The sequence below is a fragment of the Pan troglodytes genome, chromosome 7 (genome assembly GCF_028858775.2).
Source record: "Pan troglodytes isolate AG18354 chromosome 7, NHGRI_mPanTro3-v2.0_pri, whole genome shotgun sequence".
NCBI lineage: Eukaryota > Metazoa > Chordata > Mammalia > Primates > Hominidae > Pan > Pan troglodytes.
In genome coordinates, this window is record NC_072405.2 from 66,117,994 (window position 1) to 66,190,082 (window position 72,089).

Consider the following 72,089-nt stretch of genomic DNA (forward strand, 5'->3'; position numbering starts at 1 on the left):
GAGGTACCATCTCATGCCAGTTAGAATGGCAATCATTAAAAAGTCAGGAAACAACAGATGCTGGAGAGGATGTGAAGAAATAGGAAGACTTTTATACTGTTGGTGGGAATGTAAATTAGTTCAACCATTGTGGAAGTCAGTGTGGTGATTCCTCAAGGATCTAGAACTAGAAATACCATTTGACCCAGCAATCATATTACTGGGTATATACCCAAAGGATTAAAAATCATTCTACTATAAGGACACATGCACACATATGTTTATTGCAGCACTATTCATAATAGCAAAGACTTGGAACCCACCCAAATGCCCATCAATATTAGACTGGATGAAGAAAATGTGGCATATATACACCATGGAATACTATGCAGCCATATAAAAGAATGAGTTCATGTCCTTTGCATGGACATGGATGAAGCTGGAAATCATCATTCTCAACAAACTAACACAGGAAGAGAAAACCAAACACTGCATGTTCTCACTCATAAGTGGGAGTTGAACAATGAGAACACATGGGCACAGGGAGGGAAACATCCCACACCAGGGCCTGTCAGAGGGTGGGGAGCAAGGAAAGGGATAGCATTAGGATAAATACCTAATGTAGATGACTGGTTGATGAGTGCAACAAACCACCATGGCACATGTATACCTATGTAACAAACCTGCACATTCTGCACGTGTATCCCAGAACTTAAAGTATAATAAAAAATAATGAGTAATAAAAAAGTGGGACATATATACCATGGAATACTACACAGCCAAAAAGTAATAAGATCATGTTTTTTTGTTGGACATGGATGGATCTGAAGGCCATTATCCTTAGCAGACAAACGCAGGAACAGAAAACCATATACCCCATGTTCTCACTTATAAGTGGGAGCTAAATGATTAGAACACATGGATGCATAGAGGGGAACAACAGCCAGTGGGGCCTACAGGAGGGTGGAGGGTGGGAGAAGGGAGAAGATGAGGAAAAATAAATAATGGGTACTAGGCTTAATATCTAAGTGATAAAATAATCTGTACAACAAATCCCCATGACACAAGTTTACCTATATAACAAACCTGCACATATACCCCTGAACTTAAAATAAAGTTAAATTAATAAAATACTTGCAAACCAAATTCAACAGCACATTAAAAGTATCATACCCCATGACCAAGTGAAATATATCCCTATAATGCAAGTATGGTTCAACAAACAAGAATCAATTAATGTGATATGTCACATTAACAGAATGAAAGATTAAAGAAAACCACAATCATCTCAATAGATGCAGAAAAAGCATTTGACAAAGTTCAACACCCTTTCATGACAAAAACTTTTAACAAATTAGGAATAGAAGAAATAGACCTCAACATAATAAATGCCATATATGAAAAGCCCACAGCTGACATCACAGTCAATGGTGAAAAATTGAAAGCTTTAGTTCTAAGGTCTGAAACAAAGTCATTCTTGACACTTCAAATTAACATAGTACTAGAAATGTTAGAACATCCAGGCAAAAAATAAATAAATAAATAAAAGACATCCAAATCAGAAAGGAAAAACTACAATTATCTCTGTTTGCAGGTGTCAAAAAGAATAAAAGATTTAGGAATAAACTTAACCAAGGAAGTGAAAGATTACTACACAGAAAACTATAAAACATTGACAAAAGAAAACACAAGTAAATGAAAAGACATCCCATACATATAGATTGGAAGAATTAATATTGTTAAAATTTTTACACTACCCAAAGCAGTGTACAGATTCAATCCAATCCCTATCAAAATGCCATTGATATTTTTCACAGAAATAGAAAAAAATCCTAAAATTCATATGGAACTACAAAGGACTCCAAAGAGCCAAAACAATCTCAAGATGGAAGAACAAAGCTTGAACATCACACGTCTTCATTTTAAAATATATTACAAAGCTACAGTGATTAAAACAGTATGAGACTGGCAAAAAGACAGACATACAGGAAAATGGAGCAGAATGGAAAGCCCAGAAATAAACCCCCACATATACTATCAAGTGACATTTAAGAAAAATGCCAAGAATATTTTCTACACTTAAAGTTTAGAATATAGATATCAAATTTTATGAAATCTCTTACTTTGATTTTAATTGAGAATGAACAAAGTTATGAATTCATTTGAGAACTTTTACAATATTTAATCTCCCTTTGCAGAAATATGGTGTGCTTTCCGTTTACTCAAGTCTCCCTTTCTTTCTTTCAGTTAAATAATACGGTTTCTTCAGATACAACTTGAACACTTGTTAGTTTTCTTCTAAAAACTTTATAAATTTTTGTTGTTACATACTTCCGAACTGAACTTAAATGGGATTTTTTTGCTGTTGACTTCTTAAATTGGTTATTGTTGATGTATAGAAAATGATACCTATTTTGTGTATTTAGGCAACTGATCTATTTTGCTATTAAGTTGGCTTTCCCAAGTTCATTATTTTCAAATAAATACAGAATTGTATCTTCTGCATTAAAAAAGGGAGAACACCAAGAAAACACAGTAAGGAAAGAGGAAAGGATAGTCTCCTAAACAAATCGTGTTGGGAAATTGTCTTACACCATACACACTAATCAATAAAAAATGTAATCTAGGCTTAAATGCAAAACCTGAAACTATAAAACTCCTAGAAAAAAAACGTGAGGAAAATCTTACGAAACTGATGTTGGCAATAATTTCTTGGATATGACATCAAAAGCACAGGCATCAAAATAAAAAAAAAATAGCCAAATGGGACTACATGCAATTAAAATCCTTCTGAAAGTGCAACTTAAGAAATGAGAGAAAATATTTACAAACCACATATTTAATAATGGGTTAATATCCAAAACATATAAGGAACTCTCAATTCAATAGAATAAAAGAAGAAGAAAAAGAAATAATTTGATCAGAAAATGAGCAATAAAGCAATGAACATAAATAGAAGTATTTTCAAAAAAGACAAATGGCCCACACCTGTTAGGATAATTATTATTAAAAAGTAATAATTCCTTCCTCCTTTAAAGTGCCAGATAAAAGTATCTGCTGGAGGCTGCACTTCCCAGCCTGTGGAATGGGCAGCCTTTATAAGGAATAAAGTCTCCTTTCCAAATGGATAGATCTGGTGATTTTTCAAGTTGACACCTTGAAAGCTTCTTTATCATGGGCTGAATTGTTCTCCCTCAAAATTTATATATTGAAGTCCTAAACCGCAGCATATCAGAATGTGACTGTGTTTGGAGATAAGGTCTTTAAAGAGATAATTCAGTTCTAATAAGGTAATTAGGTTGGGGCCTAATCCAATATGATTAGTGCCCTTATAAGGAGGGGAGATCAAGAAACAGACATAGACCTTCAGAGGGAAGACCATGTGAAGACACAGGGAGAAAACGGACATCTAGAAGCCAAGGAGAAAGCCATCAGAAAGAAACAACCTTGCCAATGCTTTCATCTTGGATGTTTAACCTCCAGAACTATGATAAAATAAATCTCTAGTTTAAGCCACTTAGTCTGTGGCACTTTGCTATGGCAGCCCCAGCAAATGAATATCCCTGCCCTTCTACCGTCTTCATCCACCAACACTGTCATATAATCTGCTAGAACTCATGTTACAAGACTTTATGGAGAAAAAGTAATGAGTGAGTTCAGATCTCAGAGCACCTTTCAGAGATTCATGACCTTTCTCCCTTCAAGTTCTTCACCTTTCTCCTCAGCCCGGAGCCTCTGCCTCCTTCCTGATCAAGGAAGTCTCACCTCCTCCGTTCCCATGCCAGTTATATACAGACCTGGGTTTGAGTTCTTGTTTTCAGATGTTGGATATTTTTCCTCACCTAGTCACTTACCATTTTATTGTTAGTTTACTTACTTCTGAACTGAAGGAAATAATACCAGTCTAAAGGGCTGCGAGATTAAATGAGAAAATCTATGCAGAGTGCCCGACAGTGGCTGTCACAAATTGAGTGATCAAAAAATAATCTCTACCTCTCTCTTCTGCACAATCTCTATCTCTTCCTTTCCAAAACTGCTGGAAGAGAAAGGGGGATAAAGCAGTGATCTGGCTCCTCAAGTTCCCTCCAGACGTCATGGCTACCTTTTTTTCCTTGGTTTCCTGGGCAAGCCTGCCATCTAGGGGCATCTTCAGTTCCTTTCTCATCTACTCTCAGTGATGATATTCTCATCAGATTTTACACTGAAAATATTGATTTTGTGTGTGTGACGCAGGAACTCTGTCCTGCTGGATTATAAGAGGCTAAACTGTAAAGACTCCCTTGACTTCAATTTATGATATCAGTTGCAGCTGAGGTCCTGCAGCTGAAGTACTAAACCAAGCATGCCCATTTCATAAAAACATGTTTCCTATACCTTCCCAGAACCTCTTTCCTTCTTAGGCTTCATAGAAAGAGAGGTAAAACTCTCTGGCTGTGGGTGCAAAGCTATAGCATCACTTGCGTACAGAATCATGGTTCTACCCCATCTTCCTTTAGCAGCACTTAACATAGACATCGTTTACTTACTTACCTGTTTATAGTCAGACTCCCACAACTGGGTTGTAATCTCCAGAATTACAACCTGATGAAATTGTAACCTGATGGAAAAATGAGCAAAAAAGCAATGGACATAAATGGAAGTATCTCCAAAAGAGACAAATCCCAAAGAGCAAGAATATTTTCCCCCATTCTGTTTCCTAGTGCCTAGCCTGTAGTAGACATTCCCTAAATCTTTGTTGAAAAAATGAGTGATTAAATTTTTTCTCTTATCTTCCTGGATTTTCAACCTAGTCACACACAACTCACTACCCACAGGCCTTCCTCCAAGTTGTAGCTCTTTCTGACTTTCATCAGTTTCTGCAGCTTGCCTTGCCATTAAGCAGCTTGACCTATTTCCCACTACCCCAGCATATTTCCCTCCTATTTGTAGTCTTTTTCTTTTTTAATTTTAATTTTGGCAAAATACATGTTCATAGCTGACATTTAATGGGACAAACGTCATATACGAAAAATACATGTGGCCCCTGCCTCATCCCTGCCAGCCCTTTCTTACTCTCCATCCTATCCCCAGTGGCAACGCTTTACCTATGGGTTTCCTGGCACTGACTTTCACATTTTCAGTAATATGTTCATGCCAGTTCCAGTGAGAGGACTGTTTGCCCCCAACCATAATAAAATCAGTACAGAAATTAAGTTTTAGAAATTTTTATAGCAATTGATATTGTCTCATTATCCTAAATCAAGACGATTTTCTTAAAATTTATTTTTATTGTCTTACAAAAGTATCTGCCTCTGGTGGGATGGAAAATAAAACAAAACAAAAATGGTTCCTTCTCCACAGAAAGCCTGAGTGTCAGTGCTCTGGGCCACCACACAGTGATGCTAGAGTCTGTCGTTCCAGTGCCCTGCGGGCCCCCTTGCTTTCTGCTCGGTGTTTATTCTTCAGCTCCTGAACACCAGGCTGTTCTCATTTTACCTTGTTTTTATTTGATCAGGTCAGTGAGAGAGCATATGCCCTGGTAGATTCCTGAGAAAAGGAACAGGAGGATGAGAGGTTCAATGTTTTACACATTGCTGGTCTGATATCTCAGCTTCATTCACAGGTGAGTAGCAATTTTAGTTTGAAAATTATTTTCACTAAGAATTTAATGATATGACTCAATCATCTACTAGCATCCAATATTCTACTAAGAAGTTGAACGTCTTTCTTATTTCCAAAGCTCATTTTGTGGTATTTATTTATTATTCTCTCTATCAACACTCAGAGTTTTATTTATCCCCAGTGTTCTAAAATTTCATGAGTCAGTCATACTTTCAGTGTTGGTAATTTTCTTTAATTATTTCACTGGAAATTTTCTTTCCAATGTTCTGTATTCTCTTTCTTCTGCTATAATACCTTTGGATCGAATATTGTTGAAATTTTTATTGATTTTTTTTCCTCCCACTGTCCATATATCATTTGGTTCTCCTTGCTGACTGTGCAGACTGGGGTGGGAACAAAACCAATCCTCACATAGAATTTCAACCAATTGCCCTGTTTCCAGCCCTTGCTTCACTCCACCTTCCATGGTATATGTGCTTCCAATTCCCAAGACTAAACAAATTTCATGAGTTTAATTATTTGTTTTATAACAGTCTTCCTCTCTGCAAGACTTACATTTCCTTTTTTTTTTTTTTTTTTGCACACTGCTAACTCAGTTTCTTACTTCTTTACTTGCTTTACATATTATAGTTTGAAGTAACAAATGACTCCAGTTTTATTGAGGTCGGAGATCCTGTTCTGTATACTTACCACATTGAGATAATTCTAAGACAGGAGGGTGCAAAATCTGTGCTTTTGTGTTACTTTAAAACCAGAAGTCTTTCTCTTCTATTTTATTTGAATTCTAATCAACATACTTTTCCTCCAAGGAGCTAGGAGCTTTCTTGACTGACTCATGTCTTCTCACCAATTCCACATTCTATATGCTACTTATCTTTCTTTCTGGAGTTATCTATTTATAATTTGATTTATTTTAAGTTCCTTGATAGTAGAAACAAACCAAAACAAATTAAACAATAAACAAAACAACAGTGAAATGTATCTGCACACAGAGGACCTTATGTGCAGTTATCCAAAAGAGAAAGATGTTAGGACAATAAAGTGGAAGTGATTTTTTAAAAAAATCTTTCTACTTCTTTGTAGTAACCTGACTCTTTCTTATATATGTTATTTTTCCCAGTGGAAATACTTCCTTATTTGACAAATCTTGAGAAAATTTATATGCATAATCATTCTTTAGAAGAGTATAAAACAAATAGAGCAAATAAAAAATAGGAAATTCAGTTATTTTGGGAAAAAAAAGGAGATCATAGGGAGTTTACACAGCTGAGATGGATGTATAATACAAATTGTCACCAGATACTTTTAACTGGTTAGATGCCATCAGTTGAATAAGCTTCTCTTCTGCATCCCCATCACCAGAGACTGGGCTGCAGTGTGTCCTGGGCTTTGGAATTACTGTAAGATTCTCAAGTGATTTTACTGTGCAAGCAGCTTTGGCAACCATTGTCTAAAAAGGTATGTAGAATTAGAAGAGAAAATGGGTGAGGAGAGAACCATAGTAAAAGTGTTGGCTGAACAAGAGGAGCCAAGGAGAATAAGAGGAAAGTTTATGGTGGAAGAGATCTGGGGAAGTACAGTTTCCTGGAAAGAGGAGAAGAGGAATGCAGAATAAAAGGGTAATCAAAACAAGAAGATGAACAGGTGACCACTGGATTTGGCATACAGAAGGATTTGGGTGGCCTCACAATGGCGGTTCCAAGAAACTGCCCTGGATCACTGGCATTTAAAGAAGTATAATACTTTAAGTACTTCAGGCTACCAGGGAGCCTGTTAATAAAAGACTGGCCTAATGATGAAATGGTTCTATCATAGTCTGAGTGGTATTAGGTACCAAGCTCTTAGAATGCTCAATGCCTGAGAGATGGATAGCTGGTAGTACAGTTTGAGGTAAAAATCCTTGGTCCATTTGTCCATTGCCCACAGGTGGAGACTTTACAAGTTTAGAAATTCACTTTAAGGAACATCTCTTGTTTTAAGTTTATTGCTGTTCCTATCATAATTATTATTTTATATTTCCCCATGTTGAACTGACCACTGTTGCCTATGAACCACTATGTAGCCTATCTATACTTAACTAGATTTACTAACTTATAAATATCTCTCCCCTACAAGACTGTAAGCCTATCAAGGGAAAGAATGATGTCTTATGATTCCTGTATTTTTAGACCAAGAACAAAATGATCACTTAACAAATCTTTATTGTGCAAATGCTGGAGAAGTGTCCCAAAAAGCATCTTAAATTTATTTATGAAGAATATTCGTTTCTTCAAAAGGGAAAGTTGTAAATTAAAGTCTATGACCAACTTGACCCTATTGCTGGTTGGGGCCTTTAAGATTGCTGTTTTTTAATGATTATTTTTCAAAATTCCTCAAAGTAATTTACAGGAAAAGCCTTTTGATTTCTGAAGTGCATAATAGCCACTGTGGTTTATGATTTTTCCATCTTTCCTCAAGGCGCCTAAATGCTCTGTTTCCCTTAGGGATAAAATCATCAGGTTCCTATTGGCTGGTAGCTGTGACTCTATGACATGAACCTGCAAGTTTAATAGTAATAAAGATGGAACAAATGCAATATTCACATATCTTAGAATACTCAGAAATAATGAATGAAAGACGAGTATGTGGCTTAAGTTTTGGGTCACTTTTCCACTTTTGGCTGTACTTTCTGTGAGGCGTGTGTTCAAAGAAAAACTCATGAAGTTATGTTCTTTATAATATTTGTTCTGCCCAAGAAACATTTTGCAAATATACTTTAGGAGACATGTGACATATACCAAAACCAAATTCTGGCCCTCTTGCCAAAAAAGCATGGCCAATGCTTCTTCACACAGATGCACAATGTTTATACAGAGCATACCTGAATTCTTGATCATCTATCCACAAAATACATTGCTTTTTCCACAAAGACCATGGTTTCCAAGGCAACAGAAAACTCATATAAAAATGAAAGCTCACACAAGTTGATCTCCATTTCTAAATGCCAAAATCTAACCACCTTCTCCAACCATAATAGTTATATTTCCCACCAGGAAGGCAAGGCTGAGAATGAAGTGCTAATAGTAGAGGCCACTTTTAAATGTGTCAGCATACATTGGTGCTATCAAGAAGAAAATTTTATTTAACAGTTTTCAGAGAGAGGTTGATGGGAGTCATTTGGGTAGAGGGTTAAGTATAGAGAAGATATGTTATGGCTAACCCTGAAGGATATTAGGAATATTGAGGGAGAGAAGATCCATCTTTCCTCTACTACTGGAAATTTTTTCTTTGTAAGCAAGTTGTTGAAAACCTTCTCATTTTTCATTCACTCAAAAACTCATTGCAGTCTGCCTTCTCTGCTTGGAACTGCCCTTGTGAAGCCTTCCAACTGCTTCTGTATGCCAAATCCAGTGATCACTTGTCCATCTTCTTATTTTGATTACCCTTTCATCCAGCATCTCCCTTCTCCACTTTCCAGGAAACTACACTTCCCCAGTTCTCTTCCACCATAATGTTTCCTCTTATTCTCCTTGGCAGGCTCCTCTTGTTCACCCAACACTTTTACTATGGTTCTTCCTCACCCGTTTTCTCTTCTAATTCTACATACCTTTTGAGACAATGGTTGCCAAGTCTGCTTTTACAGTAAAATCACTTGAGTATCTTACAATTCCAAAGACCAGGATACAGTGTGGCTCAGCCTCTGGGAATGGGATGTAGACATCAGTTTGAAATTCTCCCAGGAGATTTCAATGTGAAGACACATTTGTGAAACCACCGTCTTAGAGTGCTTCCTTTCCTCTTAATTAACTCCAAATTAGATGACACTGAATATGCTAGGCTTGTACTTTGTCAAAAAGTAATCATGCCTGTGACATATGCTCAGTTACTCCTTGAAATTCCTCAGTTGTACCTCATTATTTCAGGATAAAATAAAAATATGTTACCAAGACATTAAAGGCTCCCATGGTCTGGGCTCTTTTTACCTGCTAAGCTTCATCTCACACCACTCCCCAGTTCTGCTCAGTTCTTCCACCAGGAACTGCCCCCTTCACCTGCATAATTCCCACTTGTCCTTCCAGACTCAGCTGGGACATTTCCCTAATACCTTCTGCTCTCACTTACAGTGAGTTTTGTTGACCATAGCTCTTACCCCATGTACACCTTTTTATTGGTTAATCTTGTGGTACATAAGAATTTATTTCAGGGTAGAGTATTTACTTTTTTATTTCTCTACCCAGAATGCAGAGTGCTTTGAGCACACTTGCATGTTCAATGTTTGATGAATAAACGAATAAAAGAATATGATGTTTGAAAATGTTTGCCTTGAAGACATGTTCAGAAAGGGCTTGATCAAATGTACTTATTCAAGCAAAGAGGAAGATCACAGAGCCACAGAGCTTTCCTGCAGGTGCCAGGGTGTTCTTCCCTTCCTCCAGCTTCTTACTTGGTCATCTGACAAGTGGAGCATCTGGAAACACAATCCAGGTGGTGACACCAACCTTCACATTTGAGGATCACTCTGGACACCATTTTCAGTAACCAAAAATTTAGCAAGGACTCTCATACCATCAGGGATCTATTCCAACAGCTGGATATTATAAGAAACCACCTGCTAACAAGAGGGCTGGACAACTTTTGGGTCAGGAGAGGATAAGGGGGGAAATATTTGGCACAGAAAGCCCAAGTGCCCCATCACTTACAGAGAGATGTAAGGTGTCTTTAAAAATAATTGATTCTCAGTAAGATTAAAAGTTTGAACTGTTTCTCCAACTGTGTATTTCTGTTAAGTTAATCTTGAAATCATTCTTTGAAAACTGACAGGAAAGATACAACTTAGAAAACATTGTGGATGAATACTTCCCCCTTTTGCAAATGATATTTTGGAAGCACAAAAGAAAAAGCTCTAATACAAATATTCATAATGAAAATATGAACTTAATAATACCAATGGCAAGACAGAATAATTAGGAGAAATCGGGTAACGAGCATCTCTCCTATTTTTAGTTTGTAAGCCTTTTTTGCTTTTTTTTTTTTTTTGAGACAGAGTCTCACTCTGTTGCCCAGGAGTGCAGTGGCATGATCTCGGCTCACTGCAAGCTCCACCTCCCGGGTTCACACCATTCTCCTGCCTCAACCTCCCGAGTAGCTGGGACTACAGGCGCTCGCCACCACGCCCGGCTAATTTTTGTATTTTTAGTAGAGATGGGGTTTCACCGTGTTAACCAGGATGGTCTTGATCTTCTGACCTCGTGATCCGCCTGCCTCGCCTCCCAAAGTGCTGGGATTACAGGCGTGAGCCACCGCGCCCGGCCCCCCTTTTTTGCTTTTTATGTAACTGCCACTTCCTGGTATGTTGTAAGCTTTACAAAAAAAAAAAAATTGAGTATTACAAAAGTTGAAAGTAAGTCACTTTTCCACAGTTATCTAGTAAAAACAAACACATAGAAACAAATAATAGAAGAGAATAACGTGATTTCCTGAACGGTCAATTATTGTATGATACAAACACCATGTTCCAGATTTGACTTTTGTACCATTTTTCTCCAAGAAACGCCATAGCCATCTCTGATAACATATGCTCCTCCAAGCCTTCAGTATCAGTTAATCGGCTGTCATACCAACTGCCAGTTATAGTCTGTGCTGTCTTTCCAATCCTTTTCCTGTTGTTGGTAGTAGAAAGTGACAAAATATATAACAATCTAAGTCTTAATAAATTAATTTTATATGGTTATGCTCAAAGGCATCCAAAAAGACAGGGACTTATTGTGACAATACAGTCATCCATTGGAAGTGTCGTGTTCTAGTAACACATGCTGTGACCCAAACTGGCTTCCTGGGCCTGTGACCTGGGCCGGCACCAGGGCCCTGCCCTCAGAATGAACTTGTACTTGTTTCGATGCTCAACTGCTGCCGTCTTGAAATTCTTAATGTTTGAACAAGGCTCACACAATTTTATTTTGCTGTGGGCCCTGCAATTTGTGTAGCTGGTCCCGCTTGTGAACCCTCACTAAGCATTTTCTCTTGGGTGAAGCGTGTCTAAAATCAAAACAATGTCAGTCAGCATTAATAGAAAAAAGACATTGTGGATGGCAGCTTATTGCTACAGAAGTGTCGGTGGACTGACGAGAGGGACAGCCCATCTACCTTCTCCCAAGTCATGGCATTCTCTATAGGCCATTATAGATGCAGATGAGTCTCTGATATTTTTTACATTAACTCAAATATCCTTTGTTGCCTGATTTCTGCTTGCTGCTTTCTTGCCTGACAGGACCCCTACATAGGACTCCCAGGGATTATCCCTGTTTGCACAAGAATGATTACTCTTAGGGAAAGTCTTCTAACTCAAAATGCAGCAAACATCACCACAAAATTTAGTCAGGTGCCTGCATGCTTCAGGCTCATCTATTAGAATATACAAAATAAATCATCCCTTTGCAGAGCCAGGTCAGTATTATGATAATGTGGTTCAGGGAGAATAAGTAATTGCTGATGTTAAGAGAGATGAACAAAGTTGATGGATGTGGTCAACAAATGTTTATTTCAGTTTCATTGTATCCTTCTTGAAAAGTACTTAAACTAGTTCACTAGAGGATAATTAGATTTCTGGCATGGATTCATTAGCATACTATACTGAAAATTACTTTTTCTCTGTATTTGTACCTATCTGGTAGAAATAGAGATGCAGTTGGAATATGGACCTTTAGACGGTATAGCAAAGAAAGAGATATGAGCTTTTTTGTAGTTGAGACATTTACTGAATTTTCATTAATACTGAAACAGAAGGAGTTTAGATGATAGACACTGAATTGTTGTTTTGGCTAGAAAATAATTTCGGCTCAAATTGATGCAAGAATGGTAGGTAAGCTTTCTGTAATTGTATATGCTATCATCTTTTCGTAAGTGATGTGTGAAAATGGTCTAGGCTTAAAAATATATGTAACTTTAAAACTGGATGTTTACAAAATCAGCTTTTCTTTTTGCTGTAAGTCCTATCAGGCTGATGTTCCAAAGAGACACGTGCTTGAGCTGTCTATAGCCTTCCTTCTCACCCATAAGAACTTGGAGAAAGTGGGTACCAAGAATCTTTCCTTCTTCACAACTAATGAAGAAAAAAATGAGAGCATAGTAATGATGACCAATATTATTTAGTAACAAAATAAAGCAACCTTTAGCACTTTGATTTAAAACATTTATTTCACATAAAAATAACTGATAAATATTTGTTAACTATGACTGAGTGGGTGATGTAGATACACACAGCTCTCAAGGAAGGGAAAGGGCAATGTCCTCAAATTGTGCCTAATGGTAAAGATCACCCAAGACACATGTGAAAAATGCACATTCTTATATCCTACCCAGGACTACTAAATCAAGAGATTCTGCCAAGGGGTCTGAGAGTCTGTATGGTAAAGACCCACCAGAAGCATAGGGGAAACATGCATTAGGCAGTGGTTCTTAGGGAAACCACTGCAGGTGATCAGAAACAGTCAGGGCTGGGTGTGGTGGCTCACCCCTGTAATCCCAGCACTTTGGGAGGCCAAGGCAGGAGGATCCCTTGAGGTCAGGAGTTTGAGACCAGCCTGGTCAAACATGGTGAAACCTCATCTCTACTAAAAATACAAAAATTAGCCGGCCGTGGTGGCACACACCTGTAATTCCAGCTACTCAGGAGGCTGAAGCAAGAGAATCTTTTGAACCTGAGAGGCAGAGGTTGCAGTGAGCTGAGATCATGCCACTGCACTTCAGCCTGGGCAACAGAGCGAGACTCTGTCTCAAAACAAAAACAAAAACAAAAACAGTTGGAGGGCTTATTAAACTGGGTCCCATGCCTGGTTTCTTATTCAGGCATTTGGAAAGTGGTATGAGAATTTGCATTTCTAGTAAGTTCCCAGAAGACACCAGAGATCCTGGAGCAGGAACCACACACTGAGAACCACTGGGTTTCAGAGCCTTATTGTGGTGTCTGCTGTTACAATTCACATGGCTCAGGTGGCTGCATGCCTAGGAAGCATATGATTCCTCTCTGGTCATGTTGCTGTTGATGAAAAAGCCAAAATCTGTAAAATATTTAAGGAAGTTTATTCTGAGCCAATATGAGTGACCATTGTCAGGGTATAGTCTCAAGAGGTCTTGAGAAAGTGTGCCCAAAGTGCTCAGGTTACAGTTTGGTTTTATACATTTTAGGGAGGCAGGAGTTACAACCAAAGACATAAATCAATACCTGGAATGTGTACACTGGTTCAGTCTAAAGAGGTGGGATATCTTGAGGGGGCACTTACAGTTCATAGGCAGATTCAAAGATTTTCTGACTTGCAATTGGTTGAAAGGGTTAAGCTTTATCTAAAGACTTAAGAAGTCACTAGCTTGAGCTAAGATAAGGGGGTTGTGTAAGCCAAGGCCTTCATTTCGTAGATGAAGTCTCATATGTAGTAGCTTTCAGAGAGCAAGTGATGCTATACCAGAGTCACGTTGAAATTTGATATCTTATTGCCACAAAGAACCTTGTGTTTTGTCAGTCTTATGATCTCTATTTTAATGTTAGTGATGGTTAGTTGAGCCTAAACCCCAAAGGGAGAGGGTATAAGGAGGCATGTCAAACTTCCCTTCCCATCATGGCTGGAACTCAGTGTTTCAGGATTCCCTTGGCCCAGAAGGGGTCCGTTCAGTTGGTTGAGGGGGCTTAGGATTTTATGTTTGGTTTACACTGCTCTCCATCTCAAATCCTTCATAACCTTCCATAAACAGATTGTGATGCTTTTCATAGGGTAGATCCCAGCCTGGTACCTGAAGTCATGATGCCACAGAGGGTAAAGATAACCCCAAGAAAAGGGCCAGCTCTCATCTAAACCCTACAACATATCAGAAATAATGAACATTTTAAGGACAAAGGCGAGTCGATTGTCATACTTGGATGAAGACAGAGGAAGAGATGGGCAACAACAGTCCCAAAGGACACGGACAGCCTCATAAGCTCTTAAACCAGAATTTAGAGAAGCTTAGGTTGCAGGCAGCATCAGCCACTTACATTTTTTTTCAGGATGGGGCTGAGAGGAATATGAGGAATATACTTTTTGGTCTGAATAAGATTTTTTTTTTCACAGAGGAGATAGATATAAAATGAGCATTCCTCTTTGGATATATCTCCTAAAGGAACCTTTCCTTTAGGCAGATATCATGCAGGTAAGCCTTGTGTGTCTGTGTGTGTGGTTCTGTGTGCATGTGTGTTTCTGTGTGTGGGGTTGGGGGCCGGCAGGAAATGTGGTGTGTGCTTTCCCATGTGTGAGGATAGCAAGGTGATGCCAACCTTACTGGCCAAGCCAGACCCTAGCAGCCTTTGGCTACACCTTTCTTCTAAGCCTTCCTCTTTCTTCTAAGCCTTCTCTTTCATCCATGATTAGGTTTGCCTATACATATCTTGTTCTGATTTAGGTTACTTTCATCTGAGTATTTGTCTATCATTACCACTAACCACAGGTGTGGGAACCTCACCCTCTCTCCAAGTTGCTACTCTGCACCTTTTCCTTGCTAAGCCCAAGTCTTTATTTTTAAATAATAATAAGAGTGGTGTTAAAACAAAAATCAAAAGACAGGTGGTATGTTTCAGAATCTTAAGCATTCTTTATAGATTAACTTTTAGATTATAAAGTTTCTAATCTACCTACCAAAGATTTGATTTCAATAGCTACAAATGTGCTTCCAAAAGCAAAGTATAAAAAGCCAAATGGCAGTCAAACAAATACTTTGCTTAGGCATCATTTTTGTCCCATGGTAATTCTGGAAGCTAAACAGATGTTTATTGTACAAATATAGAATGACCTGCATAACTCCTTGCAGCTTTCTGACTTCTTAGTAATGAGACGATTTGGAAGAGAAGGCAATAGCAAGCATAAAGTTAATCATAAAAAGCAGAGAAAGGCAAGGGAAAACTTCATCTACAGTTATTTGCTAGCAACGAATTCTCTTAGATTTTCTACATCTGAGAATGTTTTCATTTCTCTGTCATTCCTGAGGGATATTTTCACCAGATATAGTACTTGCAGCTGACAGTTCTTTTCTTCAGTATTTGAAAACTGCTGTGCCAATTCCTTTTGGCCTCTGTGATTTCTGATGAGAAATTCACTGCCATTTGAATTGGTGTCCTATGAATGACGTGTTGTTTCTCTCTGGCTGATTTCAAAATTTTTAACTTGTCATTAGTTTACAGAGGTTTAATTATGATGTTTCTTGGTATGGATTTCTTTGGATTAAACCTCTTTGGAATTTTCTGTTTCTTGAATGTGTATATTTAATATCTTTCACCAAATTTGGGAAGTTTGTATCGATTCTTCTGTAAACATTTTTTTCAGTCTGAATGTCTTTCTCCTGTTTTTGTGGGACTCTGAAAATACCAATGTTAACTCTTTTATTATTGTCCCACTGGTCCCTGAGACTATTTTTATTGCCTGTGTTCTCTGTTGTTTAGATTGGGTACAGTCTACTGATCAATATTCAAATTTACTAATTCTATTCTCGTTATATTCACCGTACTAATGAGTTCATCTAGAAATATTTTTGAAAAAGTTTGGTTATTAAATTTTTTCAGTTCTATAATTTCCATTTGGTTCTTTTTTGTAATTCTAATATTTGAACAGAGGTTTGCTATTTTTATTCATTTCAAAAGAGTATGTAATTGTTTTTTGAAGCATTTTTATGACAACTGCTTTAAACACCTTGCCACGTAATTCATATATCTGATTCATCTCAGTGTTAGTGTCTGTTGATTGCCTTTTCTCATTCAGGCTGTGATTATCCTGGTTGTTGTTATGATGTAATTTCCCATTGAATCCTAGGCATTCTGGATATTATTTTATGATAATCTGGATTCTACTTAATCTTTTTCAGCAAGCAGTTGAATTAAAGCCCAAAGGCAAAGTAGGAGTATATGTTCAGCTTCCTGCTGGGCCCTGCTGACACCACGCTAGCAAAAGTGGGGCTCACACATTGCCTAATTGCAACAAGTGGAGTGAGAGTTTAGTTTCCCCCCTTGCCCCACTGACATCAGTGGAGGGGAGTGGGGAAAGCAGCAGAGTGCCAACTAGCCCTGCCCCCCACAACCTCCTTCTACTGCAATGCCAGTTTGGGGTGAGGCCCAGCTCCCCACAGGCCCTGCTGGACACAAGTTGGGCAGTTTGGAAAGGTAGTGCTGACCAGCTCTCACTTAAGCCACCTGATTTAGTCTTCCTGAGTCTCAGCTTGCTGGTGGACCCCACTGACACTAACCTGGTAGGAAAATCAGAACATGGTTGGCTTTTGCCAGGGGAGAGATAAAAGAGCTGCTGGTCTCCTACAGAGATACTTCCCCAGTTGGGAAATCAGATTGCTGTCATCTATTATCACCACCTGGGTATGGAAGATCAGCTCCCACCTAAGCCTAACTGATACCACCAAGTGAAGGGACTGGAATGTACCACCCCTTCCGTGGAATTGAGGATGTGTGTGGAAGATCAGCTTCTCACTAGGCACTCCTAAGAAGAGGGGTATGTTTCCATTGGTGTTTGGCTGGAGTAGGGTGAATATATTAGTCTGCTTGGGCTGCCATAACAAAATACCACAGACCACATGACCTCAAAGCAGAAATTAGTTTTCTCACTGTTCTGAGTGCTGGAGAGTCCAAGATCAATGTTCAGGCAGGGTATGCTGTAAACGGCTACCTTTTCACTGTATCCTCACATGAACTGTCTTCTGTGCGCATACAGAGAGACAGGCCATGTGCAACAGCAAAAAGGTGTCTGTCTGCAAGCAAAGAAGAGAGTACTCACCAGAAACCAAATTCTATTTGAACCTTGATCTTGGACTATCCAGCTTCCAGAACAGTGAGATAATTAATTTCTGTTGTTTAAGCTACGCAGTCTGTAGCATTTTGTTATGGTAGCCTGAACATAGTAGCATAGATTTTGGTTCTGTGAAGTTGGGTGCTGCTGTACCAAATACCTAAAAATGTGGAAGAATCTTTGGAACTGGGTAATGGATAAAGGCTGGAAGAGTTTTGAGGTACATGCTTAAAAAAGCCTAGATTGCCATGAAGGGTAGTTGGTGGAAATATGGAAATTGAAGTTAATTCTGGCAAGGGCTTAGAAAGAAAAGAAGAAAGCTGAAGAGAAAGCGTCTATCTTAGATAATACATAAATAATAATGAACAGACTGTTGGTAGAAATATGTGTGTTAAAGCAATTCTGGAGATGCTTCAGATGGAAATGAGAAACAGGTTATAGGAAACTGGAGGAAATGGAATTCTTATTATAAAATGGCAAAGGACTTGGCTGAATTGTGTTATAGTGTTTTGTGGAAGCTACAATTTGCAAGTAATGACACTGAACATTTAGCAGAGGAGATCTCTAAACAAAGTATTGAAGGTGTGGTTTGGGTCCTTTTGACTGCTCATAGTGAAATGCCAAAAGAGAGAGGTGAATTGAAAAAGGCTTTGTTAAACAAAAAGGAACCATAACTTAAAGATCTGTAAAATTCTCAGTCTGCCCATATTGTAAAAATGAGAAAGTGTTCTGAAGAGATTACACCAAGGGTGTGGCTAGACTGTTACCTGATAAAGAGGTTATGAAATTAGACAAGCAGAAACACTGCCAGTTTGAACTAAAGAAGGTGGGCATGGGAGGCTAATGGGAACTAAAGGAGATAAATGAGAAAGCTACGGAACATCTTGGATTTTACAGAATGGGACCAAGACAGCTACTTGGCCATGAACATGCACTATTTTTCAAAGAAAGGGAAGAAAGGCCATGAAGACAATTCAGAGATCACAGGAAATGCCACTCCCACCATAGGCCCAGAGTGCCCAGGCCTGGGGAGCAAGGCACTTCTATCTTGGTTTCAAAGGGTGGAATCACCATCTCGGTTTTGACAGGCAGGCTGCTGTCACCCAGAGTTGCATGGGCTGGGCCTTCCCAATGCATATGGCCAAAGATTGTTGGTTGTTAGGTTTTCTTGGAGCTTTTTACTTTTTATCGTGCTTTTCTGTGTGTGCTGCTGGTAGTTCTGGGTTGGCAATTCTGTAACACCCTCTTGGAGATATATGGGAGGTGATAAGGAGGACAGGAGATTCAATACCAGGTCATTATTTGTGTCCCGATGACCCTAAGCAGCCTACTTTCTTCTTTTTTCATCTTCAAAAGGCTTGTTGTTGTGTTATCTAGGTTTTCTAGTTGTATGAGGGAGCACAGGGGAGGAAGAGGGCTACTCCATCCTGGCAGAACAGGAAGTTTCTATAGTCTTTGGACGGTCAAAGAAATTCACTAAGGTTGTAGGAAGCTGATGACACATGGAGAGGAATTTCCAGCATGCATGTGTGTCTTTTTTGAGTGTATCTTCCCTTTCTCTAATTGGCTTATTTGCTTTTATCACCCCTTTCTTTAGTCATTGCTGTTGCTGAAAGAATTTTTGTCTAAAACTCAAAACATCAATGTCTTCAACTTATTTTATCTGAACTAGTTAAAAAGAGGAACAGAAAAGAATTTTGGAGGAGCAACTAAGACACTATTTTTTAATCCATTGCTCTTCAACAATGTTTTCATCAAACTAATAATCATGGGGGAAGATAGAAAATTGTATCTCTGTGAAAATAATATTTTTGGACATTCCATGCCTGAATAAATGAAAGATGGTAAAAATATAGGTATAATTTTCTTTAAGTTCAAAATATTATATTGACAGCTCAAACAGAATTTCATCATTCAGATGATAATCACAGAGCCAAGTTAAATTTGGGGTATACCACTGTGGATTCCAGAAGTTTCTCTTTATGCCAACTGGAAATGTTAGCTGCTTTAGACTTTCACGGAAATCAGGTCTCAAAAGAATTCTGGCTGGGAAGGACGCTTGAATTTTCATTCTGTACTCACTGGAAGCTGATAGATAAGACCCTGGTGCTAACAAAATAGAAAAATTGTTTTTATAATATTGATAATTATTTCCTTTTTTACTTTAGGAGTGACCTATCTCATTTTGAAATTAGAACCTTACATTCTTTGGCTTTCAGATTTTAAAAGTCTTGAAGAACATCAAATTTTATCTGGAAGAGAGAGTTCTTTAGGCTTTTGTGATAGAGACATGTCTGTTTTAGCACATCATGAGATAAAATAGACTACTGTAAGCAACACATATTAGCTTTTCTTAGGACAAAAATATGTGATTTGATTTTTTTTGTGTGATGCTGTAATACAAAAGCTTAAAGGCTATTGAAGTCGAAGGTCTCACATGCTGTGTGTAATGGCTATTCACAGTTGGATCAACTTAATTGTCATTAGTGGTCTTTTGTGATGATTTGTCTATAAATCAGTAAATTTATAAGAAAATTAGTTTTAAAGTATGATTGACCAGTAAAGTAATCGGTGGCTTTCTGTAAAATGATTAAGGCAAAAGGGGACATTGCTCAAAAGGTCTTTCTCGAGTCCTCCCTTTATTCCTCAAATCATCATCATCCTCGGGTGTCTCCCAGCCTCATCTCACACAGAGAGGCTGAAAACCCACATACATGTTATGGGAACATTTTCTTATTTTTTCAGGGGTTGAGGAAGATGATACATTATTATAATCCCAATTCTAATAAAATCTTCACTAGTTTTGCTACTCGAATATAAAAATACAGCAAATCAACACTGGTCAAAAGTGATGATGCTGCATTTTCTTTTTCAAAACCCAATGCTCTAGTATCATAGAATATAAAAAGGAAAGCATTAGTACAGTAGCTAAGCGCATGGGCCTAGCAAATCAATTGTCTAGATTTGAATCCCAAGCCTAGCACTTCCGAGTCCTGTGTGACCTCAGGCAATTTATTGACCCTTAAGAAGCTTCAGTTTTCTTACCTATAGAATGGGGAAAGGTAGTGGTGAGTGAGAGGAAGTGGTTCCCACTCCTGGCTTTCCTTGCAAATCATCACTTTAAAGAATACAGATGCCTGGGCTCTCCTTCTGAAGGTTGGGATTTTCTTGTTTTGGGATGGGGTCCAGAAACCAGTGTGTTTCACTCTCCCCAACTGCAGGGGAATGTAACGTGCAGCTAAGCTTGAGAACCAGTGCCTGAACCAACTACTCAAGGAGAGGCCAAGAAGCAGCATCACCATCACCTGGGAACTTTTTAGAAAAGTCGACTCTCAGGCTTCAAACCAGAAGTACTGAATTGGAACCTGCATTTTAGCCAAGTCTCAAGGAGATTTTCATGCATGTGAAAGCTTAAGAAACATCGGTCTAAAGATCATTGTGAGGATTAAATGACAGAATCCATCTAAGCTGCTTAGAACAGTGCCTGGAACATAGAAAGCTATGAATTAAAGTTAGCTGTTTTATGTTTGGTATCTCCTCTACTATTTCACTGATAATTTAAAAAAATCTCTTTTCAAACTGTTTTCCCCACTACCAATAAATCCTTTAGGATAAGTGCTGTAGTTGGTTCACTTTTCTAACCCTGGTGCCTAGGGTAGAGTCTGACATATGATACAGGTAGATAGTAAATATCTGTTGAAAAGATAAAGGTCCCAAGACAGTAGGGACTTTGCACTGGGTCTTAGGAATTCTTTTCTGGCACTGGTTCTGTCACTCATTTGTTGTGGGACCTGATCCGAGGCATTCCAGCTTAGAACTTCAGTTTTCTCATCTGTACCTTATAGGAACCGGCACATAGTTTCTAAATCTCCCTCCACTTTTAACTCTAAGTAATTTTATTACATGTGTATACATGGCTGAACTCTTGTGGATAGGTCTTTTGTTTGTTTTGTTATTGCTTATGAAACAAGCATTTTTCTGACATTCTTAATTGAGTGGGAGGATATGAGGAAGGCACAGCCTGGCTGTTGCTTTGCAAATTAAACATACCTGATAAATTTAGTGTAGCTTTCAGCCATCACTACATAGAATCATTTGGAAACTTAAAAATACTGATCCCTAGGCTGACCTTAAAAACATGTCTGAATTAACTGATCATATTGAGTCAGGTATTTTTTCGAAGCATCCTAGTTGATTCTAAAGTGAAGCCAGAGGTAAGAACCTTGCTGGCGGTAATGCCTAATGCCACATAGTTTTAAAACAATTTGCCTGGGCTAAATGGCAAAAACCCGTCTCTACTAAAAGCACAAAAATTAGACGGGCATGTTGGCAGGCCCCTGTAATCCCAGCTACTCAGGAGGCTGAGGCAGGAGAATCGCTCAAATCCGGGAGGCAGAGGTTGCAGCGAGCCGAGATCGTGCCACTGCACTCCAGCCTGAGCTACAAGAGCAAGACTCCGTCTCAAAAACAAACAAACAAAAACACAGTTTGCTTACCTTTTTATATTTATTTGAATAGAGCCAAGTGCTGAGATGGGATACCTGGAGATGGTAGAACATTTCGCTCTTCAGTTCTGTCATCAGGGCTCTTTCTTTTCACTGCATCTGCCAATTATGATGTCTCCCTGCTCATGAGCGAAGTATGCGAACTTGGGAGAATCGTCATGCTATGTTACTAATCAAGCTTACAAGTCTAGTAAATTGGGGCATTAAATATGTTTGTGTGAACATACATGCACATGCATGTGTTTTATGTGTACACGTGTTTGAAATTAAAGCTCAGTTTTTGTTTTGAACAAAAGGCATCTATGTCTGTAACAGCCTATTCTGATTTTATTTAATAGGTGTTTTGTGTTTATTCATAGCTACAGTAAACCTGATTTACTTGTTTCCAGTATTATATACTATTATTTATTATTATTATTATTATTGAGACAGAGTCTTGCTTTGACGCCCAGGCTGAAGTACAATGGTGTGATCTCGGCTCATTGCAAACTCTACCTCCCGGGTTCAAATGATTCTCCTGCCTCAGCTTCCCAAGTAGCTGGGATTACAGGCACACGCCACCATGCCCAGCTAAGTTTTTTATATTTTAGTAGAGATGGGGTTCCACTGTGTTGCCGAGGCTGGTCTCGAACTCCTGAGCTCAGGCAATCCACCCATCTCAGCCTCCCAAAGTGCCAGGATTACAGGCGTGAGCCACCGCACCCAGCCCTGTATACTATTATTTTTTAAAAGATAAGTTAAATAGTTCTGTATCCTAACATTAGTCCATGAAAATAGCATCCTTATTTTATTCCATTTTGGGAATGCTGCATTTAAACTTACTATGCTGAACAATGTGTTGACTCAAACACAATGGTGTAGAGGTGGTATTTGAGATAGTCAACTGAATGAATATTTTGAGTGCTTTGTTTTTCCTTTTTTTCTCACTTTCTAAAAAAATAAATGTGAAATACAGTTGGCTTCTAAGTAGAAATGTGTGTTTATCCTAAAGGATCTTTGGGCATTTAATTAAGCTGCAGCATCCCAAAAATGAAGCTGAAAATGATCTGCCTTTTTTTCTAACAGAACACAAATCATATATTGAAATTTTGCCTAATAGTTTTCAACCTCAAGAGTATGGGATGCATTTCTAGAAAATTATTTGCCATATAGTTTGTTCCATGCAGGAAAATAGAGGGGACTTGAAGTCACAGCCATTTTTCACTGCCACCTGTGATTATACTACATGATTTACATTTCCTATTTTTGTTGGAAATAAAATAGTTTCCTATTAGGACTGGAGGTAGATGGATTTAAGTAGCCCAGTTTCCTGGCAAAGGCCAGGATATTGGAAGTGTTTGACTTAGGCAAAATGGGTCTAGCAATATGTTTATGTGAAAAGAGGCATAGCACAGGACACCCGGCCTGGATCAATGCCGGGAAGCACCTAAACTAATCAGCCTGAGTACAAGAGGTGGTTGTGGACTAGGAGGAATCAACCTGGGGGCTTCAGGATACAGCAGACTGGCCATTCATGGGTGGCTAGGCCTGGAGTCATGGCAGACAGACCTCAGGGCAGGCGAAGTGCTCTCACACTGGGTAGCAAGCAAGACAGGAGGTGAGGACCAAGTGGATTGTTTTGGGGCAGACAAAGAATCTTGAAGATCATCAAAAGATTTCTCAGTCCACAGCAGGACCCTTCTGACAGAGGCAGTGGCTGAAGCCATACGTGGCCTCTCTGTGAAGCTAACATTTCCAAACCCACGAGAGACTTTTCCAAGAAGAATTATAGTCATCCATTCAGAGCAGCAGGAGCTTCAGAAGATCTGGGACTTCAGGTGTGAGAGTGACAGACAGGACACTGAGGAGCAGTTGCATGAAAGGGGAGAGGTGGGAGGAGATCCATGTGTATACATTTCAGCTTTGTTCTCTGACCTCATCTCCCATTAGAAAATTGAGTCCTTTGCAATCTAAGGGTAGAATGTGATAACATAAAGTGAATAAATATATCTTTTTTGGCTGATTTTCAATTTTTCTGTTTAAACATTAATGTCAGAAAAGAGTCCCAGAATGCTAATCCTCTTTCCTCTTCCAAAGTGTTCATTTTTAGAGATTCTTAGTAATTATTTTTTTCTTCATGTCCTCTCAAATCATTGATCTTTTAACACTTTCTAACAGTTTCCTGGAGGAGGGTAGACTTCAATCTGTGGTCTTCTGTTTTCCAGATTCAATGTTTGTGAGATTCTTTCCCATAATCTTTCAAAAATTACAAATTACTTTTCCACAAAGTCATTTGCTTACATTTTAAATTTGTTAGGTGTGTTTGCTTAGGTCTTGGTGATTCAATAAAGGTAGTGACTTTTTATTTTACCCTTTTCTATTTTGAATTTCTTAATCATGTCTGTTTCCCATTTTATTATTGAGAAAATGAAACTAAAATACAATTTAAGTATAAGGCATTATTGGCATTCATGGGAAATAAACACTTTTCGAACATCCGGTTAAAAATGAAAGAAATATTTTCCAGAGTTCTAGTTTTCTTTAGAATCACATTTATTTACAAGCAATTCTGATACTAGTTGGCATTTTCTGAGCAATTTTCTGAGCAATTTTCTGATTATTCAGAAATCTAGATTAGTTTCCTCCGAACCCTGTCAATCTCATAGCATATGGGAATACAAAATCCTTCCTTTATATTTCTCCAAATAATAAAAGTTTACTTTTTATGGCCTTCCTGGCCTCCTGAGCTGTTTTTTCTGTGTACAGTGTCTTCGGGCTGCACTACTTTAAAATTGAAACTCAAACTTTGACTGAAAGAATTCATTTACATAAGCCATTTGTGAGCAGTGTAGACTGCCCTGAAGATTTCATGTGGGAATTAAGAAATGGCTTATGCCAAATAATAGAAATGAAGCTCATTAACATTGCTAAGTATTAATATAAAAACATGATATGCCTCACTGACCACTCAATTCATCTCAGCCAACTCTTTGTCTCTTATCTTACCTCTTTCTCTTCTCTCCATCTTCATACTCAGGAGAAAAACCACAAAATGCCTTTCTTTGTCTCATGAAGAGAAATTCTCCCCTCCTCTGAAGTCTTGACCTTTGAACTGAATGGGCCTACCTCTTCCATCCTACTCCAGAGACACACCAAGACCTTCTTCTAGGTCGACACAGGAATTTTTTCCTCGGAGGGAGCCTGGGGAATAAAATGTCCTCACTCGTTTCGCCTTCGCTACAGATGTCTCAGCAGAGGAGACATTTTGTACTGGTAGAAATATCCAGTGAAACAGATACAAAAATCTATATAAAAAGTAGATGATTAATGCCACAGATGTGAGGAATATTCAGTTTAGAATTCTTCCCTCAATTTATCTAAAAATATAAATTTCTGGCTTATCATAACACATTTTTAGACGTTTTTAACTTTTTTTTCTTCTCATTAGTTCATGAGCACCAATAGTAGGCCTTCTTTTCTGGGCTAATTTTTGTTTTTCACAAAGAAATAGGTTTCTTAAAAAAATGTCATCAAGTAACTGTGTTCGATATAAGGAGTAGAGAACCCCATAGTTGCACTGAGTCGTCACTCTATAAATATTTGCTGAATGAGTGAAAGGCTTAATGTGCTCACTAACAAAACCATTCACTCCTGCACATCAGCTTCAGAGCAGACAGAATGTTAAAAATGACAAGTGGCCCTGTATAACTTCGTGGGGTGCAATACAGAAAACAGACTCCCCTGTGAGCAGCCCTTGGTGTTCTGGAGGGAATGAGGCTTTTCTACTATGGTTTCATTCCATCTCTCCCCAAGTTGATGGGCCTAGATTTTCCTGATACATTTTGCTCCAAATAGCAAAGTAGGGGCAGAAGTGTTGAGAATAATTTTTCTCCTTATCTTTTTCAATGACCTCACCCTGTTTGAGACTACTATTTGGATCGACATTTTAGTATTTATTTTTAACTTAGGCTTCTCCAGAGAAATGGAACCTGTAGAAATACACACACACACACACACACATACGTCCATATATGGAAAGAGAGAGAGAGAGATTTATGAGGTATTTATTCCCACAACTATAGAGGCAGAGAAGACACAATCTGCTATCTGCAAGCTGCAAACACAGGGAAGCTGGTGGTGTATTGCAAAGGCCTGAGAGCTAAAGGGCTGACTGTAAATTAAAGTTGTAAATTCCTATAATTCTGTAAATTTCTGGGTCTTCAGACCTGAGAACAAGGAGCTTCATGGGAAGAGAAGACCAATGCCCCAGCTCAAGCTGTCAGACAGAGGACAAATCTGACCTTAGTCTGCTTTTTTGTTCTATTCGGGCCCTCAATGGGTTGGAGAATGCCCACCCACACCAGGGAGAGCCATCTGCTTCCCTCAGTTCACCAATTCACACTCTAATCCCATCCACAGGCAACCTTACAGATGCACCCAGAGATAATGTTTAACTACATATCTGGGCATCCTGTGACCCTGTCAAGTTGTCATAAAATTAACCAGCCAAACTTAGTTTTACAGTCCTCATGGCATATTTTGTCCATATCCTTCTTAATTGTGGGCAGATGTCAGAGCTCCCAGAAGAGTTGCATTGGCCTTCTTAGATGCTTTTCTAAATGTATTCTTCATTTAAAGCAAAATACAAAAAGTATATATTGAATAAAATTTTTTGTTGATCAGCATCTTTCAATTTCATTACTGTATCAATTTCATTACTGACATTTTTCAAATGTTTCTGTCTCATTACTAGGGTTTACATGTAGACAGTCATAGTGAGCAATCATTTGGTCTCTCAGGCCAAATGTCCTGATTTTCTACAGGGCATCTGATTTCCTCTTTCATTCCATTCCACAAAGAAAGAAAAAAAACTGGCTGAGCATGGTGGCTCATGCCTGTAATCCCAGAGCTTTGGGAGGCCAAGGTGGGAGGATCACTTCAGATCAGTAATCCAAGACCAGCTTGAGCAACATAGCAACAGCTTATCTCCACAAAAATACAAAAATCAGCAAGGTGTAGTGGTAGTGCCTGTGATCCCAGCTACTCAGGAGGCTAAGGTGGGAGGATTGCTTGAGCCCAGGGTTCTAGGCTGCAGCGAAGTATGATCAAGCCACAACACTCTAACCTAGGTGACTGAGCAAGACCCATCTCTAAAAACACATTGAAAAAAACTGAAAAAGATGCCTCTGGTCTTAGAAGTATGACAATGATTAAAAGCCTTAAAACCTGTTTTATCTGTAAAAGATTAACAGTTTTCAAAATGAAATTACATATCTTTATACTCTTGTAAATATTTTCTCCATACATGTTTTCATCTCTTCTCTGACTTTCACCTCTGGCCAAGACAGGGTAACAGAGGCTGGATTTACCCTTCCTCCTGAAACGACAAAATAACCAAGCAAAATGTATGTGAAACAATAAGTTTTTAAGGTACTCTGCATCAGGTGATAAGGACACTGATTCCTGAGACATGGGAAGCAAATTAGATGAGCCCTACAGTTGCCTTGGCTTGCTGCCTTAGAAAGTTTTCCAGGCCACTGCTCGGGAAGGAGGAACCCAGAGAGATGCATCAGAGTCCAGGGGATGGAGCTGACAGTCAGGAGGTACAAGAATGCTGGAATTCCCAGGCTAATCTTGTTTAAAGGCAATCATTTAGATGATTCTGGAAATTTTTTGTTTGCTTTGCTATTTTCTAGCATAAATTCTTTTTTAGGAGTTATGGATTGAGAGTGTGGCAATACTTTGTATTGTGAGACATTAGAGAGGCATTTTGTTTGTTTTCTATGTATTTGTATACTTATTTATAATCCCGAGTGATGTTTTCCTTTACATATTTCCTTTAATGCATATCCCAACTCTACAATTATTTATGTTCAATATTACAATACTGAATATTCCCAGCAGAGTTGGCTAGTTTGTGAAATCTAGTTGAAGCATTATAGAATTAGAACAATGCTGCATTGATAATTATTATAGTCATAAATGTACCAGTAATGGGATGTTGAATAATGTCAGAAAAATTAATAAGTTGCATAGAGTTCATTTCAATGAATAGACAAACTCCCGTATAATTTAAAGTTTATGACATGGTCTTGGTACAATTTTAATGTGAGCTACTTAGATATAAATATCATCTAAATGTTGCCCTTTGTGACTTAAGCACAATTCCAGGGCATAATGATGTCCTCAAAGTGTTCATAAGTTACCTCAAAGGTCACTTACAATAAACTGAACAAAACTGAGAAATATGTACAGTCATCAATGTTTTCATTCATTCACATGTAAAGTGGATTTAATTTGGCACCTGGAGAAATGTTGATTATTTTCCTTAGCTTTGCGTGTGGCTGGAAGGTGGCCTGTGACATTCCAAGAAGGCCCAGTCTGGCTTCACCTTAGATTGTCCCTCACTCTCAAGGGCAGCCCTATGATCTCTGCTGGAGGGTGAAGGAATTACAGAAATCAAGGTGGTCCCAAGGTGTGAGGGGCATTTAACTTAGCAAATGGCCTAAAAAGGCAGGAGCCCAGCCCTGAAGGGACTGCCATCCTGGGCCTTGCCCCACCTCACGTCTCCACCTCATATCTCCATCTCAAAGCAAGTGCATGCTGAGGCCTCACACCCAGCTCAGCCCGTGGATATGTGCATGCGAAGTCACAGAATCACTTTAGGCTTAGAGTTTACGCATTGGCTGGCTTTTATCTGCAAAGCAGGTAAGGAAACAGAAAGCAAAATAGCAGAAACTGAATAAGTATATTACATCATTAAAGATGAAAAAGATTGACATAATTTTGATGTTTTAAAAGCAATAATTTTTCCTAATCTTTTGAAGTTGTTTCAAGATGCATTGGTCATCCATCTGGGTAGGTCTTAAGTGATGTTTCTCCAGTCCTGTATTTATGTTACTTTCTATTAGTTAATTCCTCTCTACTGAAGCTGTTGCTCTGTATTCCTGTCCTCTGCTTCTTGACTGTCCTCCCTTCTCATTTCTGCATTTTCTTTCCAGCGAAGTGTTATTCTTTCTATTTCCTAGCTTCCATTTATCTTTTAATTAAATCACCGGGGGATGTATCGAAAGTCCTTAGGGCTCACTTTGAGCTGGGGAAGTGGAGAAAGCTCTCTCCTGATTATAAACAAATGTTAATTTAGATGAAGCTTGAGAAATATTTCCTCTTCATGGTTTATTTTTGAATTACTTGTAATATCACTGTTAGCATACATATCCTAGAGACAAATTTTTTTGTATTTTATGTATTTCCAATTCATTATTATTGGTACCTTAATACCCACTAGAGTAGTATCTAATTAAATGCTGAAATCGTGTCTTTGGTTATGAAAGGAGATCTTATTATCTGTGATCCTGATCATCTAGATAAATTCCAAGCCTGGAATGATGAGGGATGCTTAACTATACCAAAAATATAGAGGCCCATCTAGCCACTTCAGTTGCTTATGTGGTTCAGTGAGATTGGACCAGGTTTGAGGCCCACCAACTATGTTGAAATTTCTCATCTGAGCGTCTTACTACCAAAGCTGATGCTCAAATAGACACTGGGTGATCACATATGATGCACATAGCTCAAGGTAATGCTTACACTAAACAAGATCACATTGGGAGTGTGGGGAGTTGAATCAGCCCCAAATGAATGACTAAGAAGTATCCTCATCTTAGTCAGAATCAAGCAGATTTTGAATGAGGGAAGAGAATATCTCATTTATCTTTATGTTCCTAATAGCATTCAGCAGAGTGTCATGCACGTAATTTGCACTTAATAAATGGCTGCTTTTAGTTGCCTGTCCCTGATGCTGAACTCACCAGGCACTACTTCATGAAGATACAAGTGCAGTGTGCCAGCTCCCCTCGTTCAGATCTCCTCCTGAGGACACTATCCTATAAACTTGGCATGCAGTGTACAGTAAGAGCTAAGCCAATGGCCTAGGAGCAAGATGAGGCTTTGCACCTCAGCTCTGATTCTTAGCCACATGCACTTGGGCTGAATTTCCTGGGCAAACTTTGGAGAGCTGCAGGAGTATGAACAAATAATCCCTTTCTCAGAATACTCTCCTCACTCTTTATCTAGATATCATTCTCATCCTTCAAGTCTCAGCTTAATGGGCTTTCCCTGGCCCCAGAGCCCTAAGGAGCCCCACGTGGTCACAGATGTACTGAGTGCCGTGCAGGTCAAAGGCACAGCAGATATAAGTAGGAAAAGCATGACATTTTTCTCTGAGAAGACTGATGTTTTAAAAAAGAAAGGGAAAAAAAACCCTTCATGCCATCACAGTGGTTTTTATACTTCTCCTTTGTAGCCAGAAAGAAAACATAACCCCAATTACTTATAAGATTGTTTGCTTGGTGTCTTCTCCACTAAGTATAAGTTCTTTGAGGGTAGAAAACACATTTATATCTCTAACCCCAGAGCCCAGCTTGGATTTTGTGCATAATAGGTTCTTTAATTCAGGTTTGTTGAATGAATCTAAGTGTCTATGTTAGTTTGCCAGGGCTGCCTTAACAACGTACTATAAACCGGGTGGCTTAAGCCAGAGAGATGTATTGTCTCACAGTTCTGGAGGCTGGCATTCAAAATGAAGGTATTTGTAGGGCTTGTCGTTTTTGAACAAACTCAGGATTTTAGGGGAGGTGCTGTTCTAAGCCTTGCTCTTTGGCTTGTAGACACTGTCTTTGTGTTCCCCTTGTGGGTGTGTGTGCCTCCAACTCCCTTCTTGTAAGGTCACCAGTTATATTGAGTCAGGGCCCACCCTAATGACCTCATTTTAATTTGATTACCTCTGTAAAGACCCTATCTCAAATAAGGTCACATTCTGAGGTACTGGGAGGTTAGAATTTCAACATATGAATTTGGAGGGGATGCAATTCAACCCATAACAGTGCCTTCCATGGTTCATAGCAAGGTAGTGCCATTGTTCCCGCCTAGTTGTGAGAAAGCTGCTCTGATGGTTAAACCATACATCCTAACTCCTGATAAAACTATATTTAGAATTTTAAGCATTGCTTGGCAAAAGGGAAGGTTTTGAAATTTAGATAATCCTGGTATTCAAGAATACTGCCTTGTTATGGGGATTATACATATAATTTAATATATATTAAATTTATATATCCACAGCAAGGAAATAGTCTATAACACTAAGCTGCGTGTATGCATGTATCTGTGTGTTTATATATATATATATGTGTGTATGTGTGTGTGTGTATATATATGTATGTATTATAGATACAGCTGACCCTTGAACAATGAAGGGGCTGTAAGTGTGCTGACCTTCTGCCTCCAGCAGTCAAAAATCCATGTATAACTTTTGACTCTCCAAAAACATTGCTACTAAATAGCTTGCTGTTGACTGGAAGCCTTACCACTTAACAGATATTTTGTATATTGTATGTATTATATACTGTATCCTTACAATAAAATAAGCTGGGGAAAAGAAAGGGTTATTAGGAAAACCAAAAGGAAGGAAAAATACTGTATGTTTACTATGCATTTGGTGGAAACAGGTCATCATAAAGGTCTTCAGCCTCATGGTCTTTACGTAGAGTAGGCTAAGGAGGAAGAGGAAGAGGAGAGTTGACATTGATGTCTCAGGTGTGACAGAGGTTGAAGAAAATCTGTGTATAAGTGGATCTGCACAGTTCAAACTCATGTTGTTCAAGGGTCAACTGTATGGTCTTATTTTCGGAAATATCTATTCCTCTCCTATCTATTCAGCAGTTTAAAAAATAGAAAAGGCGGATTATTGGAATGAAATACCTGAAATACTTTTTCCATTTCAGTAAGGCATGATTGATTGGTCAAGTGTTGGAAGGCAGGGGTTTTGGTCACACTTGAGATTCACTGTCACACATGGAGAGGAGTCACAATGAGACCAGACATTGCACATGGTAGAGAGGAAATGAAAATGCCACAGGAGGTCAGAGAAAGTTACTCATGCTTTTCCTGGGGCAGATTAGTGTGACTGACTAGTAATGCCCAGAAAATATGAACAACTGTGAATGACTTAACATGTAACAAGCTACATGCGACTTCCTATGGTTAATGACCACAGGTGGGGGTTCTGAAAACATAAGCTGGCATCCTGTTCTGGTAGGACGAAAGCTTTGGCATAACTGCTCTGCGGTCTGGTCCTAATTAACAGTGTCAAATTTTGGGAGAGGGAGGGGCTCTCCCAAAGTCAAGTTAATTAACATACATGTTACCTCACATATTTATTTTTTGGTGGTGAGAACACTTAATGTCTAATCTTTTAGTGGTTTTCAAGAATACGTGCCTATAGTCCCACCTACTTGGGAGGCTGAGGTGGGAGAATCGCTTGAGCCCAGGAAGCGGAGGTTGCAGCGAGTGGAGATCACACCGCTGCACTCCAGCCTGGGAGACAGAGCGATACCCTGTCTCAAAAATAAAAACAAAAACAAAACTATCATCACCATGTTATACAATGGATCTCTTGAACTCCTTCCTCCCCTAAACTGAAGTTTTGTATCCTTTGACCAACATCTCTCCAACCAGCCCCACCAGGTAGATTTTATGCAGAGTGTGGGGTTGTTCGCTTTTAAAGGCATTTTCCTGAAATGAAGGAATCCCTTCTGAAACCTCTATTCAACAGCATTGAAAATATGATTGCCTTCCTACTTCTTCCAGAAGATTTCTGGCACCATTTTATGAAGAAGGAAAAGATTCATTGCTTATGACCAGTTCTTGCCTGGCAGTATGATTACAGAGTTTTCACTGTTTCCAGGCTACATGTAATAACAGAAATACATCAAGGATTTGACAATCTTCTCCAGCTTTTGTTGTATGACCTCAATTCTTATGTGACTCTGGCCCACGTCGTGACCTTGGAGATGTGCCTCATGGCATGGATGTGATGATTAAAGATATAACTAGCGCTACATGGTTCAAACAAATGGGCCTTGTCTGATCATTTGGGGCACTGGGCTACGTTTAAATCCTAAAGACAGCCTTATCATTGAGTCTCATTTCAATTGTTGACACATTTTAATATCATTTTGTGAATGGAAAATTTGTGTGTCAAAACAGTTATTTGAAAATCACATGTAATTCAGGAACCCAACAAATGATCTGAAAGCATCCCTTAGGTGTTGATGAGCAGGGTTTTTTAGATTTGGGGTAAACCTTAGAGTTGCTGAATAATTCAGGGCATATCTTCCCTCCAACAGTCCTCTCAAGTAGAGCTGTCCAGCCTAAAGATTACATTCTACAGAGGTCCTGGCCAGCAGTTTATAGCACATGGGATATGTGTGAGGAAGTGTAAGGTGGCTGAGTCATCATCTTGAACCTCGACCTGGGGTGAGTGGTCATGCTAACTGGACTATGCATATTCAATGACATCTTCAGTCTTTAAGGGCAGACCCAGAGAAGACAGGTCTGTGAGTACAAACATGCCAGTAATTTACTAAGGATATTCAGCTACATTTTAAATAGTATTTGCATATTGCATCAAATGGATTAGGTGACTATTGTTAACAAAATACAACCTTAGTCTTGCATTTTCTAGTTGTCAAAGAACCATTCAACAGCACGGTGTGTGTAGATTCTCACTAGATTCTATGACACATATCTGCCAGGTATTGTTATTCTAATTAGCAGATGAAGAAAAAAATAGGTTTTAAAAAGAAAGAGAACAAGGATTAAACAAACAGTCCCTGTTCACATATGTAATTGTTACAACAATTAAAAGACTAAAAACTTAATTAAAACAGAATCCAAAACATTACCACAAAAGTATATAATATTCACAATTTTAAAAGGTTGAAATAAGTGTCTTAAAAACTACACAGATGGCATCTCAAATGTGTCTATATATGTTACTTTTATAAAGCCATGAAATGTAAACATTTGCTATTAAGGATCAGTCAATAATTAATTTTGAAGTATGTATGGCATATTATTTACATTATAAATGTAAACATATAAAATAATAGATATTGAAAGATGATGAAATAGTTCCTCAAAGTAACACAACAAGCTTAAAAAAAAGGAAAGCTCCTACTTAAAACACAGTACAGTTAATTGAAAGTAATTATACAAGTAGTATTTTTCATAAAATGAATTCTTCAAAACCTTTTCACTTGCATGAATTTTTAGCACTATCAAAGTGCTAAAATTTTCCCTGGATATTATGAGATATATATATATATACACACATACATACACACACACATATATATACACACACATATATATACACACACATATATATACACACACACACACATACATATACCTACATATATGTAAATATATAAAACTAGGATTATATATATATTTTTAATAAACTTACTTTTTGAGAGCAAAACTAAAGTTCCTAGCAAAACTAAGCAGAAGGTTCAGCAATTCCTCCCAGGCATCCCTGCACATGCCAGCCTTCGCCATCATCAGCATCCCCCACTAGAGTGACCCATTGGCTGCAGTTGATAATGAACTGACATTTACATATATATAAACTTAATTAAATCAGAATCTTTGGATTCTGTTTTTTTAATTAGTTAATTAATGTTTTAAATTTACTTTTCCTAAGAGATAGGGTCTTGCTATGTTGCCCAGGCTGATCTTGAACTCCTGGTCTCAAGGATCCTCCAGCTTCAGCCTCCCTAGTAGCTGGGATTATGGGCAGGAGCCACCACACTCAGCTGATATATATTTTTAGAATTAACATTTTCCAGTGTTGAAAGACCTATGTTGAACAAGCATTCTATGCTTGATGTGATTGATATATATTTTTGTGACTTTATCCATCAAAATTAAGAGAATTCTGCCTTGTGCCTCTCCTCTGTTCTTACTCAGCTCTAGCCACTCGGGTGTCCACACTGCCCCTGAAACATAGAAGGTGCTGTCACTGTAGGTCATGTCTAGCCTCCCCGCAAACCAAGTACACCTCAGGCTCATCTCCCACCTCCTATAAGCCTTTGCCCTGACTTCCATATTTGAAATGGAAGGCACCTTCGTCTGCTTCTTTCACTGGTAATTCCCTTACCTTCGTATTTTTTTTCCATAACTCAAACATACTTCTCAAATACCATATAATCGTTATTTTTAAAAATCTGCCTCCAACCCACTGGAATGCAGGGTCCCAGAGGGCAAGATCTTTTCTCAGTGTGTCTACAGCCCCTACAGAATGTGTGGTACACAGTAGCACTCAACACATTTTTGAGTATTCACTAGTTTGTTTATTTATTATGGTTCTTTTTAACCATTTAGAATTTATGTTATACTGATAGAAGAAGATATTTTACGTTAATTAGACTTAGTTTTTATATATGAAAAAGATATATTGTTCATGTACATAAATGGAAATGAAATATAAACTAAATAGGCTGGGCCCAGTGGCTCATGCCTGTAATTCTAGAACTTTGGGAAGCCAAGGCGGGTGGATCACTTGAGGTCAGGAGTTTGAGACCACCCTGGCCAACATGGTGAAACCCCGTCTCTACTAAAAATACAAAAATTAGCCAGGCGTGGTGGTGCACGCCTGTAATCCCAGCTACTTGGGAGGCTGAGGCACAAAAATCCCTTGAACCTGGGAGGCAGAGGTTGCAGTGATCTGAGATCGCAACACTGCACTCTTGCCTGGGCAGTAGAGTGAGTCTCTCTCTCTCTCTCTCTCTCTCTCTCTCTCTCTCTCTCCATATATATATTATATATATATGGAGCAATATATATTATATATATATTGCTTGAACCCGGGAGGCAGAAGTTGCAGTGAGTCAAGATCACGCCATTTCCCATGTATCAGATTGTATGCATTGCTTAGTCCTCACTGTGACCCTGGCAAATGGAAAGAAGAAAGGAATCTATTTCACAGACGCAAAGGCTGAGGCTCAAGAGGAGAGCTGGCTAGCTCAAGGTTGCATGTTCTCTATGTGAGCTTTCTGGATATATATATATATATGCACATATATATATATACACATATATATACATATATATACATATATATATATATCACAATAAATTGCTTTTTCCAACTCAAGGTCTGATTCTGCCGATGTTTGCACTGATGACTTTTCCCTATATATAATAATATCCTCTTCTGTGCCAATAAAACCAGTCCTGAGAGAAATTCTTCAAATAATCCATAAACCGAGCTAAAAGCCCAGGATGCAGGTTTGTCCCAGTTTTGCAATTGTACTGTGAAGCCAGTCTACTTCCAACTACTGCTTTGGAAAAAGTAGAAACATGTTCACCTGCTCCACCATCATTTAGATACTCAGTGAATTAAAACAGTGTTGCACTATTGTCTCAGAGATTTTCTTTCTTTTTCTTTTTCTTCTCTTTTTACATTACATTGGAAATTTTCAAACATATAGAAAAGTAGAGTGTATCTCCAAGTTCCCAGCACACAGCTTCAGTAATCCTCCCTCAATTTTTCTTTTTCTTTTTTGCTGGCATATTTGAAAGCAAATTCTGAACTACTATCTGTAATGCCTCAGGTAGACTGCTAACTGACAAGGACATTTATTTTTCAAAAACATTTTTTAAGGTTCAGGGAGGAGACTTTTATAAATAATACAGATTGAATCTAAATTTAAATACTAAAACATGTATTCATATCAACTGTATTGCATAAACATCTTTCCTTTTGTATAGTCTGCCTGAAGAGTATGTTAGTTTTTTAAAGATTAAATATTAAAAGAATATATTCATTTCACTGCTGAGTTTGTACTGCCATTCAGGTTTTACAGCATGAGCAATATATTAGGCATTACACATGGAACTAAAAAGCAGCTGTTTCTGCCCTTGAGAAATACATCTAGCTAGGAAAACTGATAACACACACACACACACACACACACAGAAATTAAAAGTAAAATAGTATAATTAGTGTCGGATAATTCAAATGCACAATAATTCAAGGGCAGAGAAAGCCTCTTTGAGACAGGGCCAACTAGAGATTACTATTATTATTGTTATTTGTAGAGACAGAGTCTTGCTATGTTGTCCAGACTGGTCTTAAACTCTTGGTCTCAAGAAATCCTCCTGCCTTGACCTCCCAAAGTGCTGGGATTATAGGTGTGAACCACCCTGCCTGGCCCTAGAGATAATTTTTTGTGTGTGTAAAGGAAATGAGCTTTGGAGTAAATAATGATTTGGACAAAGTATATGGATTAAGACATGTCATGTTCAAGCACAGAGCCAGAGATTGGTACTTGGTAAAAGCTAAGCAAAAAGTTCAGAAGGAAAATGTGAGTGATGATAAGTTATTAAATAAGTTTTGCAAGTGTCATAGATGTGAAGTACAATGTTGCTTTTTGAGGCTCTTTTAAATAAGTCTTGCTATAACATTCACGGGTATATTTATCTTTGGAAAAGGGGCTCAGAAAAACGCTTAAAATATATGTGAATCTAAAAGGGTTGTATTTCCAATAATAGAATTTTGGGGGCAGTATGGCACTTGTTAGAGGCAGTTTTGGAGCAGGGGAGCTGACCTGTCAGCAAACCTATGGACAGAGCAGAGATTTACCACGTGGATTAGACACAGAGACCCAGGATGAGACTGATTCATGCCTATAACTTTCCTGGGAAATCTGACCACCTCCATCCCTTCACTCTGCAAAGAATGCAACTGCTGTGTTATTCAAATTAAGGAACTCTCCCTGGGCAATCATACTCATAGGCCAAATTCCCTAGTTATTTGCAACCTCTTGGCCTTATCTTCTATAGACAAGCAATAATACGACCAATGATAATTGTTCATCTCAGCAAAGTGGGAAAAGGGTGCAGTGCCAGTTCTGCTATTGCTTAGCTCTTTGAAATAAATGACAATAATATGTTATGGGCTCTGCACATGTCTTCTTTAATCCTTGTAACAGCTTTTTTATTTGTTTTCATTATTATCTTTATTTTAATGGTGAGAACATTGAAATGACTACACAGACAGTCCAAGGTCACATAGCTAGCAAGGGGTAGAACCCAGATGGTTTGATTCCAGGGCCTACACTCTTGGCACAGGTCTACAATCCCCCTTGAAGTTACTTAATGTTTCTATTTCCTCATCTCTCCCTTCATAAGTAAAGTGGGAACATTTCTCTGTGTGTATTCAAGCCAGCAAGCCATGCGCTAATGATAAAATAGAGGCAGTTCTTTAAGCTCAAAGGAAAATAGACAAATATCTGGTGCTACCTTCAGAGAATTTCTCCATTTTCTTTTTTTTTTTTTTTGCACAATTGCAATTTGTACTTTACATTCTTAAAATTTTTTACTATTTTTGGTTAAAGGGTACAGAATTAATTTAATGTAGTTTTTCTTCAGAAGCATGTCGGGAACACTTACTGAAGAAGTGGAAAAGAGAAAGAATGGCTGGTGGAGGCTGGGCACGGTGGCACATGCCTGTAATCCCAGAATTTGGGGAGGCCGAGGCGGGCGGATCACCTGAGGTCAGGAGTTTGAGACCAACCTGGCCAGCATAGTGAAACCCCGTCTCTACTAAAAATGTAAAAATTAGGCAGGCGTGGCGGCAGGCGCCTGTAATCCCAGCGACTTGGGAAGCTGAGGCAGTGGAATTGCTTGAACCCGGGAGGCAGAGGTTGCAGTGAGCCAAGATCGGACCATTTCCCATGTATCAGATTGTATGCATTGCTTAGTCCTCACTGTGACCCTGGCAAATGGAAAGAAGAAAGGAATCTATTTCACAGATGCAAAGGCTGAGGCCCAAGAGGAGAGCTGGCTAGCTCAAGGTTGCGTGTTCTCTGTGTGTGCTTTCTGATGCTCAGAATAAGGTGCTGCTGGACCTCTCATTGCTGAGGGTATCAGACTCTATGGCCATATGGTAGGTGCATGATTATTGAAACATTTCTCAGCCTTTCACTTTCTCACCTGAATGTACTTCCCTGTCTCTGTTCCCACTCCTGAATTCAGGGGCCCAGCAATGCATGGAGAAGCAGTCTCCAATCTGTTGAATTAGATGATAGAAAAAAAATAAAAGCCTGGCATTGTTCTGAGTCACATGATGAAAAGTCATCACTTTAACCAGGCACCTTTCATATGTAGAGGTGGCACTAAGTTAAATAATCACCAGGCCTGGCACTCCCTAATTAGGAGATATGAACCAAGCATTTCAGTTTCACTGAATCTATCTATCTTTCTTTCTTTCTTTCTTTCTTTCTTTCTTTCTTTCTCTTCTTCCTTCCTTCCTTTCTTCCTTCTTCCCTCCCTCCTTCCCTCCCTTCCCTCCCTCCCTCCCTCCCTCCCTCCCTTCTTTCTTTCTTTCTTTCTTTCTTTCTTTCTTTCTTTCTTTCTTTCTTTCTTTCTTTCTTTCCTTCCTTCCTTCCTTCCTTCCTTCCTTCTTTTTTTTTTTCATAGTCTCTGTCACCCAGGCTGCAGTGCAGTGGTGCAATCTCGGCTCACTGCAACCTCTGCCTCCCAGGTTCAAGCAATTTTCCTGCCTCAGCCTCCCAAGTAGCTGGAATTACAGACGTGTGCCACCATGCCCAGCTAATTTTTTATATTTTTAGTAGAGACGGGGTTTCACCATGTTGGCCAGGCTGGTCTTAAACTCCTGACCTCAGATAATCCACCCTCCTGTTTCTTTATTATGTGAAGATTATAGTAGCTGCTGAATAAACCCTGTATGTGCAAAAGTGCCTTTTAAGTGACAAAATATTTCAAAAATCCCAGGTATTGATAATATCACAGCTGGCCACAACCTCCAAACTCATATAGGGAGATATTCAAAAGTGAATTCAACATACTCAAACATGCTAAGCAGGAAGCTGCAGGAGTGTAATTTAGATCAGTTCAGCTTTGTCCTACAGTAGGTGTTATGGACTGACTTGTGTTCCCCCAAAAAAATCACACACTGAAGCCTTAAATCACAATTTGATTGCATTTAGACACAGGACCTCTAAGGAGACAATTTAGATTAAATGGAGTCCTAAGTGTGTGACCTAATCCAACAGGACTGATGTGCTTATAAGAAGAGAGAGACACCAGGGGGACACAAGCACAGACAAAAGCCATGAGGCGACACAAGGAGAAGATGCCCATCTATAAGCCAAAGAGAGAGGCAAGGGAAACTAACCTGCCAACACCCTAATCTTGGTTCCTTCAGAACTTTGAGGAATAAATTCTGTTGTGCAAGCCACCCAGTTTGTGCTATTCTGTTATGCAGCCTGAGCTGACTAATACAATAGGTGTGAAAGGAAAATAAATCTTGGGTACCCCCAAATCACTAAGCTGAAGGGAAAATTCAAACTGGGAACTGCTTAGGTCAAACCTGCCTCCCATTCTATTCAAAGTCATCCCTCTGCTCACTGAAATAAATGCACATCTGATTGCCTCCTTTGGAAAGGTTGATCGGAAACTCAAAAGAATGCAGCCATTTGTCTCCCACTTACCTGTGACCTAGAAGCCCCCTCCCCTACTTCAAGTTGTCCTGCTTTTGCTTCGAGTTGTCCCACCATTTTGGACCAAACCAATGTTCATTTCACATATGTTGATTGATGTCTCATGTCACCCTAAAATATATAAAAGCAAGCTGTGCTCTGACAACCTTGGGCACATGTCATCAAGACCTCCTGAGGTTGTGTCATGGGCATGCGTCCTCAACCTTGGCAAAATAAACTTTCTAAATTAACTGAGACCTGTCTCAAATCTTCAGGGTTCACATAGGAAAGAACAAGAATCTCTCACATATATGACATATATATGCCATATATAAGATTTATATGAGATAGATATATGGCATATGGGGATATATACCTTCTCTCCTTGGTTATTGAGAGAATTATTAACATCTCTAACACCACACTGTCACAATTTTCTGGCCATATCTGGAAAAAGTAGCATGTCAGCCTTAATAGCTTATGTACACCTCTGCTGCTCTGTTTGGCTTGATGGCAGTGCCTCTCCCTGCCCCAGAGAGCCTGAGTCTTTTCCAGACGATCTCTGCAGAGTAGACTGTGCGTTCTGTTGTGGTCTCCTGCTCTGATCTGTTTCCAGATATAAAGAAAGACACATCATTGTCCGTGGCCCTTGTTTACTTTGGCCTTTTGCATCTCTAGAAGCTGACTCTGAACAGATATTAACTGCACCTGCAGTTAATAAGAAACATCAGGCAAGGGTAATTACTATCCTATTTTGCTATTTTAAGTAAATGTGTTCTCATAAAATATAATCTGAATTGCTACTCAAATAATGTGTGTGTTGTATATTTTTATAAAAAGGTTAGAAATACTTAGAAATCTTTATATATATTATATTATATAATTATATTATATTGCATTTATATATTTATATCTGCAATATTATATATAAATATATATTTATATTTGCAATATTATATAATTATATATATAATTATATATATATATATATCTGCAATATAATGTTGAAAATTGTGCACCAAAGTTCACAAATCTTATAGTAGAAGATCTTATGGCCTGAATTACTCAGTTACTTGGTTTGACTTTTCATGTGTCACTATTCACTTGACTATGTGGCCATAAGTGAGGGGAGGACTTGGAAATTTTCTGCTTAGTTTCGTTATTGATGTTGATCAGTATGTGAATCAGAATCTATAAATCTTTGAATCTTGCTTTTTAATTACATATATTTGAGCAGTTTCTCTGTGCTCATTACTGTGCTAGCTTACCCACCTAACCGTGGAACAAAATCATAATACATATTTGCAAATGGTGGAATTCCTTTTTTTTTTTCTGAGATGGAGTTTCCTTCTTATTGTCTTGTTGCCCAGGCTGGAGTGCAATGGTGCAATCTTGGCTCACTGCAACCTCTGCCTCCCGGGTTCAAGTGATTCTCCTGCTTCAGCCTCCTAAGCAGCTAGAATTGCAGGCATGTGCCACCATGCCCAGCTTATTTTTTGTGTTTTTAGTAGAGATGGGGTTTCACCATGTTGGACGGGATGGTCTTGAACTCTTGACCTCAGGTGATCCACCCACCTCGGCCTCCCCAAATGCTGGGATTACAGATGTGAGCCACCTCACACCTCTTCTTAATGTTGCCTAAGGACATTTGCTAAAATGCCTCAAACTACAACACTGTTAAGTTTTCAGCATCTTCTCCATCTTCTATTTCCCCAACCCCAAACAAATAAATGACACCCACTGTCATTGACCCTCAGGGTCTTGAGAGGTAATGCCTGGTGCTGCTGGATCTGAACAAACTCTAAGTAGAGTGGAGGAAACAAAGGATTGGAATAGAAATTCAGCTTAAGTGGGTCATAGACCTTGTGTTCAGGCATTGGGAGTTGGCAGCAGCCCATGGCCTGGGGCTTAAGGGCCTGGATAAGAAGATGAAGCTCTTGAAAGGATTTAAGTAGCAGCCTGCAGAGGCAAATGTGATTTTCAGGCAGTAAAACAGTTGAAAATTCTTTTATTCCTGTCTTGCAGACATTAACTGGCAGCATAAGTATGGTAATATGTGCCGTAAATGGGTAAATATGTAAATGCTACAGCCCTCTTTGCATATTCATCTCTGATATGCACCAAAAGGAGCTGTCTGTCATAATCAGCCATGTCAGAACAATAAGGGAGGAAAGCAGATGAATTAAATGAGGTAATGCTGCTAAGGGTGTGTGTTGGGTTTATGTTTTATATAATGTTTTTATTATAACTCAATACAGTCAACTCTAAAATTCTGACAAATGTTAGAGAGACTAACAAAATCAGAATATAGGAATAAAAGTTAGGCGTGCCAAATAATTCAGACCTTCAAATGTTTTATTTTTTACTTACGAAGATCATTATGTCAAAAGTAATTTTATTTTTCCTTTGGTGGGTCTGGAGGCAAAGTAAGAATGATGATGGTAGTTATTGAGTGAATGTGGGGTGGAGCAGGGGAGGATGGTTGAGTTTCAGTCCTCAGGATAATTGGATCAATTTGCTGCCTGAATTTGCTTATATTGTATTGCACACATACGACTTTTCCTGTTCATTTTTATAACCTTTTTACTGGCAATAGATGTGGTCCTGTTGGCAAAATTGTCCTCAGCCTGCTTTGCTGGTCTTTTAAAATTAAGCCACCTAGTCACAGTGCATTCCTGTATAGATGCAGTTTGTAGATTCTGGTAAATATTTAAATATTTGTTGTTCTAGCTCCTTTGAGGTAGGTGAGCAGTGATAATTGAGTTCGACTAGAGCCAGCTGCAGCAAAACTAAGACTGATGGAGTTAGTCTTCAAGGCCTTTTCCTCCTCTGTTCTTCATTTCTTTGCTTCTCATCCTCTTTTCTAAGGCTAGCAGTCCCAGGAGACAGAGACCTTTTAGAACATCTCTTGAGCCCAGCAGATTGAGGCAACTGATCTAGTATTGCTTGCTTTGGAGAATTGTGTTATCTGACACTTATGTGACTCATGAAAACCTTAGCAGGAGAAATTAGAGACTCTGCCTAGTAGCTTAGTGTGCTTAGAGATTCATTACATAAAGCAGCTCACAACCTACCTCCCAGTTCAGGCAGAGTTTGAGGGCTAAGACTCAAAACATCTAAATTCCCTCCTAGCTCCAGCACTCACTAGCTGGGGCTGGTGCATCAGCCTCTCCCAGCTTACTTAATTATCTGTAAAATCTGCTGAATTATCTTAATTCACCTGGCCCTGCCTCACAGGGTTGCATAAGGGAAGAAAAAAGTGGAAAATGCTGAAAAAAAAAGTGTAAAGCATTTTAGAGTGTCATATTAAATATTTAGGTCTATCTCCAAATATAACAGATTTTTAAGATCCTTCTTGTAAGAATCCTGTAAAAAATGAGTTATATTGTCTCTGGACCCAAGAACGCATTTACTTTCTCTTTCCCAAACCACTAGAAAGAAATCTACAAATTGTATCAAGAGATTATATAAGCAGGTCAGAAGTTAAAGCCAGAATTGAAGTTTTGGTGAAGATCTAACTTTGAAAATTTTGGGTTATGAGTGTGAACGCTATCAATTCTGCCTTCTGCAATCACGTGCAGTGATAGGACAGTATTTCACTCTGGATAGAATTCCATGGCTCCCTAGTGGAAAGAGAGAGATCATTTAAATTACCAGTGGGATAAAGGATGTCTCATGTCTTATCCAGGAGAAATAAGGATGACCGGCCCAATCAGTTAAATAGTATTTGTCTCTACCTACAAATACTATTTGTACTTAAAATACTACCTATAAATAATATTTGTTTCTACATTGAATAGATAGTGACACTGAGTGGGGGAAGTTGGCTATGGAGTTAAAAACACCAAACCAAAATGACCTAAAATTTTACATCATCTGAATTTCAATAGGAAGTGTCGCAGTGTATTTACCAACAAGTCAGATTCTTTTCACTATTTAAATCACTACCTTGTTTAAAATTACATGCATAGATAGATATACGTTTTATTATTATTATTTTTTTGGAGACGGAGTCTTGCTCTGTCGCCCAGGCTGGAGTACAGTGGCGTGATCTCAGCTCACTACAAGCTCTGCCTCCTGGGTTCACGCCATTCTTCTGCCTCAGCCTCCCAAGTAGCTGGGACTACAGGTGGCCACCACCACGCCTGGCTAATTTTTTTGTGTGTTTTTTCATAGAGACGGGGTTTTACCGTGTTAGCCAGAATGGTCTCGATCTCCTGACCTTGTGATCCGCCTGCCTCAGACTCCCAAAGTGCTGGGATTACAGGGGTGAGCCACCGCACCTGGCCAGATACACAACTTACATATACAAAAACATCATTTGGTACCTATACTAGTACCGTAACAATCACCTTTAACTGGCAAGTCTCTGTGCTCTTTTTGCCTGAGAAAACTTTTAACAATCTATTCAATAAAATAAGGAGACGACAAATAATCCAATCACCTTACTTACTATTTCAGACAATGATATTTGCTGTGTCACTGGTTAAATATCAAGATGATGACTTTTTTTGCATGAATTAAATGAAGTAATGCTATTTCTCTGTCACAGAGATAAAGCTTGTTTAATCTTATTTCAAAGTTGAAGACTTATCCATCTAACACTTTTGTTAATATATAATGCAGTTTGATGAACTAGATTCACCAAAAACTCAAGATTTTTTGGATAACTATACACTTCCAATATTGAAAATCTTCAACTTTGATGCATACAAAAATCTAATATGACAGAGAAAATCCAATATGTTTTCTCTACTTTTTGGGTTTTCAGGATAGCAGGCAGGGAGGGGGTGTTCTGGTCTAAGAGAAAACTGTGCTCAGTCCCGGGAAGGAGGGCAGGCTGATGTACAGCAGAAATGGAAGCTGGCTCAAGGTGGCCAACCAGACCTGGTGCTTAGAGGGCTGGATGCAAAACTGTGCTGGGGAAATAAGACGGGGCCAGTGATGAATGTCCCTTACAAACCCAGCAGAAGAGTTTGACTCGATCTCCAAGAACATTTGGGAGAGCTCTGGTTTTGGCATCAAACACAACTGAGCACCCACCTCGGCACCCTGTGTTCCACCCAGGAGCCGTGAGACGGCTCAGTGACCTGCCCTGAGGTGCAGTTTCCTCAGGTATAGCCAAAAGCTCAGGGTTCCTGGGGAGGTTTAGCAAGGCAGGGAAGGTTATTATATACAGGCAGCTGGCACGGGGCTTACAATTTTAAAAAATCACTCTGGTGGTGCAAATTCAAAGCAGGCTTCCATCTAATCCTGCTCTGAGGACTGGACGAAGTTCTCAAATCAAGAGTGTTTTCATTGGGTGGAGATAATATCAATCTGCTATGCTGCAAAGTACCATCATTAGATCACGGCTAGGAATCAAGCAAATCAAGCTCATCCGGGCCTCTCTGGTATTTTGAATTACCCTCAAAATAAGACGTAGCACCTGCACTTGAGAAGCTCAGGGTCTAATAGGGATGATGGAAAATACACGGATGATTACAACATAAGAGTTTAACAGAGCGAGGAACAGAGGCCCCAGGGAGCAAGGATATCCCAGGGAGCAAGGAGAAGAGCGAGCTCACTCCTCGATGGGAAAATGAAGGAAAATGTTTTGTTTGAGCATTTACCAGGTGGGCACAGGGAACAACAGCATCTGCACGTGCCACACTCGGGTGATGGAGACGATTTGATTTGATCAAGCAGGATGTGCTGGAAGGACCAGAGGCTGAGGCGAGACTGCAGAGCTAGGCTGAGTGAATGAAGGGCTGGGTGAGGTCTGTGAACTACTGGGCTTGGATTTGTAGCCAGTGGGGAACCTGAGGAAACCTTTCAGGGGAAGAAGAACTCTGTGATATTGGATGATAATTAACACTGAAGAGGTGGGTGGATTCTATCCTTCTGATCTCCCAGACAACAGTTAGGTTTTTTGTTGTCGAAAATGCTAGGAGAGCCATATAATTATATAACACCTCCAGAAGCACATAAATATAGCTTTTTACAATTTTAAAAACATGTCATAGGAAAAAGCTTTATTGATATTTCTAAATTTTCCTTTCCTCCTCCTCCTGTCCCATCCAAAATAAAGTGTTTGGCTATAAATACAGACACTGTCATATGCTCTTTATTGTTATTTATGTCCTCGAAATTTCATTTTCTTATAATTAAATACAGGCTCATTTCAGTTCATTTTTATAGCAAACATAGAAGGTTGCAGTGAATCTGTGAATATAAACCATAAACCTAAATTATAATACAGATGTGCAAATAAGACTGCAGGTGATCCTACAACTAAAGATAGCCAATGGTTTGGAAGAGGCGGCTGTTGTGAAAACAGAGCATTTATTTAAAGCCCTCAGAAGCCAGTTTTATTCTCTGCTCATTGTCCATTTGGTTTGGAAGTAGCTTGGCAATGCCATAATTTTCACTTCTTTTGACAAATACTGCCTTTGCTTTGACACTGCCTCCTCACTCCCTCCTCACTTCACATTTTCCAGGCATTTCCTGCCAAGCCACATTTACCATTTTTTTTTTTTCATTTACAATTCTGGCCTGCCATCTCCTGGCTTTCCTTATAGTGAGTCTCTTTAAACACCATAACAGCTCTTCTGAACAACTTTCTCTTTGAACTGCATAAGAGTAACTCGGAGACTGGAGTTCTGGAAACCAAATGGTAGGCTGAATATAACTTATGTCCTCAATCAAACTGGCAGCTTGGTACCAACTGTTACTGATCTGGCTTGATATGAAATGTATGACATTTGGATCAGTCCTCAAAGTTCCCACCACCTATTTTTTCATCAATATATGTTTAGAAATTTCTACTGAAGACGAAAAATTTAGAAAAACATTGTTTTGTGACTTGCTTGAGCTACATAAAGATTTCCCAGGATCTAAATTGCTTCTGAGTGATGGTTGCTTTAGGGAGGTGAAGTAATGATAGCCTCAGCATTAAATTAGGAATCTGGAAAAAAGAAATGAAGGTGCCCTGATAAGCCTCTAATTTACTATAAAGAGTAGGAACTTGGGACCAAGGAGGACTATCGGTCATTGTCAATGATTGATTTATGATATTACTACTTTTAAAAATGATAAATGCCAGACTACGGATAGAATCTAGTAGGTGCTGAACTGTTCAGGATGTGTTCTAGTTGGAGTGCTTTTGGCTGAAGCTGCATGAGCTTTAGGAAAGCCAGCCCAGGTCAGGGTGTGTGCTCTGAAAGCAGCGGTCCCAGGGAGGCTCAGGGAAAATGCGGGGACTGTGTCGTGCATGGTTCTTGCAGCGCCGCCCTCTGGAGCCAGCGCCCTGGCCCTGCTGGGATGGCTGGGCCTGCCTTGGAGCAGAGAGGTCTGATGGAAAGTTACTGTCCCAGGACCTCCAGCAACAGAGACACCCAGTCCTGGTGGACCCTCCACACCAATTCCAGGGAAGGAGAAGAGGCTTCTGGCTTATTAAAGACTCTCCTAAGGATCAAATTGGGCATGAAACCAATAATTTTTTTTTTTTTTGGAGATAGTCTCACTCTATCCCCCAGGCTAGAATGCAGTGGCGCAATCTCGGCTCACTGCAACCTCCGTCTCCTAGGTTCAAGTGATTCTCCTGCCTCAGCCTCCCGAGTAGCTGGGATTACATGTGCCCACCACGACGGCAGGCTGATTTTTGTATTTTTAGTACAGACAGGGTTTCGCCATGTTGGCCAGGCTGGTCTCGAACTCCTGACCTCGGGTGATCTGCCCGCCTCGGCCTCCCAAAGTGTTGGGATTACAGGTGTGAGCCACTGCGGCTGGCAGAAACCAAAAATTTTAATTCCCAGAATAATCTCCTAGGAAAATACCAATGTGTGTTGAATATGAAGAAATAAAATCCAGTAGCACAAGCCTTACATCATTTTTTTTTTTCACTTGTGGTTGGTATATTGTTATGCAGACTGCTGCAAAATGAATCTTCAGTTGAGGTGAGATTTGGGCCCATGTCCTCTGCCACTTTATCTTGTGGGGGTTGTCCTGTAGATGCTGGCACCAGCTCTCCCAAGTGAAATCTCAGCACTTCTCCTCCCTGCTCTGTTACTTGGGCAACTTCCTTAATCTTTCTTTCCCTTGATTTCTTTATATGTAAAAGAAGAGTAACCAAAGAATCTCCTTTATAGGGATGTACGACAAGCAAGTTAATATATATGAAATACTTATTCCAGGCAGGTTGTGAGCGCTATAGAAAGATTTGCAATTATTGCGAGTATTAATAAATAGTAGTCAATGAAATCTTCCTGGAGGAGAAAGGGCCTATTCAGCGTGGCATGTGTGTTTCCTTGCTAGTTCTATCAGTCTTCCGTGCCTGCTATACCTTCTCTGCATCCCCAGCCCCCTCATTTCTGCTTCCTCCCTGCCAGTTTCAGCCTCAGAGGTAAATGCCCTCAGGGCTGGTAAAGATCCTCTCTGATGTCACAACGCACACACACACACACCACGTCTTAGTCAGCTCAGGCTGCTGTAATAAGATACCACGGACTACGAGTGGCTTAAAAGCAATTTTTTCCTCGCAGTTCTGAAGGCTGGGAAAACTAAGATAAAGGTGCCAGTCAATTCAGTTCCTAGGGAGGGCCCTCTTTCAGGTTTGCAGAGCTGTGTCCTCATGTGGCAGAGAGGTCATCTCTGTCATCTCTTCCTATAAGGGCATTAATCCCATGATGGGGGCTCTGTCCTCATGATCTAATCACCTCTCAAATGCTCTGTCTCCAAGCATCCTCACATTGGGGATTAGGGCTTCAACAAATGAATTTGGGGAGACACAAACATTCGCCCCATAGCCTACTCTCTTTCTCTTACACACACAGAACACATTTTTATTCTGCAACTTTCTTTTTCCCTAAACAATATAAACTGATATTTTACTGTTTTAATAGATATAGACCTGTCTCATTCTTTTCAAAGACTATGCAGCCTTCCTTAACATAACCAAAATTTATTTTTTGCCAGTCCCTCACTGACGAGCATTTTGATATATTCCTTAATTTTTATTTTTAAAATCATACATACAACAACCTTGTATGTATGATTCTACAGAGTAAATCTGTAGAATGAATTTCTGAAAGTGGAAAAATTGCCAAAGAGTAGGGATATTTATAATATTGACCTTTATAAATTGTCCTCCAAAAATTACCTTCTATGTTATTTAGAATACTATAAATCCCATACAAATATTGACTCAATCCCAAACAAATATTGATTCATTTAATTCTCAAACCATCATAGGATATACATACTATTATTACTCTCTCCAAACCAAGGCACAGAACTGGTTAGCTGGCTGTCCAAAGCCAAACAGCTGAAAATTGAAGACAGGAGGTTAAAATTTAAGCCGTTAGGAACGAGGGTCCCTGTTCCTCCCTCTCACACCACACATAGAGTTGCTGATTGAGGCCAAAGGCATCAGTCAGGCTTATCTGTGCCCATCTGTTTATTGGCCATCTACATAATTTTTTCCTGTGATCAATCTTTGCCCATTTTTCTGAGGGTTAGGTTTTCTCCCATTTATTTGTAAGAGATCTTTGTTAATAAAATTAGCCTTTGTCGTGTGTGACGTACTTGTTTTTCCTTGTTTTTTTTTTTTTAACTTTGTTTTCAATTTGTTTTCTCATAAATATTTTAAAATTTTTGTAGTCAAATTTGTCTAACTTTTTTATGGTTTCTAAGTTTCATGGAATGCTTAGAAATTATACTTATTGGTATTATATTTTAAAATATATTTACATCCTCTAAGATGGTTATGATTTTTAACAATATTTACATCTTTGTACCATTTGGAATTTATCTTGCTATGACGTATAAGTATTTCAACTTTAATTTATTCTAATTGAGTAGATAGTTGATCCATAGTTTACCTGCTCATTTGAAGTTTCAATATTATAATATAAGTTTCCATATGTTCTTGGCCTTCTTTCCAGCCTTGTTTTGGCCCCATACATTATATTTCTGCATCAGTTCTGAATTTCTTTAATTGTATAGCTTTGAATTGTCCCCCCATTATTTATTTGGGCTGATCTACTTTATTACTTTTGTTTTTCAAAATTCTCTGGCTATGCATGTTTAGTCTTTTGTTTGAGTTTACCTTTTAACAGTGTAATTTGGATCCCATAAAGTTAGTAAACTAAGGAAAATTGACAGATTTTCAAAGTCAGTCAAATTAGCCTTTGAGAGAGAAAGGAAAATGATTGGAAGAAAAGTCCAGTGTGACATTGTAGGATGATGACTTAATGAGAAGTGTGGGGTAAAATTAGGCCACCCAGCTGAGGGAGCATGACATAATAGTTAATGCTACTATGCCCATTGCAGATATTAAATAATTAGAAACATAAAATTTTAGAGCTGGGTGGCACAATAGATATAATCTAATCTAATTTGCTTATTTTACAAATGCAAAAACTGAGGCTTGGAGAGGTTAAGGCATGTGCAAGTTTACAGAGCTAATAAGTAATAAAATCAGGATTAAATACTGATTCTCAGTCCAGATAGAGGAGTCACCTGTGATCTGATCACAGAATCTTGAATATGAGAATAAGAAAAAAATTATTAACTTAGCTGCTGTTAACTGATAGACTGACATATACACTGGAGGTATGTGTAGATCAGGACACCCAGGAATGCTATGCACTATTGGGAAGATGTGAAGCCAGGCAATGCAGCAACATTGGTGGGAGAGGCACCGTAACGTGGGGAAGGCACAATAGTGTGGGCAACCATGCTAACACCGGGAGAGAACAGGACCGCTGGCCATCGGCTGGGAATCAGAAGAGTTGTGTGCATTTCCCTTGGAAATCAGACTTGGAAGATCTCAGCAGGAAATGTGTGTTTCCCTCAAGAGTGGATTAACCATTTTCAGTTTAAACTGGGTGAGAAAATAACAAGCTGTTGATGTGTAGAGTGATGCTTATCTCTGCTTTCAAACGTCACTCAGAAAGAAAATGTTGCAGGCCTTAAGTATGAGTTGTGCTTTTAATACATAAATTAAATGAGTTCTTTGACAAAAAATAAATAAAATTTATGTATTCTCAAAAATCCAAATTCAGTAAAGAAATGCAATATCCCCAATGATTGTGGCAGATGGATTAAAAAAACAAAATTTCCTAAAATGTGTATTTACCTTACAGTTGGTGCTAGTGTCTTGAAATGATCATTCAGTTCAAAAAAATTAATAAATATTCTTTTATAAACAAATTCTGTATGAAGTTCCCTCTTTAACCTCAGAGTAGACAATAGGATGTTATTCAGAGCATTCACTTTGAGTTTTGGCCAGCTCCTTGTAGTTCTTGTGAAGACTTTACGAAGACAGTTGTGATGCTAATACCCTCCCCAGGGCTCTACTCTAGACCCTTCTGAATATTCCATTTAGCCAATCATACCAGCCATCTCTGATATTCTTTATGCAGTTGAATTGGATGAGTTCCAAAAGAGATTTTAATAAAAGAAAATCATCAACCTTGAAAAAATTCTGCACTGGAAACTACTGCAATCCTGATCTTTTCCATACAGAGGAGTGGCTCTCATTCTTGTTTCCAGAAGTTATGGCAGGATCAGGAGCCCTGTCTTACTTGCTTATTAGTGTGAGCCAAAACATTCCACAGTTATCACTCAGATGAGCTGGTGCTGTTAGCAGCGGTGAATCTGAGCAGATCTGCACAACTTGATTCTTGCCTCCTTGAAGAAAAGAATTTGTCCAAGGGACATAAGGCAGAGTGAGAGACTGGGGCAGGTTTTAGAGCAGCAGCGAAAGTTTATTAAAAAGTTTTAGAGCAGGAACGAAAGGAAGTAAAGTACACTTGAAAGAGGGCCAAGTAGGTGATTTGAGAGATTCAAGTGCCCTGTTTGACCTTTGAGTTGGGCTTTCATACATTGGCATGCTTCTGGGGTTTTGTATCTCTCCTCCCTTGATTTTTCCTTGGGGTGGGCCATCCACATGAGCAGTGGCCTGCCAGCACTTGGGAGTGGTTGCATGCGTATTATGCATGTGTTGCATGTGTATTATGTTTACCGAAGTTGTGCACATGCTCACTTGAGGCATTTTTCCCTTGCCAGTTGAATGTTCCTAGAGAAAGCTCATAGAGCAGTTAAATTCCACCATTTTGCCTTTTAGTGTGCATGCCTGAGCCCACTTGTCCAACTCCTGAGATCTTATGGGGAAGCTGTTGATTACCACTGGCTCTAGGTGTTTTCTATCTATTGGGAGATGGCCTTTCCCTGGCAGCAGCTGTGACCAATTATTATTTTAGCGAGGCAGCTTAACAACCACTTGACCATCAGCTGATGGTGTCCTGACATTCCTAATGAGGGGGATGGGGGGCTCTCCTGCCCTGCTCACATCTGCAGAGATACCCACTATAACAGTGCCATTGCCAGAAAGGCACCATCAGACACAGCAACCTGGTTGCTGAAGAACTAGGATTAAAAAAAGGTAATTTTCTTGGGATCAATTTTTGGCCTGCCTGAATTCTGTTATTATAAATAAATACAATGTCAAAGCATGGTAACTTTCCTCCTCCTCAAACTTGGAAGTGTGGGATGTGTGTGGATAGTGTAGGGTAAGTTTAGCCCAGATACCATGGGAGGAAAAAGGAAGAAGGGATATGGGGAGAACACTAACTTCTTAATGAACATAAGTACATAAAATAATAAAGTTCAGGAAATCCAGGATTGTATATATACAAAATTGAATTATATATATATAGTGTATTATTATATATGTATGTGTATACACATATACACACTTATATTTGTGTATATACATGTACTATAGGCACATGTGTGTATATATAGTCAAACACACATATATATTTGAAAGACTTGGTAATTTTCAAAGTTTTTTACTCCTTACATTCGTAACATTTTACAGATGTATGGCGGGGGCAAGTTGAGGAAGAAAGGGTACTGTATTTGTGAAAATTGATAAATCATTCTACCATTAGCAACCCTTTTGCAAAATTTTTTTAAAAAAATGGTTTCCTAACAGCAGAATAAGTCAGATCTCTAAGACTAAAAGAAGGGAAACTTGGAAAGTGAAGAAGCAGGAAAGGAATCCGGACCAGCAGGGGTTCGTGCACACACCTGGGACTGGGAGACTTTGGTTAATGCTGACATCTGAGCTGGTTTCATTGCCCTTTTGCCATTGTGAGCCTGACTTGGTTCATGAAAATGAAAACCACAAAACATCCAAACATTAGACTTATTATTATGTCAAACTAAAATAACTTTAGTGTTTTATTTCTTGTTTTTGTTTTAAATCATTTTCGACCCCATATGGATTTTTCCTAAAATGCAACTTGTTGACTGTATTGCATTTCTTCCACAGAAGAGCTGCATTGCTCTCATTAAGCCAGAACAACCATAGGAGTCTGCCATTCCTAGGTGAGTTCATCAGGCGAAACAAGAATCCATGGGAAACGAGTGCTTTGTAGCAATGTTTTTGGTATGTGAGAGCCTCAGCCTGGTTAATATTTGTTCAGAACTTACACCTTCGTTAAATTAATTCAAGTTGGTATGAATTCAATATGTGGAATTAAAACCAGGTGGAAATTAGAAGACACTTGAGTCTCCTCTATAATCCCTTAAACTCTAATTTATTTCCTGAAACAATGTTAAGGGTTTTTCACATGCTTTTCTGATACTAAAGGAAGTTTCAGCTTATTAGGGAAAACATATAGGGGATCTGGAATGTGGCATTGGCCCCATAGACCTGCCTGTGTTGAGAGTCCAGCAGGGCTTTGACGACCTTCTTGCCTCTTGAGGTGTCACCACTTTCAACATGACAGATGCTGTCTTTAGAGCAGGTGTACTGCCACAAGTTGCTTGGCAAACATTGTTCCCTTGTGGCAAGTTCTTATATATGAGGTAATATTACATACATATATATGTGTGTATATATATGTTTCTTTCTTATGAAATCTCAGAGTAAAATAAAAAAGATTCTTTGGACTTAATTCAGTTAGCATTCTAAAATAATTATATTACAAGATATCATCTCATTTTGGGGCATTTCTATGTAACCTCAGAAAATAAATAAAAATCTGCAGCAAAAATGTGTCATACCAGAAATACAACCTGAGGGAAAATGGCACTTATAGAAAAATGGCATTTATAGAATGCCCACTGAGTTTCAAGGCATTTCTACACACTATACTATCTATTCTCTACCTGCGCCTGTGAGGTCAGTCTATTATTCCCATTTTTCAGATGAGAAAATTAAGGCTCAGAAGAATAAACTTGCTTGCTCAACTCCACCCTATGGCTCAGTGGCAGACCTGTGATTTGAACTCACACCTGACTCATTCCAAAGCCTATGTTCTCTGTTTTCTTTAAGCATATTTCATTATCAAGTATGCAAATTTTGAACATTCACATCTCCAACACCTATCTTTTCTCCGATGTGACTAGCATAGATTTGCTCTCACTGAAATGTTACAGAGAAGGGGTGGTTTCCCCTATTAAATTAAAGATCTTTAGTTTCCTGACACCTAGAGAAGTTCAAAGGTTTCTAAGTTCAGAGCCATTACTAATAAGGGCATCTTTGGATTAAATGAGTGAAAGGTTTTCATAGAGAAATCATATTAAAAAGTTCTTTATTTCCCAATGCCTTAGTATACGGGAGTTTAATATTGGAACAGTCTCTCATTAGTCATAGTCTCTGCCCCAGGACCATTACTGGGGTGGGCAAAGGGTAGATGGGGGACAGGTACAGACCATCAGGAAGAAGCCATAAAGGGTTTTCTGTTTTGTTTTGTCTTGCTATGGAGTGAAATTTATTTTTGTTTTCCTTAGGAAGGGTTCAGTTCTACCCTCAAGTTCAGCACCTTACACTCTGTGAGTTTCACAGAGAAGATACCAGATTAAATAGAAAAATCACCCAATCTTTAGAGATGAAAAGTAGAATAGTGGTTGCCAGAAACTTGGGATGAAGAGGTAATGGAGGGGTAGGGGGTAAGAGGTAGAGAGAGTCAGTTTGGGAAGATGACCAGTTCTGGAGCTGGAGGGTGGAGATGGCTGTACACGATGTGAATGTACTTACTGACTGAACTATGTACTTAAAAATGGTTAAGATGGTAAATTTTATCTCATGTATTTTGCCACAATTAAAAATAAATAAATAAAAATCACATATCCTGATCCCCATTGGCTGCAAACTTTGAATGTACCTGATTCTGAAATCTAAAACCTATCTGCGATCATGTGAGGCATGTGGCTACTACACCCATCTACTTCCTAAATGGACACGCTGCAGTGCTCTGTGGAAGAGAACTAGATCTCAGTGAAGATTTTCTGCCAGTTCATTGCTGATCTTTTTCCTCGAACAACTGTGAATATTCCCCGTATTATCTATAATACTCTGAAATTATATCTGGCATTCACAAATATTATCTTTTTGTTTTGTTTTGTTTTGTGATTCCACGCAGCAGCATGGTATATCAGAAAGGACTCTGGAAGGGGAGTGTAGTCTGAACTCAGGGGCTTTCGCACCATTCACCTTGGGCATGACTCACACCTATCCAGGCCTCTGTAGTAACCTGGATCTGCTTATCCTTGAGCACAACCTGAACCTCTCCCACGTGAGGACCTCTCAGAGAGACCATGCCACAGAGTGATTCCAACATAAACTCCGGAGCCAGCCCAACCGGGTCTCAATCTCCGCTCCAGCAGCTATAAGCTGTAGGATCTTGGAGAAATTACATATCATCTCTGTGCTTCATTTTGCTCATCTGTAAATAGGCTAGTAGTAATAGCAGCTGCCTTAGAAGTCTGTTAGGAGCTTTAAATGAGTTAACATTTGTTATCTTTGGAGAAGTGCCTGGCACACAGTAAGTGCTCCCTGAATGTTTGTTAATAAATAACTTCCATGTCCCTCCAATGCTTCTCACTCTCCTTTTTCTCTTCTTTCTTCCTCTGTGCTATGTGCCACGTGTTCCTTCTCAGGAATTTTCTTTTGCAATCAATAAATTATTTAAAATCAAAACCATAAAAGTCATTCACTAATTTTCCTATTTTATCATTTTCATTGCCCACTTGGTCTACCAGTTCTGACTCCTAATGCAACCTATCTATTTTGTTTTTTCAGCATAGCTTTAGCTCCAGTTCACATCCTCCTCAGGGCTCATCAGTTCATTTCAAAACCTGCTCTGGTCCCCTCCTTCTTCAACCCATCCTCGTAATTGCCACAATAACTACATTTCTTAAATAGTAATGTTTACTGTTTTATTTTACTAACATGACATGGTACACCATGCTATGGACTTTGAATTTTTTTTTAAATGCAATGGAAATTCACGAAATGATTTTAACAAAGAGTGACATGATTTAATGTATGTTTAAAAAATGCACTTTGGGTGATGTGTGAACAGAACTGTGGGGGCCAAGAAGAAACACAGGCCATCACAAAACTGTGACCAAATAAAAGATGGAGGCAGTGCAGATGGAGGGAAGAAGACAGCTTAGAAATAGAGCTTGAAAGTCACAAAATAAAGCAGGGACAAAGCAGTACCAATAAATGTTTTGTGATTGGTTGAGTAAAGAAGGCATTTGATTAACTTGCAAAATCTTATGCAAACACACTTTGTCATTCCCTGACTGGTTCACAGAAAATGTCAGTTGGAATAGTAAATATTCGTATCCATTTATTGTATTCAATATGTACCTTAAGTTACCATAGTTGAATTATTTCTGCATTGTTTTCACTCTACTTGCACCATTTGTGAGGCAAACATGTTCCAAAGAAGGCCAGGAAAAGCCCAGCCAGGTTGAATTCTGGGGAAAATTCACTGAAAAGATACAATGCATTTGAAACAAAACAAAACCAAACCAAAAAACACCTGCAGAAGTCCACTTGAAAAACCTGGGCTTATTCACTCTCTGTGCCTCCCATATTCTAGAAGATGCCTGCACATAGAATGTACAGAAAATTGTCTGTCTTTGCCCATGATGGGAGAGGAAAGGCCATTGTGTCTCTTGTTAGCAGATCAAGATTGGCATTAGAGCTCATCGGGGAGAACTGTGTCTTGACCAGCATCCTTGATCACTGAGGACACTGGTGGTCCTATGTTGGTGAGGTGCCAGCTTTTCACACTCAGTCTTTTTCTAATGCAGTCACTCCAGAGCCATTTCTTAGCCAATGATCTCTGTCCTGTTGTCTCACATAAAGTGAGCAGCCCCATCTCTGTTACATTCAAGTACTTATTATTTGTGTTCAACTCTTGATGATAAGAATGGCCATAGTTTTCAAAGGATCTGGGGTTTTCCACCCATGCTTTCCTGCATTTTTTCCCCTTTCATGTCACCATGACCTGCCACCACCCTTGTTCCTACCTGCCCAGGTCACGCCATGTTCCATGAGCATGGGGATGTGGATTGGTGGCACCTCATGATTTTATTTGTTAATGAATTTTTAACAATTAACATAGAAATGATTTGCCTGTATTCAGTAAATTAATATGAATTGAACATAAGAGTAGAGAATTCACAGTTTTCTAAGCAACGATTTCTGCTTTCAGGAAGTGTGAAGGCTACTTGAAGGGAGTGAACACCACAATAAAGAGTAGTTCATGATGCCACAGGGCAAGTACAAATACTCTTTCCCAAAAGCTCACAGGGAGGTGAGGTCTATGGGGTGATGGAATCCACTCACAGAGGAATTTGAGCGGATCATGAAGGCATAGAACATGCAGTGATGAGAGCCACAGAGAGGAAATGAATGCAAGATGTAATGGCCGTGAAAGATTATGAACCAACCCCATGCAGTTTACTGGGTCAACTGTGCCTATTAAAAGGCATATTTCTTTCATTAGCTATGCACTTTATGATCAGGTTTTATGCCCTGGCCTTATGAAAGGAACTTGAATGTAGAATGTTTCACAGGCAGGGTGGTCATTTTGATTAGAGCACTTGCCTCCTTACCAGCCCTGCTGCTTCCATAAACATTTCATCAGGAATTTTCATCAGTTCACACTCTCTGTGAGGCTCTTTAGACATCCGAGCAATGCTGCCAAGGGGATGTTTGGTCTTTTAAATTGTGATGACAAAATAAACTTTTATGAACCCTCTTGCTCAATAAACACAGCCTGGCATTTCAAATGTCAGCACATCTCAATTTTGTGAGAGGGTCTGCCTGAGAGGATTGACTTGAAACTACACAGCGAAGAGGAAGTGCTAGTCCACATTTGCGTGTTCCATTTGCATGAGCAAAATGGACCTGAAGATGGAGCTGCAGCAAGAGGGGAGGCACAGGTCCAATAGCAAGGAAGCCATCAAGAATCCTTTATTCTTGAAGGGGTATGCAACAGACTGGAAAGGATCTCATTTTTCTTTGCTTTAAACACTTTGGTAAATGTAATATATTTCTACTTTTGGGGAAAGTTTAGGGGCTTTCATAATCATGTTTGTGTTGACCTTTAACAGCAGAGATAAGCTGCTATTCAGCCTTTTGAACCCCGAAAAGAGACCCAGGACTCTTATACATTAAGTAGTTAATGCTGACTTTATTGCTATACCAATACCATGGTGACCATTTCTGATGAAAGATTAGTAGGTAATCTCAAGGTAGTTCTCAACCTCTTCTTTCACAAGCAAAGCAAAACAACAATTGCGATATCCATAGTCAATGCATTCCTTGATCTCACCTCAGTAACCAACTCTACCACTCCACCCCCCAAGTAGACACCCTAGTTGTTTTGCCTCTTATTCTCACAAAGTAACCCTTGAATGGTTATCTTAAAGTTAATTTTGCATGTAACGGAAAGAGTAAGGTTTGTTCTTTAAATAAAGAGTGAGAGCTGAACTGCACATATCATTTTTTACGCCCTTCAACTTCTCAGCATGCTTGGTTTAGCCAATGCATGGCACGGCTCAGTTGTTGAGTAAATATTTGTTCGATGAATATGTAAATCAATACCTAAAATAAGAAGCAGGCATATTGCCACACCTTTCTAAATATCTCTACGGTCCTAAAAGAAGAGGATCAGTGTTTAGTTTCATGATTTCCTTAAGTGTTAATTTCTATCTATGAATTGTCACAAAATTACACTTATAAATCACTCACATGATCATGCATTCCCTTTATCAGGAACAGCACCTGACACACAAATTCTAAGTAAACATTATTGAATGGATGAGTAGGTGGTATAGCTGGGCTGTGCCTGATTCTGTGTGACCTTGTCTAAGATTTGAATATTCTAGGACAAATCACTATTTTTTAGAGGATCCTCTGTGAGGTCTAAATATCATTGTGTGGCAAGGTGTAGAAACAAATTTGAGACCACCATACTCAAACAAAAACAAAAACAAGACAAAACAAAAAACACCAGGATGGGCACTCCTATTCTATAAAGGCAAGCTAGAGGCCACTGGCCATTTATTGTGCTTATTTAAAAATTTTAAGATTGATTTTTGTTTAATTCAAAGTTACTCTGGGTTATCTGAGGATTGATTGTCTCTACTCTGTTGCCCAGTTATTTTACTAAATTCTGTGACCGTAGGTAAAGCCCTGAATACTTTTGGATCTTCGTTTTCTCATCTGTCAATGGACAAAGTTATCCTCCATAAAAGTGGGCACTTAGGGCAGTGTCAGCTACTTCACAGTTGAAGAGAAACTATAGTAATACTTAATTTTAAGATTTTTAGAAAAAATTTCATTTTATCAGTCAAGCCTTCAAATCTAACCATTCAATACCTTTCTTTTTCTTTCTGCCTTCAAACTATTTTTAGAATCAGCTGAAAAAAAAGCCCTGATAATGCAACTTGTTTTCACAGCAGTTCAGTTGAGCAGAATAACGGACCCTGGGGAGGACTAATTCTTGGCTCTCATTGCCTGGGCTTCTGGGTCTGTGATTAGTCATATACAGTGACTTTAATGGGTCGTAAAAGGACCATAAATCTATTGCAGAAATGGCCACATCTGTGTTTTAGAAAAGCAGTGGGGGTTTTTTAGTTATTTTATTTTAAAAACTAACCAAAAATTTAGTTGTTTTTCTATATTTCTTTATTTTAAGTTCTTATTTGCAGGTATTAGGATTAAATGTAGCAGTGTTTTCCATCCTTTGTCTATATAGTTCAATGTGTATGTGATTTTTCTCCAATAGTTTGTCATTTTAAGTATGCTTGAATAATACTCAGCTCAAAGTCAAGTCACCTGTAAGGTCATGAAGCACACTTCTTGACATATCCATTGTCCCATTAGACAGAGAACATCTCAGGAGCAAGAACACTGTAATATTCATTACTTTAACCTCCATGACTGTCAGAAAGAGCAGGTAACCAATAAATGTTTCTTAATATAAAAATGGAATAGTCATGCGCCACTAAAGACATTTCAGTCAACAATGGACTGCATATGAAACCATGTTCCCATAATATTATAATAGAGCTGAAAAGTTCCTATTGCCTAGCAACATTGTAGCCATCTTAATGTAGTAATGCAAAGCATTGCCTTTTCTATGTTTAGATACACAAATAGTTAACAATTGTATTACAATTGCCTCAGTATTTAGTAAAGTAACATGCTGTACAAGTTTATAGCCCAGGAGCCACATAGCCTAGGTTTGTAGTAGGTTATATAGGTTCTGATCATTTAGGTGTATGTAAGCATACTCTATGATGTTCGCACAATAAGGAAATTGCCTAATGATGCATTTCTCAGAATGTATCCTTGTCATTAAGCAACATGTGACTGTAGTAAAATTTGACAGAAAAAATAATGTTTCTGTGGAAGTTTTCATACTAATTTTTGAAGCAGAATAACTAAGAAAATAAGATCAATGTATGTAAAGTTCAGGAAATCAATTTTTAAAGATAGGTTTTGTACTAAGCATTTAAATCATCCACATTAACCCAAGAACTTTTGCAGCCTTTTCTGACCCTTTCTTATGGTGACCTTGCTCGCTCACCCATCCAGTCCTGCTGTTCATGGTCTCAGCAATGCCTCAGCTATTGACCAGTTAGTTATTCCAAAATCGGTTCCATTTGTAGCCACTTACTTATGTCAATAGAAACTAACCAATTAATTTAGAAATGGGAAAGGTTAAAAGAAACACATTTCTACCTCCACCTTCACATGAGTTCCCCATTGGATTAGCCTTCCAGTTTAACCAGAAAAAAATAGCCTTATCTGGGCATCTGTGGCAGTGTTTTCAATGTCTTTGCAAGACCACTTGAAATATACTGATTTTAAGTTAGTATGCTTTCACTGTGCATAATTTGGAGAGCTTAGCAGATAAACGTGGTGAGGAACACAGGACCAACTCTCCTCCAGTGAGAACCTGGATCATGTCAGAAGGACCCTGAGGCAGTATGACCCTTTCTGGTCCTATACCTGGTGTTTTTGCCCAGCTTCTAGCAGATGCCTGTAGAGCTGCGGCCTTGTACCTGGGAGCAGTGCAGCCAACCTGGTAGATGGTAAAAAACTTGTGGCAGCACTGAGAATGTATCCCAGGCATGAAATCTTTGTCACTATAACCAGGTGATAATTTCTACTTGAAGTGACGCAGTTTATACCTCTTTTCCTGGAGTAATTATTTGATAGCACCTTGTTTTTCACTCTCAAAAGTGTTTCGATCTGCTGAATAAATTAGATGATCGCTCAAAATACAGGATTATATTCTCTGTCAGCAGGATATTTTGGGCTATTTCTAGAAAAATTCTAGAGGAAAGAGACTTACCACACCCCCCAGGTATAATCCAAAAATGTATAATTCCCATCTCCTGTGCAGATGGTAAGCTGGTTTATCATCTGCCAATCACAGTTCTTTCCAGAGACTGCTGTTTTAAGGTAAACAATGGGATGAAAGTGACGCCCTGAGGAATCCTTTTGCAGCCAGCGAACTGGCTTTCCAAGGTCAGGGGTGCAAAGTGACATCATGGGATTGTGGCAATTGCAGCAGGCAAAGTTTCCTCACAGGCCGGTTCTGCACTGAGGGATTTAAATATATTCTTTCTAGCTTAGCCTCAAAGATGTTCTCCAGCCTTTCCAACCATTCTGTACACTATTCAATATCTTTTAATAAACTCCTGGGTATTTTGTTTTCCTGCTTAATTAGCCAATTTCTATTGCTTACAACTAAGGACCTTGACTAAGACATGGGTAAACTTGAAAATTTGAGTTCATAAAATATTTTTAACCTCAGGATCCACATGGAAAAGGAACGTTCTGCTGTTTTGAAGGTTCTGTTCAAGTCTCTTTCAACAAACAATGTCTTATGTGAAAAAGGGCTGCTCATCGTTTTCAAAGTTGACCTTGATTTTTCATGCCATAGATTATTCAAAACTATGGGTTATTCTTTTTAAAATGATGTTAAGGTCAAGTGACAAACTTTCTTCTCAGATGTCACATGGAAAAACTGGTGTTTGGATGTCAACTGTGGCATTTTTAATCCTATGTTTTTCCCACTGGCAGCACTATGTTTTCAGAGAAGCTTTAGCACTCTGCAATGCCCACTGTGACAATCAAGCAGATAGCCTCATTTTCGATAATGTAATCTGAAAAGTGTTTAATTAGCTTTCTTCCTGCTGCTGACTCACCCTCACTTGGATACACACATTATAGAACCTAAACAGCAGCAGATCATCAAAGTGAGTTGAAATATGCTATTGTTTTCTTGATAATGGATTCTTTAAAGATCTCAGGTATCATTAAACTGCTAACAGGCTCGGGCCCTTATAGGGTGGTGCAGTATGGCATTTTGGAAGTTTTCTTTTGTGTTCAAATCCAGAATTCCAGGTAGATCCTGGGTACTTAGTAGTTGTCAGTTTAAATGCATATACAAATCTGCATACATTTGGACAAAACTTCTCAAATGATTATTCCATTTTTTGTTAGGCAGTGACATTTTTCTTTGATCCTTATATGTAAGGGAACTTACCACAATGAATAGTAAAATATTTGAAGACCAGTGAAATAGCTCACAGGAACTTGGTTGAAAACAACAATGGGTTCTTCACCAGCAGTGCAGAGCAGGGGCTGGGCCTCCTTAGAATGTGTGGACGTGATCTGCATTGCTGTGACCCTGAGCTGCACCCCCATAACTGAACGAGGCTGTCAGTACCTAGGTTAATCATGTCTTGAGGACATGTATGGATTCACAAGTGCACACACACAAGTGTACTTGTAGGTGTTGCTAGTTAATGAGTTATGAGTTCTTTTATATGTTTTCTGTGGCATAAGCAAAAACTAACAGAAGAGGAGGAGATTTGCAAAAGTTGGAAAGAAAGGACTGTTCATAATTTCTATGATTGTGATGAACATGTAAAGTTGCTTACTTTTGTCTGCATCTGACACCAGATAGCTTCTATTCCCTGTGTCCAGGCCTTGAGATAAACTGTGGTCAACATGGGGAGGAATCTTCTATGGGCTCGCAGCAAGTTGGCTAATTTTGTTTCCTCGTTTTTCCATTCCTTTGTTCTATCCATTAATTCATTAACTAACAATACCTATAAGTACACTTGTATGTATACACTTGTGAAGCCATACTCATGAATAGTATTTAGTGAGCACTTTTTATGTCCCTGAGAATGCATTATTTCATGACGTCAGTACATCATTATAGTGACAAACTTCTCAAGGAGACACTTATTTTAACAAGCCTATTTTTTACAGAGGAGGACATTAGGGCTTGAGAAAGTTAATGGACTTTCCTATGGTTACCTATTTAGGAAATGGTGTAGCCACAGTTGAAGCCAGCAACCATTCAGCACCCAGCACAATGATGAGACGTTTAGTCTGTATTCAGTTAATACTTAATAAACTCAGTGCCATGAATCATAAAGCCAGGGCACTGGAAGAAATCCTTGAAAATTAGCTGGAGCTTTCACCATCTTGGTTTAGGGACATAGCTAAAGTGTCAAAGTCACAGAAAATACTTCCTATTTCCTCTCATAGATGAAAATACCTTTCCCTAATTATTTCTGAGCTACCTTGTGTAAGAGTTTTCTTTCAATTTCAGTTTGAAAAAGAACAAATTGCAAAACTATTTTTATTTATATAAATAATTATATATTTACACACCAAAATACCTGGGGCTCTTTTTTTAAAAAATGATGGATTTAATTTTATGGATTTATGAAATTAAAAATTGTTTTCTATTTTGTTTTTTTTTTTAATGGAGACTGGATATCCCTGTGTTGCCAAGTTGGGCTTGAACTTCTGGACTCAAGTTATCCTCCTGCCACATTTTCCTGAATAGCTGAGTTTATTAACTTTTAAACTGCATTTTTGGAAAAATGCATAAAGAAAACTAAAAAAAAAGGTTTTTTTTTTTATTTTAGTGATTTTGGGATTATATTAAAGGCAAAAATATAATTCATTTCTTAATTTTTGATTTTAAATGTACCTAACTGGATTTTAAAACTCCATTATATTGTTTTTGCTGCTATAATTGAGAGCAGTAGGAGCAAATGGCTTAAAGAATTAAACTTTCCTCTCACAGGATTTTCTTGCTGAGTAGGGGATTTCGGCTGTGAAAGAAAAACAGTTTCCCAATCCCAGAATTATGAGGCTGAAACTCCTTTCCCTCATAGTTACGTTTTTCTTTTCCTCTACAACTGGAAATGTTATAATAGAAGTCTTTCTGAAAGACAGCAATCCCTGGACACTCAGCTATTTTAGCTGTTGATTTTCCGCCTGCTTCCATGCTGAAATCGAACTTCTGTCTTTCTATTGGTTCACTTTGTTAGAAATTGTAAGGATAGGCAAAGGCCAAAGATAAAAGGAATTAGCAGAGTGAATCAGAAGTTTGGAAAAATTTTTGGCTGAGGTTTAGAGATTTTTCCAGGATTGATATTTTTACAGTATACTAAGAAGGCTTTCCAGTGAAATGAAGGCTCTGAAATAAGCCACAACATGTCAGAGCTATTTTCAAAAATGTGCACTCTGTGATCTCTGTGTCTTTCCATTCTCCTCCTTCTGCTTATTTCAAGTGAAAGAGGACAAGGTACAGTAAATAGAAAACAGAATCCTGTTTTCCTAACATGCTTTCTCCATAAGGCAGGGAAACACTCTTAAAAAGAATAGTATGTTCAAATTAAATTCAGTATTTCCTGTTAATAATCAGCACTCTAATAATATTCTAAGAATGAAAGAGACATTACTGAACCTTTTACATCAACTCTAGGGATATACTTCTTGTAGTATGAACACTTGCTCTGGAATAAACAACAGAACACTCATTATGTATTAAAGTGCAGAAAACGCATAATTCATCCGGATTATACTGTTCTCAAGTAAATAACTGAAAAAATTCATCTTGAAGTCTATTTTTCTTCTTATCTGAATAGAATTTTTTTTTCTGGTAAGAATGTGTCTTTGCTAAAAACAAAATGCTTAAGCTTAAACCTTATCCTGAAAATAGTTTTCTATTTTTGTTTTACATGCGCAGGCATTGGTAAAGACATCACATCAATCTTAAATTTCACAGATCTTTCTGACAGAGAAGTCTTCCCTTAGAATATCATTATTAGTGGAATTCATAGAACATCATTTTTCTGAGACTGTGTTTATTTATTAATGATTATAATTTTTTCCAGAGGTTTCCATTACTTTTTATGGCCATTTGAGTATAAGTCTGCTGCTGTGTTAGGGGCTTCTAATACAGAAGCAAAAATACCAAAGTTGGTTTAAGGAATTATGCCAATATATGGCATTTTTGTTCTTTTTAATCCAGTTAACAGGTAATGCAGAGAGAAAGCTGTTCTAATAGCTAATTGGCACCAGTGAAGTGTATTCAGATGCTTTTTGCATGGTAAATTGGAACCCAACAAATTTCTGACTCAAAATACTGCAATGAGGAAACATGACCTGACGTAATTTAAGACAAGTAATTTTCTCTGAATTAGCAGTCACTTGCGGGGAAAAGAGGTGAACATCATAATTTGGAGGGCTGGAAAGTATCCTTTGAATTGGATTTGATATGAGTGAAAAATACTGTTTAACACAAGGGAAAACAGGTTAAAACACGAAAATTAGCACAGGAATCAGGTACCTTTGCTCCATGTTTCTTCCTGCTGCCACATCCTCTCCAAGGTTATTACACTTTTAAGTTATTGACCAGCCAGACAGCTAGACTGCTAGGCAAATGGCACTTTATGAATTTGTATGGATGCTATAAATATTATGGTCATTTTTATGATTATGAGGTGTATTCTCACCTCCTGACTGTTACAGTGAGTGTGTAGTCAAGTGAATATCCCTAATGAATACATGCCTTCTATCGCTTCTAAGTGTCAGAACAGCCACTTCGTATTAGTACTTAACGGAAAGTTCTGGCACTAGAAGTTTTTGCTGGACTGGAAAATGTTACCATTGAGTGATGATAAAATGTTCACTTAATTTAAAATTCCAATTAATCCCTCTTTATACATTAAATTTAAAATGGAAGTTATTGAGTTCCTCCAAAGTGGAAAAATATGTGCTAAATGCAATGAATATAGAGATGAATAAAATATAATTCTTCCTCTCCGATAATTATAAACAGGAAATATAAAGATAAGTTGTATAACGTCAGAAATCCTCAAGACTGAGTCTAAGATTCTGTGCACATCATTGCCTTTGCATGATGACATTAGTGTGGTCCCACACTTTTTAGATGTACCTAAAACAGAAGTGAAATAAGTGAGAAATGTGATTTTAGCATGTGGGTCACCTTAATCACAAGATTAACCTGTGAATCTCACACTTCTCCAGAACACCAAAGAAACAGTTAAGTTGGAAATAAAGGTTGGCTTCTAAATCCATGTAATTTGAAAGTGAAATAGCAGATATAAATCTCTTACTGTCAATAAACTCTCTCTCAGGCAATTTATTCCAAAATAAAAACCCAATCAATGACAACACCATCAAATGACAACATGATGTAGTAGGAAGTTCGGGATATATAATTGTCAGAGGGTTGGATTTGAATCAGGGAAAAATAAAAGCACATAATTCCTTGTCCCTGCATGTAAAGCAATACCTGGAGTGAACATATTTCCATGCCCCTATATTAAAAAGTACTTAACTATTTAATCCAGGAAATATCTGTCTAAAGAAGGTAACGTGGTGAACCAATTAAGTGTCTTACACTGTGTTACTACTCTTTTAGAATATTTATAGCAGGATTTCAGGGGATACTAAATAAATAAATAAATATCTTACTGCGACTAATAATTTACTGATTAAGAGTTAATTCCTAGCTTTATTGTGTATACAACCTTCTTTTCGGATTAATTGAACATTTCTTATATCTTTTGGTTTTACTTTCTTTTTGTGGTTGCTCTATGTATCTTTGACTTACCATGGTATACTATAAATTAATATTATACCACTGTGTGTAAAACAGAAGAACCTTGCAACCTTTGTGTTTTAATTGTCATGCATTCTACTTATACATAGATTACAGAACTTAAAAATATATTGTTATTTTGACTTCAAATAGTCAACCGTCTTTTGAAGAAACTTTAAGAAAATAATTACTCACACATTTACCACTTGTACGTCTATTCCTTTGTATAGATCTAAGTTTCCATCTAGTGTCATTTTTCTTCAATAAAAGAGCTTCCTTTGACATTTTCTGTAGAGCAAGTATGCTAGCAATGAATTATTTCAGTTTCTATTTGTCAAAAATATATTTACTTCACCTATATTTTTGAAGAGTGTTTTCTCTGCATATGGAATCCTGGGATAACAGGGATGTCCCCCCACCACCACCCCTCCATCTTTCAGTGTTTTAAAGCTGTTTCATCACATTCTGAATTGGTCTGCTTTTGTTGAAAAGCCAGTGATAATTTTAATTTTTGTATATCTATACAAAATTGTCCTTTTTTCTGGCTTTTTATTTTTTACAGTTAACTTTAAGCAAATTGATTATGATGTACCTTGGTGTACTTTAATTTTCTATTTTCTATTAAATTACTCTATTTAACATTGTTTATTATTTTTGTGGATTGCTCTTTTTAGCCAAATATGGAAAATCGTCCTCCAACATTTCTTTAAATTTTTTTTTTGCTCCCTTCCATTTCTGGAAGTCTATTATATGTACATTTGATGGACTGATATTGTCCACGTATCATTGAGATACGTATAACTTTGTTCAGATTTTTTCTCTCTGTTCTTCAGATCAAAATGTTTCATTGCCTAAATTTAGCTTCTTTCTAGCATGCTCCTCAGAATTCTTCCAGCCTCTACCTACTGCCCAATTCCAGAGCCACTTTTCTATTTTTAGATATTTGTTACAGCAGCACCCCAAGTACCTAGAAAACTATTTTATGCCTGCTTCTCTGCCAGATGACTTGAATATGCTGCTAGATTTGGAATTCACCTTTCTCCAGGGTCATTACTGATTTCAAAGAGGTGAATTTACCTGTGCTAGGGTTTTCATACTGGGAGTGCTACCAGAACTACCACAGGGTGAAAGTGGTGAGCCCACCACTGCAGAGAAGTTTTCTCAGTGCCATAATTTAGAAGAATTCTTCTCAAAATAAGCCCTACTCCTTTTCACTTACTGAAAAGAACTTGGATAATATTTAACATCCAGCCCCATTTCAAAAAGATTACCAGGGGTAAAACAACCTTTTCATGGGTCAAAATCATCTTCTGAAGAAAATGCTTTCTTAAAAGAAATGAACATTTTAAATCAAAGGGTATTGTCCTGTTTTGGATTAACAAAACAGGGCAAATAACCAATCCTTGTAAAATTATTTGAAAATTTCTTGTTTTTATCAGTTGAGTGCCTATAGATGCACATACAAAAACAACTGCCATTTTTGTATATAATAGGCTTCTAAAATAGATATTTACATTAGGAGAGAATTAAACATCCAGGAGGGATGAACAGTATTTCATGTGTGCTATGTAGTGTTTTGCTTCATTGAGTCATTTTCATGAATTATTTTTACTACTGCAGTCATTCCTCTTAAATTTATAATCATCTCAAAAAAGATGTCACAATGAACAGTTAGACAACCATGTGTGAGGTCAGTCATTCTGCATGATGTATGTAATCAAAAAGTTTGAAATGTCTGCTTACAAATAAAGAATGTTTTTACTGAAAAAGAAAGTTTCATTGCCTATAAATTTACTAAACATTCTATCAAATATCTTGTTCAACCCATTTAATAAATTTTTACATTTAGACACTACAATTTTTGGCTTTAAAAGATCCATCTGATTCTTTTTATATTTTTTATTTCTTTTCTCATTGTGCTCATGTTTTCATTTAAATGCTTGAACATATTTCTAATGACTGTTTTAAACTATCTGCAAATTTAATCATTTCTGTCGTTTCTGGACATTTCTAAACCATGTCTATTCACATTTTTTCAGATAATAATGGGTCACATTTTTCTGCATCTTTGCATATACACTAATATTTGATTGGTTGCTGAATATTGTAAATATTAAATCATTAAGTGTCAAGATTATATTGTTTTCCTTTAATGAGTGTCGCAATTTGTTCCCGTAGGCAGTTATTTACATGCCAAATGGCTTGATATTTTTAAAAATTGACTTTAACTTTGTTTGGGTGAGTTTAGAACAGATTTGTCTAGCACTAGTTGATGCTTACTGCTAAGACCCTCCTGGGGTCTCTATTGAACGCTGTGGCTATTCAACGGAGTCCTCTCTTATTGCCTGGAACTGCATCTTCCAGCCCTGTGTGGGCTCTGGTGATTTTTCAACTTATGTCATCCTATAGTTATTCTTTCCCTGGGAGTTGACAAAGATGCTCTCCTTGACCTAGCTTTAGTGAAACTCCTTTAAGTCCTTAAAACCCTGACTTTGGACTCTGTTCGTGGCCTACTTGGCCCAGTTTTAGCAAAAACCCTGCTGAGTCAGTTTAGAAAACTCCCTGACCTCAATATGAAATCAAATTCTTCATTCCCCACCCTCCATATCTTATCACCTCGCCTGCCTTCTGCAAGAATCTTGAGTTTTCTAGTTGACTACAGGAGCAGGGCAAATTTAGTACCAGTTACCCCATCATGGCTACGTACAGAAATTCAAAAGTTAATATTTTAAGAAATATTCTTTCTCTTTTCACTAGAAAGTAAGTCTCACAGCAACAGAGATTACTTTTACTCTTATATCTCTAGTTCCTAAAGTAAGCGTCTGGTATACAACTGGTCCTCAATAAATTCTTGTTGAATGAATGGTGACAGGAGGCATTTGGGTACACATGAAAGAAATTTCAGTGAATAATGATTTACTCAATAGGTGCTTAAGCTCTGCACATTGCAAGAAGTGTTGGGGAGGGCAGTTCCTGGCTCTGGCTCAACTGCAGTGCTTCCATGAAGACACAGTCTCTGTCTTGCCACTCCATCCTTACAGGTTTTTATTTGCTCTTTAGTCTTCTAGCTACATGGTTAATGGAAATGTGTCTTCTTTGGGGGTATCTTTAAAGGATGTGTGCTGTGTTATTTGTGTATATTTAATTTTTTGATAGAGGACAAGAAAGGAAAATGGATGATGTAACTCATAAGTTGTATTAAGTATATATTTTAAGCAAATGGCTTGTGAGTCATAGGAAGATCATAAGACGTATAGATTATAAATTAGTAACCCATAAGACACATCAGATGTAGGATAAAGGGGATATTTATGTGTTGAGACAGAACAAAGAAGACTAATATCTACAGATAGCAATAGAAAGGCCACATAAACCTTAAATATGCACAAGGTTCAGATGATGTCACCTGTGGTTTGAAAGCTATGCCCTTCTACATCAGCCTCCCCAGGGTGACACCCATATGGCCTCACATGTTTTCTGCCAAAGGCATGCATATGTGAGGCTTGCCTGCTCTTCAGGTGGTTGGGGAGTGATATTGTGATGAGGGGGGCCACGGTGTCACTGCAGCAGAGCAGCATGTGTTGGCTTCAGGCACTGTCTGCCTGTGGACACCCGTGGCTCACCATCAGCTCTGGTGCTTGACACACTGGTTCAGCAAGAAGCCTGCTGTGATGGAGAGGGGGCTGGGTGAGCAAGTGTCATAACATAGGACTCAGTGAGTCTTTCTCCCTCCTCCCTTCTCTTTCTCCTTGCTTCTCACTGTAGGCTTTAGACGGACTCAAGTCTCTGAGGTTCAACACCTTAGTTTGATGTGTGACTCCTTCTGCTCCATGACCTCAGGGACAACCTTTCTGGCAGTGCAGTCAGGGGCTACTGTGGCATGCCGAGGTTTTCCCAGCTGGTATCACTACCTCCATATTGCAGGTAGGAATACAGAGCGGGGGCATTGCCGGGGACCCGGGCTTCATTGTCTTTTAATAAGCAATTCTAAACTTTTCAAAAAGCTTCCTAACAGACTTCCCCTGATAGTTCACCAGCTAGAATTATGTCACTGGGACACTTCTAGCCTGCAAGGGAGGCTGAGGCAGAGAATTTTTAGTTTCTGAAGGCTCTGCCACAGAGATGAGCAGGGAGAAAATGTTGGCGATAAATATGGGAACATGTAGCTAGCGGTCTCTGCCCCAGATGTGATATTGAATATGAGCCTCAGAATTCTTGTCAATAAAATATGTTCCTATGTCACTGGATTTTTGTGAGGATAAAATAAATGCTCTATGTGAGATGCCTTGCATAGAGTCTGACCCATCGAAAGGGTTCAGGCATTAGTTTTATTTACTCCATTCTGTCTTATTTTATTCTGTCTTTTCTGCAGAGTAAACTAGGTGTCCTATCATTTTTCACTAAGTTAAACTCCTCAGAATGACAAATTAAGGGCTTCTGCAATGTGGCTCCAATCCATCCTTCTCTCTCTTATCTCTGTCTTACTCTGACTCGCAGGGTAAACACTCCAGTGTCTGAACAGGCCCCATGCTGTGCCGTCTGTGGGGCTCTGCCGGTTCCTGGAGGTACTCGTCCATCACACCCTCCTCCAGAACCAGCCCCAGGCCAGGCCCAGGGCCCTCAGTACAT

General features: G+C 38.5%; 1 long non-coding RNA gene across 1 annotated transcript; it reads left to right on the forward strand.

Annotated features, from left to right (window-relative positions):
• Nucleotides 1-5,443: 5,443 nt before the first annotated feature.
• On the forward strand, nt 5,444-56,117 carry LOC129135853 (uncharacterized). Its single transcript, XR_008536964.1, has 3 exons — nt 5,444-5,581; nt 53,525-53,580; nt 55,626-56,117. It is a non-coding gene; the product is annotated as an uncharacterized LOC129135853 (long non-coding RNA).
• The last annotated feature ends 15,972 nt before the right edge of the window (nt 56,118-72,089 follow it).